The sequence below is a fragment of the Marmota marmota genome, unplaced genomic scaffold, assembly GCF_001458135.2.
Source record: "Marmota marmota marmota unplaced genomic scaffold, marMar, whole genome shotgun sequence".
In the NCBI taxonomy this organism is placed as follows: domain Eukaryota; kingdom Metazoa; phylum Chordata; class Mammalia; order Rodentia; family Sciuridae; genus Marmota; species Marmota marmota.
In genome coordinates, this window is record NW_025999873.1 from 191324 (window position 1) to 249291 (window position 57968).

Below are 57968 nucleotides of genomic sequence, written 5' to 3' on the forward strand. Positions count from 1 at the left end.
TCAAAAGAAACTAACTTTATTTTTAGAACCACACACGCCAAACAAAACAGCCCTCTCAGGAAAAATCCTCAGAACCTCACTGCCACCACCGGCTTTCCACAAGCCTCTCTCTCCCACACAAGCCTCTCTCCACCTCCCCCAATCCTCCTGCTCTTGAGGCCGATTGGCTGGGTCACGTGGGCGGAGCCAAAAAAAGTCCCCCAATGAGCAGCTCCGTGGTCTGAAAGGGCAGGGAAACAGTCCAATGAGCATCACCGCAGAGGAGCCAATCAGCTAGATGTTGCTGGGGCCGAGGAGCCAATCAGCTAGATGTTGCTGGGGCTGCTGTGAGCCAATCATCAGCCGGCAGCTGGAAGTTTGCTGGCAGCTGGAAGTTTGCTGGGGCCCCTTTGGCTGTGGCTCTCAACAATCATGCCCAAACTCAGATGCACCATTTCCATCCTATTTATGGATTACTGCCAGATCCACCCAACTTTATGACTTGGAAGATCTGAAAGAACCCAGGTCATGATTAGCAGATTTAGTCAAGGTCATATGATGTCCAACGGTCATGTGTTTGGTATGACCCAGTGTCATGCTAGCAGCTGTTTTTTTTTTAATAGTTTATCATTCTCAGCAAAAGATAACAAAACATGACCTACAATCCTAGTGATCTCCATTGTGGTTCTCACAGGGGCTTACCATGAACTTCCCATGGTGTCTTTTCCAGTTCATATACCATGAATACTGTCCAAGATATTGGGTCATATGATTCAAGAGGAAATGCTGCTTCAGCTACAGCCTGGACCAGCTGCCTAGCCTTTTCTGGCTCTGTGCCCCATTCAAAGCTGACAAGTTCCCATATCTCCCTTGTCACATAGTAAATGACTTAGGACATCTTGCACAAGTTGGAATATTCTACCTCCAGAACCCAAAGCCCCCTATCAGGAATTGTGCCTCCTTGTTAAGAGGTGGGGGTGTATGAGATGCAATAATCCATCCTTTACATGGTAGCAAATTCCTGACATGCCCTTTACCATCAGGCCCCGACAATTTTATTTCTTGTGATAGGCTCTGGAAATTGTAGGATTTATTTCCATCCTTTTAGGACTTGTGTTTTACCAAGGTCTCCAACATTCCTGCCACTTCTTGTTCATCTGGCAGATGAATACATTTGCCATATCAATGACTGAATATTATGTACTTCAGAGTATTTTAATGGGTTCTAGCAAATTTGAGCAATTTCTTTGATTTTTATAGTAATCTACAAGCCTGACTGTTGAACCCAATAGGGATACAATAAGTAACACCACCCTGCACCTGTCATTAAGAGAGGCCTGAATCCCCACCATTCCCTCTGGGATTCGATGCTTCTTTTTTTTAACTTATGTCTTGAACAAGGATGGGGTAGGAAAGTAGTTTCAGAGTATTCCACTTGGTCTTCCTCATTTTTAGAAGACCAAGAAACCAATTTTGCTTGTCAATTAATTTTTTTAAAATATTTATTTATTTATTTTAGTTTTTGGTGGACACAACATCTTTGTTTGTATATGGTGCTGAGGATCTAACCTGGGCCGCACGCATGCCAGGCAAGCACGCTACCGCTCGAGCCACATCCCCAGCCCCTTGCTTGTCAATTAAAATTCACACATTCCTACTATACATTCAAGGTCTTGGGAAATTACTAATGGATGGGACTGAATTCTGTGGATCTTTCAAGAGACAGACTTCCATTCATTACCTGGATCCCATATTCCTCCATTCTAACATTCAGATCTCCATGTTGCTTCAGGTCCCTAATTATCAATGTCAACCCAGACCCTATACTCAAAAGCCCTGAAACTTCTGGGTACCTTTTTAAGTGCACGTGAGTAAATGGACATAAGTCTTTTGGGGATGAGAGGGCTAGGAAACTCATTACTACACATACTTGATGTGGTGAGGCCTTCTGGTGATATGGCTTTTTAGTCAATAGGATTTGAGGCTGAAAACTGAGTAGGATCTGGAAATCGGGTTAGAGATTGTTACATTTTATTAGCCTCAGTCTCTTGATCATACATCCTTTATTTGATTTGATTGTATGAACTGATCATTATCCGTATTGTTGCCCAAAGGTCTTTCCCATAGAGACACCACATTCTGTTAATCTTCTTCATAGCTCACTAAAGATACAGCACCCCTTCATACTTTCTCTCCCTGCTTTTCCCTTCAATCTTATTTCTCATTATACTTTCCACAATGAGTTTACTTTTTTCTGAAGTTCAAATGCCATCCTCAAGAAGCCCAGCTCTGCAACGAATCTCCTACCATCAGCCTCAGCCTACAGAGGAAAGACACTATTGAGCTTCTCAGTGATGCTGGTGCCCCTCTAAAAAGCACATTTTTTATCTCAATGAATTATCCTCCAGGCATTATAATGAAACACAGTCAGCTGATAAGTTTTCCAAAATTGCATACACTGCCTACTCTAGTATGCCCAGTTTAACTTTTGTAAAGCAAAACTGGTTATTTCTGCTTAGTGTGAGCCATCTATTTCTCTAATTCTCAAAAATTTTACCCCCTGACATCCTTGTTAGAGTGTTTAAACTCCATATTATGGGAATATGCCTCTTTTTTTAAATAAATTCTCCAGTATTTGATTATAGGTTCTACCTCTTTGATCCAGAATCCTCAGGATCCAGTTTCATACATACTGCCCTGGCTTCTACAAATACATATAGGCTCAGGTCTGCAGCAACACCAGGGAATAGGTTGTTTTCCTCCCTGATCAGGCCCAGAATTTCACCTGTTGAGTTTTGTGGTTACTTGACTCTATTTATTTATATAGTGGTCAGATAGAGAGAAAATGGAGATCTTTATAGAAGCACAAGTTTTATTGCAACATAGAGGTCTCTATGTGCATAATTTTCAAACAAGACAGAGAAGTAACTTTGGACCTGGAAGAGTGGACCATTTTTTCAGGCACAGAGAATTGGGAAGGATTGATATTTAAAGGCATTTTTAGACAGGTATGGTAGCACGTGCTTCTAATCTCAGTAACTTTGGAAGCTGAAGCAGGAGGATCACAAGTCCAAGACCAGCCTTGGCAACTTAGCAAAACCCTGTCTCGAAATTTAAAAAATAAAAATAAAAAGTGCTCCAACATATCTCAGTGGTAGAGAATCCCTGGGTTCAATTATCAGTACTGCTAAATAAATAAATAAAGGTGTTTGCATGCATATATCAAAATGTTCTCATTCCCAATCTCACAGTTCTACTCCTTTCCCAGCAGGGTCCTGACTTTGACAAAGCAAACTTGCTGCAGTTGAGAATTCAAGCTTTGCTGAAGTTAATGCAATCCTAATACAGTCCTAGTACCTGATTCTCAGCATTTTTGCCACCAACTTTCAAAAACCCTCTAATTCTGACACTTTCTCTAAATTGGTCATTAATCACCATCAGCCTTTCCTTGTCAATAGCTCCTAGTAAGCCATTTGCTATGGTTTGGGTATGATTTGTCTCCCTATACTTATATAGGAGTTTAGTCCCCAAAATATGTGTTAATGGCATTAAAATGGTAAAAACTTAGTAGTCTAATTATGGTGTTTAAATGCAGAGCTTTTTGGGCTGGAGCTGTAGCTCAGTGGTAGAGTGCCTGCCTTGAATGTGTGAGGCAGTGGGTTCGATCCTCGGCATCTCATGAAAATAAATAAAAATAACTTTTAAAAAATGCAGTTCTTTTTGGAAGTGATTAGATTAGTCTAGGTCATGGGGGCCATGATTGAATTCTGATGGCTTTATAAGGAGAGTGAAAGAGACCACACAGACATAGATATATACATGCATTCCTGATATTATGTTATGTAGCTAAAGGAGACTCTAGCTAGAACATATATCATACTATTTGGACTTCCAACTTCCAAAACTGAGAACTAAATAAACCTGTGTTCTTTATAAAGTATACTGCCTAAGGCATTTCATTATAGTAATAAAACAGGACTAATACACTCCTTAATTCCATAGTCCTTAGAATTATTACTTCTCTCCACCTCCAAGCCTGAGATATAAAATCCATCAGCACATTCCTTTTCATCAATAACAATTACACTGCTGAAACCTGACATGTACTATCAGTATTCCATCAATCACAAGTGATAGGGTCCTCACTGCCAGCATACAGGCAGGTAATCCAGTTTGAATCACATTTTAAGAGTTTCCTTTCCTAGAATCACTGATGATACCAACTGGCATAAGGCAAAACCTCAACAAATGAGTTCTTTTTTTAATTTATTTTTTTAGTTTTAGGTGGACACAATATCTTTATTTTACATTTATGTGGTGCTGAGGATCGAACCCAGTGCCTCGTGCATGCTAGGCGAGCACTCTACCACTGAGCCACAACCCCAGCCCCAAGAAATGAGTTCTGAAATGGAAAATTGCAGGCAGGAGCATTATTGGTTAGTGTTCTATAGAAAAATGTAAAAAGGACTGGGCATGGGAATTAGCTGAAATGCTGTGTGATTCCTTGGGTCCCTAGAAGAACTCTTAAGCCAGGGTGGACTTTTAGAGAGTTTAAAAATTGAGGCAAGGGGACCAGATCTTTGAACATTTGTATTGAACAGTCTTTGGATATTGACCGTCCTTGGGGAGGAGATGCAACATGTAAGAGGCAGTTCTAATCAGCCAGTATAACTTCCAAGGATTTATTTAGGGGCAAACTATCAGCTGTCAAACACACTGGCAACTAGGAAATTGAATGCATCAACCCAAAGGAAGATCCTGATGACACATCATAGTGTGCACTAGAGGGCATATTAAAATTTCTAGCTTCAGTAGTTATTTATATTTTCTCCATACAGTTATATCAGTTATCATTTGGTGTATTTTGAGGCCTTTTTGTTAGGTATATATACATATGGTGAGTATATCTTCTCTGTCGATATTTGTTTTTACAAATGTAAAACATTCATTCCCTTGGGTTCTTAGATTCTATTTTACCAGATATTAGGATTGTTATTTGTATCAGTCAAGACTCAACCAGAGAAACAGAACCAGTAAGCTATATAAGAGATTTATTTCAAGAAATTTATTTACTCAATTGAGGGGGATGACTACACAAGTTCAAAGGTGGCCCATCAGGAAGAGCAGGCTGAAAGAGAGGGTATGTAAGTAGATGTTCTTCATCAGGGGAGCCTTGATCAATTCTGCATTATGACTTTTTAACTGATTGAATCATGTCCATTCAAATTATCTATGATTATCTCCCATACTTAGTTCAATTTGAGTTTTTGAACTTTAATCACATCTACAAAAGACCTGTACAGCAATACCTAGATTAGTGTTTACGGTGAATAGCAGGGAACTATAGCCTAGCCAAGTAGACCCATCAAAAAACCATCACACTTCCCAACTTTCTTTTTATTAATATTTCCTTAGTGTGGTGATATTCTCTTTGGCACCCCCCCCCCATGATGTCTACATCTGCCTCTACTTGATTTTGTGAAGGCTTGTGAGTGCTTTGACCAAAATTATAATTGATACTAGGTGGCTTCTAAAGTATGTCATAATTAGACACAGGTATTCCTTCTTGTTCACTTGAACACTCCAACCCAGAGCCCCTCAGGTAATAAATCCACCTACCTGAGTCTATTGTGTTGAAGAGAACACACTTAGGCACTCAGATTAAATCCAAGCTGAGCTCATCCTTAAGCCATCTACTTGGTACCCCAAGTACCAAACATGTAGGTGAAAAAAAATCTGGAAAGTGAACATCTCCAGCATCAAGTCATCTCAACAGAAGCTAGACACAGTGAGATAGAGAATATCCACCCAGACCATTCCCCTTCCAAATTCCTGACCCTCACCATCGAAGAACATAACTAAGTGGTTGTTTTTTAAACCACTACCTTTTGGAGTGGTTAACAGAGCAGTAGATATCAGGAACACCTGGAATATGTTGTTCTGTCAAATTCCTGAGAAGATACTCCGAACCCTTAAGTGTCTATGCCCAGTACATCCTGAAACACCCCTTCAGGGTTTTGCTCTTTTTAGATCCACATCTTGCCTGTCCTTCCTTCCCTAGGAACACTGGCATGCCATTTTCTCTGGGTAGTTGGCGCGGGGCATCCACCTCCAAGCACTCTACAAGCCACTGGTAACTCTCCGACATCCAAGTTCTCTATCAGACCTGTCTCTACCCAGACAAACTTGAGAATTCCCTTCAAAACCTTGCAGGCTGACGAGCCAGTCCGGAGGATGGGTGGAGGAGGTTGCCATGGAGACAGGTCCAGGGCCCCCGGGAAGTGAAGGCCAGAACTCTGGTTCCGATTGGCTCTGCAAGCGCGCAGCGTTCTCCTGGCGCACATGCGCAGTGGCGCAGAGGCGAGGTCGCGGCGAAGCCGAGGCGAGGGGGTTTCAGGCCGGGTTTCTCAGCACCGGGTTGGAACGTGCGCCTTCTTCTGGAGTCGCATAATCCTTCCCGAGAAAAGAAGTGGCAGAGCCAGAGGTCCCTCTGCAGCGCGGAACAGAGCCCGCCACGCAGGCGCCCGTGACGCCGCCGCCATTGTTGCCTGTGGCCTCTCGGGCCGCTTTGGCTGCGGAGTGACGGGGTCCCAGCGACAGGTAACGATGTCCCTGGCGCGAGTGTCCGTGAGATCAAGGCCAGACCCCCGAGCCCGTCGACGCTCAGGGCGCCGTGCTCGCGCCCTGCAGGGAAGGCACAGGGAGTGGAAGCTGGGGGTGGGGAGCCTGGGGACGCGCGTACCCATCGTTGCAAGTCGCTGGGGTCCTGGCTGTCCCCCCGCTGCCTTCTGCCTTCCTCTGAAAGGGACCGGCCAGGAAGGGGAGGCAAGCCAGGCGAGGCCATTGCATCTTCGCAGAGCCTTGTAAACAGTTCTCTTTGGTGTCACGACTGTGGTTGAGTAGGTCTGAGAGCTGGAGCAAGGGGACAGGTGGGTGTGGGTTCTCCTGCAGATCAGGCCACTAAGGAGGTTCTCTTCTGGAATCCTGGTCCCGAAAGTGTCCTTAAGGAACTGTTTCCTCCTGAAGCACTGAAATGTTTTCCTATCACAACAATCTTTTCCACTGCTTCCCAGTCCAAGGGCTTGTTTTTTCAGGCCTCTGGTAGTGAAAAACTAGAATAGTCTGGCATTAACATGCAAATCAGATAAATGGCTTGCCATTTTCCTCTGACAGTTCCCTTGGGAACCCTGAGCACTTTATTAAGAAGAAATTTTCTTCCCAGTTTATTCCCAGTAACGGTAGGTTTGCTGTATTCCTGAGGACCAGTTAAGTCATTACAGCCTCTGTTACATCAGTGACTAAAATCTCAAACATCTTTTTCTGTTAAAAAAATATATATATTTAATTTTTGTTTCAACAAATTAGAAGTTAGTCATTTTGCTCAGGATTCTTTAAATTATAGCTTCTAACACCATTTTGTGGTAGCTCCATCCTTCCCACTGCCCCTAAACACAATGAAGTTCTCTTACAAGTCCAAGAATAAAAGGGAAGAAGACGGAAGTAAACTCAAATAAACTAATTTGTGCATACAGAGGAGTGTGTGTGTGTGTGTGTGTGTGTGTGTATAGCAGAGTACACCAGAAATTCTTGACCTTGTGGTCCATTCTTGTGTTTCAGGGTCTCATTCATCCCTGCAAGTTCTGGGCTCAGATTTTGTAACTAAGGCCACTAACTCTACCTATATTCTGTTCTGCCCCTAGCTGCAGCAGCCCTTGATAAAAATGGTTTTATGGCTGTAGCATAAGACTTCAAGCAGTTGGCTAATTACTGGAGAAATAAAGGATATTGCCAGATTGACTATCCTGTCTATAGATATGTTAGCCTCAAGAAAGAGGATGACCAGTTCTTCACGCTCACAAATCCTTCTAATGTGGAAGCCAGACAAAGTTCAAAGTGGAACCCACAATGTTGAGAAGCAAACCCTTACTTCAAGACTCTTGCGTGACACTGAGACCTGTCGGCAGAATTTTAGGAATTTTCTGTACCCAGACCTGGCTGGTCCTCGAAAGGCATTGAGTCAACTCCGAGAGCTCTGCCTTAAGTGGTTGAGGCCTGAGATTCACTCAAAGGAACAAATCTTGGAACTACTGGTGCTGGAGCAGTTCCTAACCATCCTGCCTGGGGAGGTTAGGACTTGGGTAAAGTCCCAGTATCCAGAGAGCAGCGAGGAAGTGGTGACTCTGGTAGAGGATTTGACTCAGTTTCTAGAAGAGGAAGGTGAGAATTGTAGAGCAGAGAGGGGAGGAATCCCTGGGTGGTTAGAGAAGAGAATTAGTACTTCTGAGAATAGCTCCTTTAAAGAAATTGGAGAGAAGAAAGATAATTGAGTTAAGGAGTGAGAACAGGCTTTAACATGAGCCTCCCTACTACATAGTGTTCCCCTTCAAGATTGCTTAAACCAAACACACAATATCTAAAGCCAGAGGAGAAGTTTCGGGAGAGATTCACTTGACACAATCAAATTAACCTCTGTGTGAATCCCCAGAAAGGTAACTCGCAGAGGTTTATACCACTCTACTAATAAATCACTTGCATTGTGATTTCCAGAAAGATAGAAATTCCAAAGAATAGTCTCATCTTAAGAAAGAGACAATTCACACATTTTAGATCAAATAAGGATTTAGTAGAAAATACTGAATTTTCTACGTACACTTAACAGTCCCAGAGCAGACTTGTTTTTGAACTCTGCATTGATGTCTTAGGACAAGTGATTGGCCCTTCCCTCTGACTTTGAAGTATGAGTGCTTTTTCAGCTTTCTGTTCACTTCTCATTTTAAGAAAAGTCTAGGGCTGGGGTTGTACCTCAGTAGTGGAGCACTTGCCTTGCACATGTGAGGCACTGGGTTCAATCCTCAGCATCACATAAAAATAAATAAATTTTTTTTAAAAAGAAAAGTCTAAGCATCTAGCCAGGCACACTGACCCATACCTATAATCCCAGCTACTCCAGAGTTTGAAGCAAGAGGATCATAAATTTAAGGCCAGCCTCTGCAATTTAGCAAGACTCTCAAAATAAAACTTTATAAAGGCTGGCATGGAGCACAGTGACAGAGTACTTGCCTAGCATGTGTGAGTCCCTGGGTTAAAAGAGAGTCCCATTAAAAGAGAGAGAATAGTGTAGGCATGTATTTGGTGAAGGATTTCCTAGGCTATTTGAACAGGGCTAATATCCATAATGGTTTCTTTCTCTTCCATAGTTCCTCAGAACGCTGCTCTTTCCCAGGTGATTCAAGAGGAAGATCCCAGAGGAAGGCATGCTTTCCAGGCAGGGTGGCTCAATGACTTGGTAACCAAAGTGAGTTTAAGTTTCTTTTGTGATTTTAAAGTGCCTTCTTAGTATGAGAGAGCATTTTTTGTTGTGAATCCTACTCGATAGCTGGTGAACCCTCAAAAGCCCTAACTACTAGGACCTAAACCTGAGTTTCTCTCCTTCATTACCTTGAACTGTTCAGTAAATGTGCTCGCTTTCCCTTAATATGCCTTTCCTCACTCCTTGACTTTTAAGTTAGTAATACCATATAGAGGTTAAGAGATTAACCTACATGGCCAGGTGGAATCCAGGTTTTGGTTCCTGGCTCTGCCATTGAATTCATGATTTTGGAATAAGATATTTACCCACTTAGTCTAAGTTACTCATTTTCAATATGTAGAATTTACCTCTTAAGATTGTAAGAATAAAATATTATGAGACTTTTGGCTACCCTTTACTACCATTTATTAAGTGATTAATAAATAATATTTGCTAATATTATTTTTCCTCATTAACAAGTAATTAAAGGCTGTGTGTATTCTGTGATCTTGATCATGAGAGGTATTACACTAAGGAATAGCAATTTAGGCCACCTTAAGAGAAAGACTTATTGGGAAAATATACATGGCCTATAATTAAAAAACCTTGGACAATCAAATTAAAATGATTATTTATAGATGATGTGAACATTTACCTAGAGAACTAAGAAAATCAAGGGAAAAACTGTTAGAAACAGTAATTGAAAATTTGAGTAAAATGACTGCCACAGAAATAACATGCAAAAATGTATTCCTCTTTTACATATACATAAAAACCAGATGACAAAATTTTAAAAAATCTAAAACTAAGCATAGTATAAATTTTGCATCTTTCATATTTTATGCATCTTATAAGACATAAAAGAAACTATAATCACTTCTTTCTCAATTATAAATTTAATGTGACTTTAATATCCCAAAGTGATTTTTTTAAATTGTGATAATTATTTGAAAAAAAAATAACAGGTAACAGTAATCAAGAAATATTTTTAACAAAAATTTTTTTAAAAGGGAGCAAAAAGGGATACTAACCTTCCCGAACTGAGAGATGCATCTAAAAGTGCAGTGATTCAACAGTGTGGTTGTTGGTTTCAGTTTTGTTTTTTAAAAGAACATTACATTTATATTATAGAGCATATAAATGTGGTTTTTTTATTTTTATTTTTTAGTTGTAGATGACCTTTATTTTATTTTTTTTTAATTTTCATATGGTACCAAGGATCGAACCCAGTGCCTCATGCATGCTAGGCAAGCACTCTACCACTGAGCCACAACCCCACAACCCACAACCAACATGTTTATTATAACATGTTGAATTTATTCTTAGGATAAAACTTGAAAATCATTTAACTCTGTGTCATATGTGTTTAAAATTCAAAACCTCTTTCTCCTCATTTTTCTTCCTCTTTTTTGGGGGGTGGGGTGGGGGGCAGTGAGTGTGTGTGGTGCTGGGGATCAAACCCCAGGGACTTGAGCATGCTAGGCAAATGCGGTCTGCACCACCGACTATATCCCTTGGCCTACCCTTTTTCTTTAAACGAAAACCATCAGTGTGTACTCTAGTACTAATTGAAAAAAATAAATTTTCCTTTATTTTTAAACTTCTCATTAGGGCCCTTGAAGGATGCTGTGGTCTATACATTAGGTGAAGGTTTTGACTAGACAAACTTTTAGAGTCCTAAAATTTAATATTCTGTGATCCCCTATTCCTACCACCACATGCATACCCAGTCTTACTGCCCCCCTTCCCATTAGTTCTTGAGCCAAGTTAAGTTGTATTTGATATTTTAGGAATCAGTGACATTCAAAGATGTGGCTGTAGACATCACCCAAGAGGACTGGGAGCTAATGCGTCCTGTACAGAAGGAATTGTACAAGACAGTGACATTACAAAACTATTGGAACATGGTTTCTCTAGGTAAGGATTGTCCACACCTCTCCTCCCAGTGCCCCGCCCCCCCAGGGTATGTTTCTGCCCCTAGTTGTTAAGAAGGCTCTGAAGTACTTGGCTAAAAATAAGGTCTAGAGATAAGTGTTTCATCTCATTCAGACACAAAAATGACTGTGTTCTTCTTTTCCCAAATAAAAGATAACTAATGAAAGTTTTAATGCACAATTTCATAGTGCTGCCACTTGACGGCTTCTCAACACTGTCTTGCCCATTCTCTACTGCTCAAAGGAAAGAATTCTTCCGTAGGATCTCCAGACATACATTCTCTTGGGTAGCAGGAAATTTTTAATCCTTGTTCTGAAAAGGATGAGACCTAAGTATCTTACTAAATCATGTCCCTGAACTGTTATTTTCCTATAGAAGTCTTAGTAGAAGTCAGGTAATACATTTTTTACAGCTGTTTATTGTCCAGAATAAAATTCGTTATGCTCCTCCTGAACAGGACTGACCGTCTACAGACCAACTGTGATTCCCATATTGGAAGAACCATGGATGGTGATAAAAGAAATTTTAGAAGGCCCTAGTCCAGGTAAGAGAAAAGCCAGCACATGAGCTTCTTTGCACTTAATAGTCTATATCCAAAATGTTTTGAAATTATTTATCAAATATGGCCAAATCATTCTTTGCAAAGTCGTAACAGCTGGTAAAGAATTCTGAGCTGTTTTAGTATTGCTTTTTATAGAAGAAAGTAAAAAAGGAAGAGAGTTTTCAAATATTATTTTGGTACCTTTCCCCTGTGTCCCTTCTCATTTTATCCTATGTGACCCCTAAGTACCATCTTTTAGAGCTTCTCTGGGACTTTCATTGCTCCATTTTCAAAACTTACATTTGAGTTTCTTTTTTTCTGTTAACTAACAAACCCCTATATCTCCTGTCTCCACTTTCTTAATTTCCTTCTTTTTTATTTCCAAATTACTTTAAAACTTATATATTCACAAAATTAAAATTTTTTTAAATATATAAAGCCATATATAGAGACAAAAGTCTCCCACCTACATACCATATTCACCCAGTTGCTACATCGTCCAGCAGCAACCACTCTTATTAGATCTTGACTATTAACCACTGTTTTCCTATAGAGGCTTCCTTCCAGGTAAGTCTTGAACAACTGTTCATCTCCACAATAAAACCTGGATTTTAACATGATTTTAGTATTTTTTTTATTTTTAAATAAAATCTGGCTCTGTGTTATAGGTAAACAGTTGTTTCAGATATCTATTTGGAGTTGAATGGGTGATTGGGTTTTTTTGCACATAAAGTTAATAGAAAATTTTTTCCTCCATTTTGCAACATAAACAGTAGCATACTATGCATATTGTTTTGTTCTTAGCATATTTTACCTGAAAATATCTCTTGAAAAATGTTCCAAATGAGCGTGTGAAGAGCTTTTTCATTTCTTTTTTAATATCTGCATCATATTTTATTGGTTGTCTTATAATTTATTGAACTTGTCCCCATTGATGGCCTTTTTGATTGTTACCGTTCATTCTTCTCTCCTCCACAATTTTATTTAAGACTTCAAACCTAAAGAAAAGTTACACAATATATTGAACAACTATATACTTTTTACCTGAAATCACTAATTATCATTTAGACATTTTACACACACCTTTGTTTTTGCACTGAACCATTTGAAATTTAGTCATAATATCTTACCCCTGAATATCTCCTAAAAGCATGAACATTCTTCTACATAAGCACACCACCATTCTCTCTCTAGATATTTAACATTTATACAATAGTTATTGATATATCTGGCCAAATATTCAGATTTCCTCAAATATCCTTTATAGATATTTTCCTCCCCAGTCTAGGATCCAGTCAGAAATCTCATGTTCCATTTATTTATCTCACATCATTAGTCCCCTCCCCCTTTTTTTTTTAGTTGTCAATGGATCTTTATTCATATGCAGTGCTGAGAATAGAACCCTGTGCCTCCCACATGACAGACAAGTACTCTACCACTGACCCACCAGTCCAGCCCTCATTAGTCCTTTTTTTTTTAAAGAGAGAGAATTTTTAATATTTATTTTTTAGTTTTCGGTGGACACAACATCTTTATTTTATTTATTTATTTATTTATTTAAATGTGGTGCTGAGGATGGAACCCAGTACCCCACCCCATGCCAGGCGAGCACGCTACCACTTGAACCCTATCCCCAGCCCCAAGTCCCTTTTAACATAGAAGTGTTCTTCAACCTTTTTTCCTTTCTGTTTTTTTTCCCCCTGTACCAGGGATTGAACCCAAAAGTGCTTAACCACTGAGCCATATCCCAGACCTTTTTTATATTTTATTTTGAGACAGGATCTTGCTAAGTTGCTTAGGGCCTCACTCAACTGTTGAAGCTGCCTTTGAATTTGTGATCCTCCTGCCTCAACCTCCCAAGCTACTGGGATTACAAACATGCACCACTTAATCTTTCATGACTATTGACCTTTTTTAAAGGATCCAAGCCAGATTTTTGTTGTTGTTGTTATTGTTTGTTTTTACTGTTAGAATGCCCATATTGTCCCTGAAGGATGGGCCTTCTAAAATTTCTAACACCATCCATGGTTCTTCCAATATGGGAATTACATTTGGTCTGTACACGGTCAGTCCTGTTCAGGAGGAGCATAACGAATTTTATCCTGGACAATAAATAGCTGAAAATTTTTTTTTCTTTTAGCTTTGCCTGATTTTTTTCCTCTTAATTAAATTCAGATTAAACATTTTGTCAAAAATATTTCAAAGGTGATGTTGCTTTCCATGCACTTCCTCAAGAGGCTCATTTCCTAGTTTATCTCCTCATTGATGATCCTCAGTTTGTTTAAGGTGGTGTCTACAGGTCACTTCATTTTAAAGGTGCATTATTTTTTTCCTCATTTAATAAATAAGTAGTCTATGGAGTGATACTTTGAGGGCACATAACTGTTCTATTCCTTGACAGCCTTTCACTTAAGGTTTTTAATATCCATTGATGATCCTTGCCTAATATCCATTGATGATCCTTGCCTTGTTACATTGCTGGTTGCAAAACTGTGATTTTTTTTTTTTTCTTGATTCATAGTCTCTTCTAAATGATTAATAGCATCCTCCAGTAAAGAGCAGGTCTTCCAGGGGCGGTAGTGCACTAGCCTGGCATGCACGGGACGCTGAGTTCGATCCTCAACATCACATAAAAATAAAAAATAAAAAGATATTAAAAAAAGAAAGAAAGAAAAAGAACAAGTCTTCCGCCCCGCTTGGCTGGGGGGCGCCTCTCCTTGCACACCCAGCACTCTGGGGTCGTGCTGCGAAGCCGGCGGCCTCTTAAGGCTCCTTCCCCTCCAGCTTTGTGACCCTCTCTGCGTGTCTCTTTGCCTCCTACCTCCTGGTGGGCTCCACCTTCACCAGGCCCGCCAGTTTGGTCCCATTTCCTTATGTAGTTAAGATCCCTAACAGCAACAGTTACTTTTTTTTTTTTTAATTATACATGGACACAATATCTTTATTTCATTTATTTTTATATGGTGCTCAAGATCGAACCCAGTGGGGTTCGATCTTGAGCACCACATAAAAATAAATGAGGCCAGCGTTTGGCCACTGATCCGCAACTCCATCCGCAGTTGGCCATTTCACGTATGCATATTTGAGGGCCCTTACCTGCCCCGGCGGAGAAATTGAGGCAACAAAATGGTGGACCGGAAGTGAAAGCGCAGGGACTATGGCTTCTGGCGGAGGAATCTCTGGCGGAGGAATCTGTAGTGGAAAACTGATTAGGAATATAACGTTTCTATCGAGCAGGAAGGAAATGGAAAAAAAAAAAAAAGAATAGGTCTTCCTCCTTCCCATTTTTTATGTTTATGAGCCACACACATGGACTAAGGGAATTTTTTAAGATTCAAAGTGCTAGTTTATTCATTCCAGTTATTTTGTTGTTTTGGTTTTAATACCCAGCTGTCCCACATTTGGGCAACGTGAGTCAGTCAAACCAAGGCCACCATCTCTCTGACACAACTATTAGTCTTGGAGCGTTTCCTTGCTTTCTGGTATAATAGATATTCTTTAGGCTCCCCTTTTACTTACCTTAGACCTGGAATTTCTCCAAGGAGGAAAAAAAAAAAAAAATATATATATATATATATATATATATATATATATATATATATATATATATATATATACACATATACACATATACACATATACACATATATATACATACATACATATAGTTTTAGGTGGACACAATACTTTTATTTATTTATATGTGGTGCTGAGGGTGGAACCCACGGCCTCACACGTGCTAGGCAGGCGCTCACCCACTGAGTCCCAGCCCCAGCCCCCATCTTCACCGTTTTCAAGTTCAGTAGTGATTAATAATTTACATTGTTGTACAACTAATCTCCACAACGTTTTCATCTTATAAAACTGAAAGTCTGTGCTTATTAAATAACAACTCCTCATTTCTCCTTCCCTCACTCTCTGGTAACCACCATTCTACATTGTTTCTATAAATTTGATGATTCTAAATATAGCATATAAGTGAAATCATACAATATTTGATTTTTTTTTTACTGTCTTATTTCACTTAGCATAATGTCTTCAAAGGGTCATCCATGTTGTCAGAAGTTTTGGGGCGTTTTTTCCCACATTTTTTTGACTCTTTTATTTCTTATTTTTTATTAGTACATTATAATTATGCATAACAATGGGATTCAGTTTTACATATGCCTATATCTACTTTATATATAGTTGTTGGTTTTCTGTGTGTGTGTGTGTGTGTGTGTGTGTGTGTGTGTGTTGCTGGGGATTGAACCCAGGGCCTTACCAACTGAGCTATATCCCCAGCCCTATAGTTTTTGTTTGTTTTTGTTACCAGGGATTGAGCCCAGGACTGCTTAACCACTAAGCCATATCCCCCGCCCCTTTTTTATATTTTTATTTGAAGACAGGTTCTCACTGTGTTGTTTAGGTCCTCACTAAGTTTCCTCACTTAAAGTCCTCCTGCCTCAGCCTCCCAGACTGTTGGGATTACAGGCATGTGCCACTGTGCCCAGCAGTTTTGGGGTTTTTTGTTTGTTTGTTTGTTTTTTAAAGTCATGAGTTCTTACTCATAACTCTTAATTCAAATCCAATAGCAGAAGACTTTTTCATTTTGTATATTTCAATATTGTATTTTGTGCCTTCTTTCCCATACACTGAATAAGCTGTTTTTCACCATAATCGATATATTTACTTGTTTGTTCTATCATATGTTACACACAGAAATAGTTTCAGAATTATACCAAGGTCACTACCAAATTGTCTAGAATATTCAAGGCTTCTTTGCAGTCCTTTTAGTCGTTGGAATAGATCCCATTAAGGGGAGTGTTTTCTTTCTAAATTATCTTTTATTTTACATTTTTGAGTATGTAAAAACATTAACATTGGTCAGAAGCCAAAACTATATAAAAGATATGCACTCCCATATCTTCTACACTTTTCCCATCCACTACCTATAGATAACCATATTCATTTGTTTCTGGTTTATCTGTCCTATTTTCTCTTTGCAAAAAATAAATCATTGATACATTCTTTCACATCTTGCTTTCCTATTCTTTTTTTTTCTTATTTAGACTTATATGTCTACCAATATTGATGCTAGAATATAACATTAATTGTAATAGTTAAACAATAATAACAGAACAGTCTATACTGCCTTAGAGTGAATTGCTTCACTATTTTAAAAAAAATAACTTATGGTAATTAGGTATTTCAAGGTTCATACTATTTGAAAAACTAATTCTTTTTCATAATTTATGGCCTTTAGTTGGCAAAATGGTACAAAATATACCTGTAGCACACTAAATTCATTGGAGAATCAATTCAGCACACTGGAAACAGTGAGAAAACGCATGAACTATAATGGAAATGAGCCTGGACTAGAATTAGTATAGTGTCTGGGGAGATGCTGCCAATCTGGGAGTACTTAGACCTAACTTCACAGCATGAGAAGTTTTTTAGACCTTTCAGAGAGCACAAATTAGAGCTATCAATGCCCAAGAAGGGGCAGTTTGTAGTTATGCATTTTAAGAAAAGATTTTGCTCCTTCAAGAGAACAAACACCAAGACTGAGAAAGGCAAGTTATTTCTTTCCCCCTATGGAGGTTAGTTTTTTGGGGTTTTGTTATTCTTGCATCATATTTAATCCTATTTGCAAGGGACTCCTCCCAGCTTCACTTTTAGTTGGGCTTCTGACACATGAGCCTTTGCACACTCAAAATGGAAGCTCAAGGTTATCAATGGGATGAAGGAGCCATCTCAAACAACCAACTTCAGCTGTAACTGCCTTCCTTCCTGCTTTTTGTTTTTGTTTTTGTTTTATTGTTTTTATTTGTTTGGAGTTTTTTGTTTGTTTGTTTGTTTGTACTTGGGATTGAACCCCAGGGTACTTAATCAATGAGCCACATACTTAGCCCTCTTTTTTATTTTGAGAAGGGTCTTGCTAAGTTGCTGAAGCTGTCTCCAAACTTTTGATCCTCCTGCCTCAACCTCCCTAGCTGCTGAGTTTACAGGCATGAGCCACCAGTACCCAGCTGCCTTCCTGCTTTTACTTGATTTTTGGCCTCTGAGGATTTTACTGTCTTTCCAGATCAGAGATATATAATAAATAGAACATTTAGTTAGAATACCTAACCAGTTTTGCTTCAAGAAATGAAAACTTTGGTAATTCATAAATAGAATACTACTTTTGGTCTTTAGTAGCCATTATAGTCTTAGAACTTTCATAGTTCTTTATGTTTATACAGGACCTAGCCATTCTTTCTGGCTGAGCTCAAATCATACCTCTCCACTGAGGCTTTTCTTGATTACCTAAGTCAGTGTTGATCTTCTATATTAGAAATATTACACCACTGTTTGGTCTAATATTAGCCAGCAGATACCACTTTTTACAACCATTTTGGTTAAGAATATATACATTTTTAAGCCCTGCTTATTGATCTCAGTTTGTTTAATTTCTAATAACCTGATTTTTTTAAAAATGTATTATTGGGCTGGGGATGTGGCTCAAGTGGTAGCGCGCCCGTCTGGCATGCGTGTGGCCCGGGTTCGATCCTCAGCACCACATACAAACAAAGATGTTGTGTCTGCCGAAAACTAAGAAATAAAATATTTTTTAAAAAAATGTATTATTATAGTAGTATTGTGTTCATGGTCATCATTCAAACTTGTTGCTTAAGCTTATTAATTATAACTATAGGGCTGGGGATGTGGCTCAGTGGTAGATAGTGGTACTTGCCTAACATTATGAGCTCCTGGGTTTTATCCCCAGCACTTAAAAAAAATAACTGTAATACTTCCTTTTCAGGTATATGCAGATTGCCATAGACTGATTCTGATTAGATAGAAGTTAAACTGAGCTTATGGTACTAGCCCATCCTTTTTTTGTATGTGTTTACTTACATTCTCATTTTGTTATTTTGGGGCAGGGTAACAAATCCTGGTTTGAGAAAGTTGGTTTTAATTTTTTTTTCCTTCTATAACAGTATAATAACATTTCTAGTACTTAATAGCAGAAAAATAATATAGTAAATTGATTGAAAATTAGAAAATAAAACCTATAATTATTATTTTTCAACTTCATCTAATATGTCTGTATACTAGCTATGATTCTGCTTTTTTCATTTAACATTACTCCTAAATATTTTCTTGTGTCAATTATGATTTATGTATTTGAGTAAAAGTAGTTTGTAAATTCAAGCACTACAAGGAAGCAAATTTCATATGTGTCTCTTTCCCCTGGGTCATTACTAGTATCTCCTCTCCTTAAATTATCAGTGTCTTTCTGTACCTGTCTATAATACATAGAGCATATCTTTACATAGGTGGGATCTTGCTCTACCTGCTGCTACATACCTGCCTTTCTTCACTTAACCATGTGTCCTCAACACCTTTTCATATAAATGTACCTAGATCTATTTTTATCAGTTATCAATATTCTACTACCCTCTATTCTAGCAAGTCTCTTACTGATTTATGTAGCTAAGATTTTCAATATCTATATACTCTCCTACTGAAGGAATATGTTGATAAAGTTATTGTACTTTGAGCTGCATCTTAAAAAGTTTCTGAACTATCTAGGACTATTTTTCCTATATTTTAAATTCTATATTTGATATTATAGTATATAATTCTTAATACTTACAAGTTATATGCTTCCCACCATTTCAAAAGATTATAACATGAAATTTGTTTCAAATTATCATACTGGAAACATAATAGGCATCAACAAATATATACTTGACTGCCTCATAGCCAGTTTCTTGTGTATTTGGTTTTTTGTGTGTGTGCACACTTTGATTTGAGTTTACCTTTTTACAAATTATTCTTATTTATTTTATCAGTTAAAAATTGAGTGGCAGGGCTGGGGTTGTGGCTCAGCAGTCGAGCACTCACCTTGCAAGTGTGGGACCCTGGGTTCGATCCTCAGCACCACATAAAAATAAATAAATTAAATAAAGGTATAAAAAAATTGAGTAGCTACCATATCCAAAGTCTTGAGCCAATTTTATGAAGGAAATAGAAACAGAAGCTATTCCCAGAGTTTATGTATAAGTTAAAAATATAAGAAGCACACAAAATTGTGAGATAATCATATAAGGCCAAATTTCATCATTAGCTCAATATTATATTAGGTTGAACCATGCCAAAATTGTTGACAGTCAGCCATTTTGACCTATAAAAAAGACAATTTCATATATGAATCAACCTACACTATATTTTAGATTCTAAGAAGGAGCTGAACTATAACCATTTTTTATAATAGGTAGAGAAGGTATCATAAAAGGGGGCCTAGAGTTTGGGATTAGCACAGAACCTATAGGCCCTGTGGGAATAGTGGATAACTTCAAACTAAGTTAAGCAGAATATGAAGTGTAGGGGATATAGTAGAAGAGGACTATTTTTCTACTATAAGGGGATTGAATGCCAAATGGAGGTATTTTCAGCTTTTTCTTTTTCTGTTATGTTTTATTTTGTTTCCTGGTACTGAAAATAGAAGCAAGAGCCAGGAAAGTGCTCTACTGCAGAGCTACATTCCTAGTCCTTTTTTTCCTCCTTTAACCCTTTTAAGCCAGTGGCCCTCAAACTTTGCATGCAGCAAAACTACTTTTTGGTACTTGCTAAAACAAATTGTTCAGCCCCACCACCATAGTTTCTAATTCAGTATGTCTGGATAAGACCCAATAATTTTAATGCATTTCCAGGGAATAGTAATGCTTTTTATTGCTACTCTTGAGATTGTACTTTGAGAGCAGTTGCCTCAGGCTACTGAAGATACACTAGAGATATTTTTCAACTTCATTTAATATGTCTGTATACTAGCTATGATACTGCTCAGTGGCTCAGGAGGCTGAGGGAGGAGGATCCATGTTCAAATACAGCCTCAGCAATTTAGTAAGGTCCTAAGCAACTTAGCAAGACCCTGTCTCAAAATAAAAAATAATATATAGGCTGGGGATGTAGCTCAGTGGTAAAGCACCCCTGGGTTCAATCCCCAGTACCCCCTAAACACACACACACACACACACACACACACACACAGAGAGAGAGAGAGAGAGAGAGAAAGTATTCCATGAGATTGCTTTAGGAATGTTATATGGGTTTATGCAGGGTAGATTGAAAGAGGGAGTAGAGTCAGCATGCTTACTTTATGAAAACGTATAAATTACTCCATGAAGTAATTTATCCCAAATAGCCATATCTTCTGTTTTCACTTGACTTAGCTTTGTCTATTTTATTTACTCTGTACCCAGGCTGAAGAGTGAGGAGCTTCTCTGTTTTGAATAATTTAGTCTCTTGTTTTGCTGCCCTTTTATTCTCCTTTCCTAAACTTTAAGGATCAAGTTATTGAGATTGTCAGAGCTATAGTCTTTAGGCACTTTATTCATGTTGTTATTATTATTATTATTTTTTTTTTTTGCCAAACAGAGGAAGACTTTTTATATTGTTTTTTCATTTTCAGAATGGGAAACTGAAGCCCAAACATGTACTCCAGTAAAAGATATTCCTAAACTCAAACAGGATGGAACCCAGACCATCAAATTGGAAGAACCATATGACTATGATGACAGATTAGAGAGAGAAACAACAAACGTCTTCAAGAAATTTCCCACTAATGAATATGATTTCAGTTTGAAGTCTGATTTTTCACAAGAAGATGATCCTACAGAAGAATATCTTAGTAAATATGATATATATAGAAATAATTTTGAAAAGCATTCAAACCTAATTGTACAGTTTGATACACAATCAGATAATAAAACTTCTATCTATAATGAAAGCAAGGCAAACTTCAGTAATGTCTCATATGGTATTGTACATGGGAAAATACTTCCTGGAGAGAAGCCTTATAAATGTAATGTGTGTGGGAAAAAATTTAGGAAATACCCATCCCTCCTGAAACACCAAAGTACCCATGCCAAAGAGAAATCTTATGAATGTGAAGAATGTGGGAAAGAGTTTAGGCATATCTCATCCCTAATTGCACATCAGAGAATGCATACTGGAGAAAAACCATATGAATGTCACCAGTGTGGTAAAGCCTTCAGCCAGCGTGCACACCTCACCATACATCAGAGAATTCACACTGGAGAGAAACCCTATAAGTGTGATGATTGTGGAAAAGACTTTAGCCAGCGTGCACACCTTACTATACATCAAAGGACACATACTGGAGAGAAACCATATAAATGCTTGGAATGTGGTAAAACCTTCAGTCATAGTTCATCACTGATTAATCATCAAAGAGTTCATACTGGAGAAAAACCTTACATATGCAACGAATGTGGGAAAACTTTCAGTCAGAGTACACACCTTCTGCAGCATCAAAAAATACATACTGGGAAAAAACCATATAAATGCAATGAGTGTTGGAAAGTTTTTAGTCAGAGCACTTACCTTATTCGACATCAGAGAATTCATTCTGGAGAGAAGTGTTATAAATGTAATGAATGTGGAAAGGCCTTTGCTCATTCCTCAACTCTTATTCAACATCAAACTACTCACACTGGAGAAAAATCCTATATATGTAATATATGTGGGAAAGCCTTCAGCCAGAGTGCAAACCTCACTCAGCATCATAGAACACATACTGGAGAAAAACCATATAAATGTAGTGTGTGTGGGAAGGCATTCAGCCAGAGTGTGCATCTTACTCAACATCAAAGGATTCATAATGGAGAAAAACCCTTTAAATGCAATATATGTGGGAAAGCTTATAGACAGGGTGCAAATCTTACCCAACATCAAAGAATTCATACTGGAGAGAAACCCTATAAATGTAATGAATGTGGGAAAGCTTTTATTTATTCTTCATCACTTAATCAACATCAGAGAACTCATACTGGGGAGAGACCCTATAAATGTAATGAATGTGACAAAGATTTTAGCCAGAGAACATGCCTTATTCAACACCAGAGAATTCACACAGGAGAGAAGCCCTATGCATGTCGTATATGTGGTAAATCTTTCACTCAGAGTACAAACCTTATTCAGCATCAACGTGTTCATACGGGGGTCAAACATCGTAATTAATGGATATGGGAGACTTCATTTAGGTTTTTCAACTTGATCCTTAAATTTTACTTTGTGTGCTCTGTGTGTTAAAACATTAAAAATAAATCTGAAGAAGTGCAATATGTTAGATACTCAGCAGAAGTATCCGTATTAGTAATATGGATATAACTCATTTAAATTTTATATGAAATTTAAAAAGGAAACTTCATTGACTTAGCCTTTATTTGATATCAGCTTAATTCATTTCAGAGAAAAATATGAAATGATATTCAAAAACTTGTAATTCATCAACTCAATGTATTTCATAGACTTCTTGAGGCCTTATGAATGTTACTTGGGAAAGTATCCATCAAGTATATTTCACACTGGAGAGTAACCTTGGAATTATAGAAAAGAAAAAAAAATTCTTTGGGGCCTTCATTTCTTCCCAGCTTGGAAGCCTTAAAATAATTAAAGGTTACTTTCCCTTTTCCTATTATGCCATAACTGTAATATGGATCCAATAGATTTGGAGGAAAAAAAACAGTTGAAATTATCTCAAAGATTTCTGTGCAACCAACATTTAACTGCACTTTCCCTCAAATACTGAAATATTAAAGGAAGTGAAGCTTAAGGAAAGATGATCTGTTAGGACAGAGAAACTAATGTATATAACTCTTAGATGTGTACAGATTTAAATAGGCAAATATTAAAGACCCCCAAGATTAATCTTTAAAACAGGTTAGCCTTAGTTTCACCAGATTTTAACATCCAAGGTTATCCTGAAGGAAAATTAGGCATACAGTTCCCATTTTTTTCATCTGACTCCTAAATTCAGTTTTCCCCTGTGGCTCTTCTGCTGTGAGAAATCCATTTATTCCTTTGAAACACATTTGAGTACCAACTGTGCCCTGGCCCCAGACTTCCTGATTGGATCCTTTCAAGGCTTGTACAGTGCTGAAAATCACAGCTGATTTTTTTTTTTTTTGAGAATTTATTTATTTTTTTAGTTTTTCGGCAGACACAACATCTTTGTTTGTACGTGGTGCTGAGGATCGAACCCGGGCCGCACGCATGCCAGGCGAGCACGCTACCGCTTGAGCCACATCCCCAGCCCTCACAGCTGATTTAAACAACAAAGCTTATTAGAATAATGAGAAAGGACATAATCTTAACTAATTTGCCATGGAATAAGCATAAGAAATGTGCTAAAATGGGTTGCCAAATGCTACACCTTATCCCAAGCCAAGGAAGTAATTAAAGAAGTTTTGTAAATAATGTGAGAGGAAAATAAGCAGAAAACAGACTTGAGTTCAGTATAGTAAGTTGGGGAAATGTAAAAACAGTGAGGAAAAAGAATACTTAGGTATCATATAACATGATAATATAATTGGACTTCCTTTATTTAAGGAAGTAGTGAAATAAAAAAGCAAAACTTGGCCCATTTATAATGACTGATTTTAAAGGAATAACTGGAATCCTTCATTTGTGGAAGTAGAGGTTATTCTTAACATCAGGAAAAAAAAAATTCATTGGAAAAAGCACTGATGCAGAAACTAACACAGTAATCATTAAACAATGATAACCAAGTTTATAGGTCCTAACAAAAGGAAAACTGGCAAAAATAGTTAAAAATACTATGTACTTAATATCCATAGCTTTCCATTCTAAGAATACAAGGCTGAGATTTCATCTTGCTCTATTTGTTCCTCTAGTGCCTTGCATATAGCACATGATCAATGTAAGTTGGTTGAATTAATGAATAACTTATATAAATTAGAGTTGAGTAACAAGGTAGAATCAACTGACATGGGATGAAATTGGTAGAACTGGAAATAACTTTTGTGCATGCATCAAACAAATGTTTAACAAATATTATTTACTGGGTAATAGGGATTGCTTAAAAATGGAAAATCAGAAATCTAGGACATCTTTGCAGAAGAAGATTTTTATGAGCTAAATAAGGGGAAACTGATATAAATTCTGGTACCATAAATATCAATTTAAGCATATATTGACCATACAGCTTCACTTAAACATTGCTATTTATCCTGCAAACAGGTGCTGAAGGAGAGACTGGGGTGCTAGCATCTTCAAGGCTATGTTGTTGAATGTTTTCTTGAAAAAAAATTGTTGCTTTCCTTTTTCTTGACATTAATTATCCTTGATTTCATGGTATCATCCTTCACAAAGTGCAGGTTGCAAAATGCTCAAATTATGCTTATTCCATAGTTATCGTGAAAAAATAAGTTGTATTTAAGATAGTTTTTTATGTTACTTCATCCCTTACACAAAGCTTCTTTCCAATGGAATGAATGTGTGGAGTATTAACAACCCATAGCACCTTTCTCTGCATTACTTTGTATTTCCTGCCTTTGTGTGGTTTATGTAAATAATGCATTTATAGTCTTCCACTGATGCACAGAGGCAATTGATGCCCTTATAAAATAATAGAATAATAGTGCAGAATCCTAGATCTTTGTGTGTTTTTTCCCACTTTTAGAATTGTCTGACTTATGAGTAATTCAACAGATTTTTAGCAAATAATCTTATTTTCCATGACTTTTTATTAGGAAAACAGTCAAATACACAGAAAAATTTTAAAATAACGAAATGAACTATACCCATCTAGATTTTAAAATTAACATCTTGCCATGTTTTTTTAACTAAACAATTATAAATTAACTTACATTTTGTCTCTAAATGCATCTCATTAAAAAGATTATTTACATAATCACAATAGCTCAAAAAAGATGAACTTCCATAATCCTAAATACTTAGTCCATGTTCAAATATCTCCCATTGAGCTAGTCAATTTTCACACATATTTCTCACACATTATATTTGATTTTTATGTCTGTTTCATTTATCTAGAACAGTCCTTTAGTTTTTCCTCTTATAGGAGAGCAAGTCAGGTTCTGCATGGTGGCCCACACCTGTAATCCCAGCAGCTCAGGAGACTGAGGCAGGAGGATCATGAGTTCAAAGCCAGCCTCAGCAACTCTCTAAATAAAATACAAAATAGGGCTGGGGATGTACCTCAGAGGTTGAGTGCTCCTGAGTTCAATCCTCAGCACCAAAAAAGAAAAAGAGCAACTTAATTGTCAGTTAATACAAGTTAATACAAAAAAAAATTCAGGATTTAACTGCTTGTTGCATGTGGTATGTTGTTTTCTGTAAATTAGAAGGTAAAGCCAAAGGCTGGATTGGATTCAAGTTAAAACACTTTTAACTAATGCTTCACACACTTCACAGATGTATTTCATTTTGTAAAATCAAAAGTCTCAATTATCAGATTAACTGTCAATGTGACATTTAATCATTGTATTGAGATGATATACACCAGATCTTCAGTGTAAAGGCAGTTTTTCCTGTAGCAATTAGCAATCTGTGGACCGACACTATGTATATCCTGTTTGCTAACAACTTTTCACCTAGTCATATTAGCACCCAACAATAATCCTTGCCTGAGTCCATTTTTTCACAAGGTTTGCAAAATGGTTGTTATTATTATTTCTATATTTGTGAAAATGGTACACTTTTATAAAACAGAACTTTCCCTTATCAACTAGGAATGCACTAGAGGTGGGATCATAATTCTTTTCCTTTAATTACTAGCTTACGAGTTTAATTATGGGCTGGAGTTGTGGCTCAGTGGAAGAGCCTTGCCTAGTACATGTGAGGCACTGGGTTCGATCCTCAGCACCACATAAAAATAAATTAATAAAAGTACTGTGTTCATCTACCCTATATATAGTTTTAATGGGTTTAATTACCAGTAAGGCATTTGCTGTCCTATTCTGCAGTGATGACAAATGACACTATGTGTTAGTCAATTATAGTCATTGTTTCTGATGTTTAAACTGTCTCAAATTTGGCTAGTTGGAATTCCCAAGTAATTTTTTATGTCCTTTTGACATTCCCTGTCTAGTCTTTGTACAGTTAGCTGCCTTCTGACACAAGATACTACAAGTTCACCCCACACTTTTGGTGCTCCCAATTAATAAGATGCTTTAAATAAGTAGTTACTTAAAAACCAAGATCTGGCACTACGCATGCTCACTGAAACAACAGTGTTATTACCAAGTCTTCCCATCCATTCAAGGTAATTCATAAAGAAATGCCATCAGCACTCATTTTGTCAGTTACATAATGTTTGATTATGTAATAAGGTATAACTACATAACTGGGATAAACATTTAGGGAGCAAACAACTGTCTTATTAAGCACACAAACTAAATCAAGTGTTATATGTACTAGAAAGCAAACTTAATTACAAAAGATCTTATAGCAAGGTCATCAGCAACATATAGAGAGGATGGAGTTTGTTAATCTGGCAAGTGGGTTAAGTAGAGAGCAACTAAATTTAACACTATATTAACTATTATATATCTTCACTTATTTTATAAGCTATTCACTTCTACTCCATCACCTCTTTCTGTTCAGTACTATTCTTGTACATGCTAGGTAAGCATTCCACCACTGAGCTCTGCCCCAGCCCTTCCTGTCAACATTTCTTAAGAATGTTTCTGGTACATTCTAATCCTGAGGTTATGTTTCCTGGAAATTTAAGTACTAGTCTTTCTTACTAAGCTTTTATTTAGTCTTTAAACCTTTAAGACTGGTATGTTTCTTTCTTTTTTGACAATTTATTTGCATGTGCCTGTAAATGTATTCTTCATTCTCTATTTGTTTTTCTCCCAGTGGCTCAACATCACTCTAATTATTAGCCCTTTAGAACACTATCACCATTTAATATAGCAAACATGTGCACTATGGTGATGTGTATAAATAGGTGTAGGCCTGTAAGCAATGTCTGGTCTTTTACTCTGTATAGAAGGACAAGGTGAAACCCTTGATATTGAGATCACAAGAGATCATATGTCATATAATGACAGAATAACAATTGGAATCCATAGCTCCAGCACTTAGCTGAGTTTTTCTTGTAAAATAAGAGTAAGTGGAAATTCTGAGTACAAGCAATATGTACCTACAATTTTATAAAATTATGTATTTTTATGAGATTAGAGTATTCATACTTTTTTTTTCTTCTCTCCTATAGTTTCTTCAATTCAAATCTTTAAATGAGACTAGCCCAATTCAGAATGCATCTTCCTCTGTCAATTTTTGGTCTTTCACCCAGATCTTTGCCAAGTTTCAGAACCATGTAATCAATGATTACCTGGAACATTTTTATAAGAACCGTAAGTAATTTAATTGAAAACTGAATTGTGTTCACCCGAAAACCTCCTCTTTTTAAATTCCCCATAACTTTGACAGGAAGTTCGAAGCCATCATCTTCACCAATAATCATCTTAGTCTGATTGATTTTTACAATGAAGTTGCCTGGATTGATGCCTACAGAATAGAGGGCTATTCTTGAAGAACAGTCTTAAGCCATATCAAAATAAGATCTATATCCAGAAGTTGAAAATTAATGATCCCATCTGTTTGGACACTGATTGAAAACTACACCTGAAGTATTATATTCATTCTGAGCACCAGCCATTATACTAGGGTCCTAGGAAACCCCAGCAACTAAGGGGATTCTAGTAATACTCATACTAGAGGTTATCAAGGATGCTTGGAATGGTAATTATGGCCTTTTGGGAACCAAAAAAAAAAAGTGGTCATGGAGAAGATCACTTTAGAACAAAAACAGCACCAAGAAATACATAATAGACACTTGATAAGTATTAACTGAATAAAATTCATTCTAATAATAATCCTTCATTGTGCAAGGTGCTGGCCAAACACAGCTGTTCAGGGAAGAAGTACAAAGTATTCTTTAAAGATAACTGCTCATTTTCTAAGCAAAAGAAAACTATCAATCATATTTTTTCTTAAATACAACATTTATTTAAGTGCATTATATTAAGTGCATTATAGCTTCAAAGCACTTATACACACACATTCACATTCATTTGCTTAGTCTGTATGTGCTGGACTCTAGAATGTAAAAGGACTGACCCAGGTACCTTCTCTCTTCTAGTACCTACAACAGTAATAATGAATGAAATTTAACTTGAAAAATATTATATAATTAAAGAAGTAAAAGTTACTTATGAAAACTAGAAATCAGAAAAAAAGGACCAAACCTGATTGAGACCTCACTGCAAAAGGCTGGTAGGATTTCTTCCACTGCCTCTCAGAACTATAAAAAGCTGGGAAGGGAAACTTACCACAGACTCTGAGACCTACTTTGACAGAATTCCCACAGAGCAGTATGTATTACATGTCAAAGTTGCGAAATCAAAATGAGAACCTGGAAATAAACCTATTCTCTCCCAGGTCCAGAAAAGTGGGCCACAAATTATTTTGATTCACTTTTTTTCATAAACTATTTTATTGGTAATTTTGGCCAACACCTCTCTCCCTGAATTCTAGGTGAACACTGTTCTGTTTCTCTACCAAGTGTTGGCAAACTACTGCTAGCTAGCAGCCCAAGCTAAAAATAATTTGCACATTTTTAAATGGTTGAAAAAAACTAAAAACAATATTTCATGACACATTAAAATTATTTTAAATTCAAATTTCAGTGTCAGTGATGTTTTGTAGGATCACTGTCACATCTATTCGTTTAAATACTGCCTATGGCAGCCTACAGCCTAAAAAAATTCACTCTCTGTTCCTTTATAGAGAAGTTCACCAATTGTCTACACAATAAGGTGGGGATTTAGGTCTACTGGCTAAGCCAGACACAAAGCAAAATAATTAAAAGAACAGCATTCCTGGGCTGAGGAGGGGAAGGGAGAGAGTCGGAAAAAGTCAACCAGGAAAGCCTCGACACGTGGAAGTAAAAATGTACAAAGGCGCATCGCCAAAAGTCCAGATTAAGAATGATTAATCTCTGGGCTGTAGCTCAGTGGCAGAGCGCTTGCCTAGCATACGTGAGACACTGGGTTCGATTCTAAACACCACATAAAAATAAATACAATAAAGGCATTCTGTCCATCTACAACTACAAAAAGTGAGAGAATGATTAATCTCTGTTCAGTAGCAGGTGCAACATGCAGCCTCGAGAGCGCTGGACACGCAATGCCACCCTCTTCCAACCTTTCCATGACTGTGCGCCTATACCGTTCATCTCCAATCAAGCGAAGGAACGCAGCATTTAGAGAATGTGAATTTTTTGAGAGGGGTATCTGAATGGATTCAAGGGGAGTGGTGGTCTTCCTTTTCTGAAATGGCTTTTGTTTGCCTGTTTTGCCAAAGTCTTGCAAAAGGAATCATGGATTCGTTAGCACTTTGTTCCTAATATGCCATGTAACTCGGGCATCCTTTTCCTCTGACTTCAATCCCCCAAACAAGTCAGTAAAGATGCGCAGCTTCTCGGGAATGAGACCCTTTTCATTCTTAACAATGAACCTCCTTTTTGTACACCCCCTCGCCCACTCCTTACCAATAATGCCCAACCCTCCAGTCTCCTGCGGGCGCGAGTTCGCTATTCATAGAGGTGACGCTCCCAGCCCCAGAGACCCACTGAAACGTGACAGCCAAGGGACCAATCTCACCTCCTATAGCCCTAAAGCTGGTTCAAAATGCACACACACACACCCATTACGAGAGCTGCCCCTCCCTGAACTATGACTCCATACCCTTCAGAACTAATGACAGCTCCCGGACCCAGAGAGAAACAACGGGAGAATCCCAGCTTCCGCCTCGAGGGGGCTTCTGGGGCGCTGAGCCGGGCCGCAGCGCCTGCGTTCCTGGGAAAGAGGGCTGCAGCCTCCGCTGCGCAGGCGCACCGCCGCGTCGCCGTGGCCCCGCCCCACACGGCGCGCGGGCCTCTCGGGGAGGCTGTTCTGGAGCATCTGCGCGCGCCCCCTGGTGCTGAGAGGAGGGGCGGCAGGTGAACGCTGGCTTTTCCAGCCTTGGTGAGCAACCCTCCTGGACCTGCTGACCGTGATGTGGTAGGGGTGAACGGGTTTATTTAATGTTGACTACGTCTTTAAATGAGAGGTATACTTTGTATAAGATCTTCCTGGAAGGAGGAGATCTGGAGCTAAAGAAAGCGAAAGGCCCACACGTGGCCCTAGGTGCACACGTGGACATCAGCTTGTTACTTTAAGGAGCTCTGCTTTCAAGGGACTGAAACCACTGTGTGGTTTCTCGAAGTAACCGCCCTGGCCCCCATTTTAGCAACTATCATCATCTCTGCCCCACTACCTGAGGATTGCAGCAGCCTCCTTATTGTCTCTAAGTGAATCCTCACGGGCCTGTTTAAAAGTTCTCTGATGGCCTAACCTCTACTCCGTCACACCACCACCGCCACCCGCCCTGTTTATTATCTGTCTTTTTTAATTTTCGAGACATACCTCTCTATATTGCCATAGCTGGTTTACTCTTGGTCTCAAGTGATCATCTGACCTCAGCTTCTCCAGTAGCTAGGACTATAGTTGTGCCACCACACCCAGCTTTCCACCCGTTATTTTGACGCACATAGCTGTATCATATTACTTCATATGTAAACATTTCGGTACCAAATTCTAAGGATAGAGACAGAATATTGTAACTTATTTCACAATAATAAAACTAAAAATAATCACAATGTTATTGACTATCAAGTGAGATTTCCATGATTGATAAAAATTTTGGCCTTTTTTCAGTTTATTTGAATCAGAATCCAAATATGTTCCACACCCTGAAAATAATTGGTATGTCACTTAGGTCTCTTTCTTCACTCTGTAAATTCTGACATTTCTTTCAATATTTGTCTTGAGGACCCTTGGATTGAGGTGATGGTTGTTTGTCCCAGTGAGCTTCCAGCAACAAAGACCTTGATGATTAACCTGGGCTCTATTTCACATGCTGATTTGCCCCATGTGTTTGCTATTAAGTAATAGCACAATAAACTTGATCCAGTTCAAATTTTTGGCAAAAATATTTCATAAGATATTTGTGCTCTATCCAAAGGCACATGATGTCTGAATTTCTCTTTTTGTGATGTAAGCAAAAATTGATAATATTAATAATCATTACATTTAGTTCATTAGGCATTGCAAAAACCTATCACTCCTTCATTTATAAACAGCAGCTACTTACAAAGAAACTTATTATTCCTACAAAGAAACTTCCTTCATCAATTCGTTGATTACTCTAGAGTACAATTTACATGAGAATATTATAAGTATTTGATTTGTTCCTTAACCGTTTTGTTCCCTAGGATACTCCAAAACTGACCAATGAGGCTTTTGTTAATTTAGTTGTTTGTTCCCTTGTTTAGTTGTTTGTTCTCTTGCTTGTTAAGTGTCATTGGTTCACCTGACATGTATTTCAAAGTCATTGTAGTTATTATTATTACTGATATTTAAACCATTTTATCTTTGACCTGTGGAAGTTTTTTTTTTTTTTTTTCCCTTTAGGTTGGTTCCTGAACCCTTTGACATAACCCTAGTTGTCTTTACTGCTTCTTTTTCTGAAATGATGGGGTATACCAGGTTCATCTTGCACACTTCCTGCCCTGGACCTGGACTCAACCATTTCTTAACCCAGTTCCCTTCCACATCCATACTTAACCATTGTTTTAATTTTATGATTTATTTTCTTTTCAACACAAAGAAATATATACACATATACTTATATCCCCTATACTCTTAGATAAAATATAGCATACTGTATAGACATTTCTCTACCTTGATTTTTCCTCATAAAATATATCCTAAAGATCACAGAGGTATTTCTCACTTCTTTTAGCTGCAAATTACTCAACTATTTGGATGCAGCAGAGTCTATTCCACCAGTCCTTTAATGATAGACATTTGGAGAGTTTCCAAAAGGAGACAAGGAAAAAGAGTAAAAGAAATTAGGTGGGAAAAGTAGAAAACAAATAGCAAGCAATCCAAATACATATGATTACATTAAATACCAATGGAATAAGCTCATCAGACTAGGGTTATTTTAATATCCTATTTAAAAGAGATGCACTTTATACTTTATTTTTATTTCTAATTGAGACCGTACAACAGTGTAACATTTCAGTACCTGTATACAATGTTTAATGATCAGATCAGGCATATATTATTTCTTTCATTCTATTTTGAAATATTCTATTAGTTGTTGTCAAGTATAATTATCCTTCTGTTCTAGAGAGCATTAGAAGTCATTCCTCCTATCCGACTGTACCCTTCCCACTCACAAACCTTTACCAGGCTCTGGTAACCAATATTCTATTACAATATTCTATTTTCTATCTTTTGATATCAACTTTTTTGCTTCCACATATAAGTGAAAAAATGCAGTATTTCTCTTTCTGTGCCTGACTTATTTTACTTAACATAACATCCTCCATTTGTATCTGTGTTGCTGCAAATGACAGAATTTTATTTATACAAATGAATAATATTCCATTGTGTATATATACCACATTTTCTTTACCCATTCACCTGTCAGTGGACACCTAGGTTGATTTCACATCTTTGCAATTAAGGACAGTGCTTCAATAAACATGTGAGTACAGATGAGGAAGGGTGCTTTAAATATAAGTGCACAAAACAATTCATCAGTAGATGAATGGTTAGAGAAAATGTGGTATATATACACAATGGAGTTTTACTCAGTTATAAAATAAGAATGAAATTACAGGATTTGCTGGTAAATGGATGGAAAGGAAAATGTTCTGCTAAGTGAAATAAGCCAGACTCAGAAAGTCAAGGATCAAATATTTTCTCTTGTATGCGTAAACTAGATCAAAGTTGGGGTGGGGGAGTCCCATGAAAATAGAAGAAAGATCAGTGGAACAGAGGAAAGAGATTGGGGGAGCAGGAAGACAGGAAAAGACAGGAATGGTGGAGTGAAACTGAACAAACTATACTATGTACATACGTGAATATACCACAATGAATTTCACCTTTATGTATATCTATAAAGCATTAATTTTAAAAACCATAAGTAAATAGAAATAAGACCAATAGAGTAGGAGAAAGGGAATGGGAATAGAAAAGGAAGTACTAGAGACTGAAGTGGAGCAAATTATATTCCATGTTTGTATGATTATGTCCAAATGAACCCCAATATTATGTATAACTATAATACACTAATAAAAATAAATTCAAAAAATCAAGAAACCAGTCAAGTGACAGAATTCATTGAAATATATAAAGCACAAAAAGAGATAGTAAAATATGCTAAAAATTAATGCAAGAACTAATTAAAAGAAAGTTGATGGTGTTATATTAATACCACCCAAAAGCAATGTTAAGAGAGAAGGGATTACTAGAAACAAGAGTGATATTTCCTGATATGAGTCCACCAGAAAGATATAACAATTCTGAATTTGAGAAGCATTTTGTGAAACATAACCCCAAAATATATAAAGCAGAAAATGTCAAAATTAAAAGGAGAAATAAATAAACCTCAATCATAATATAATAACTTACTATATATCTCAGTACTTGATAAAGCAAACCAATTTTTTAAAACAGTAAAAATATAAATGGTTTAAAGAATGTGATTATACCGTACCAATAATTGCATAAGTTGCTTTCATTTGGACTTTCCTTAATTGTTTGAACTTTTACTTCCATGGAAATTAATTTTTTTATAAAAATCTTTGAACAAATATATGTAAAATGCTCTACGGTAGTTCCCCCAATATCTGCCAAGGATATGTTCTAAGAACCCACTAGATCCCTGAGGCTGTGAATAGTACAAAACCCTATGTGTACTCTGTCTTTTCTTTCTTTTTTTTTTTTAATTAGTTGTTGATGGACCTTTATTTTATTTATTTGTATGTGGTGCTGAGAATCGAACCCAGTGCCTCTAGTGTGCATGCTAGGCAAGCACACTACCACTGAGCCACAATCCCAGCCCCCTGTATTTTTTTATACACACATAACTATGATAAAGTTTTTTTAATTAGGCACAGTAAGAATTAACAACAATAATTACAAATAAAATAGAATGATTACAACAATATACAGTAATAAGTTACATGAATTTGGTCTCTGTCTTTCTCTCTCTCCTTCTTTCCTCCCTCCCTCAAACTGTCTTATTATACTTTCCCTTTTTGCTTAAAGGAAGTACTCCATGGCTTATCTTTGGCATATCTGAATTTCCAACATCACTCTTGTTATGCTTTGGGGGTCATTATTAAGTAAAATAAGGGTCATTGAACACAATCATTGATACTATGACAGTGGATCTGATAGCCAAGATGGTTACTAAGTAACTAACGGGAAGGCAGCATACACAGCATGGATATGTTGGACAGAGGGATGGTTCACATCCTGGGCAGGATGGACCAGATTTCATTATGCTACTCAGAATAATGTACAGTTTATAACTTGTCAATTGTTTGTTGCTGAAATTTCCCATTTAATATTTTTGAACTGAGCTGACCTCAGGTAACTGAAACCATGGAAAGCAACCTGATAAGCGGGGGACTACTGTATTATCAAAAGTACAAAATTACCAAATTTTAACTCTCTTTTTGGAATAGGAGTATAGCCTAGTGGTATCATTTGCCTGGCATGTAAAAGACCCCAGGTTTAATCCCCCACACTGCAAAAAAAAAAAAAAAAAGAAAAAAGACTCTTCTCTTTTTGGGAAAATAAGGAACTTGGTATCCCTGCTCTCACCTCACTACTTCTCATTATACTCAGCTATTTTACAGTTTTGTAAAATTTTATCACGCTAATCTGAGGGGGAAGGGGAGAAACTAGTCCTTTTCCCCCATTATTTTTTAAAGTTATATTCTCTTTTGCATGTTTTAAGTTACAAACCTGAAATCTATTGAAATGTGAAGTGCACGACAAACCAATGTACCCAGCAGTTTGTCTTGCCCATTCTTAATCCTGCCCACTGGCCTCAGATGTCATTAAGACATAAAACCTTCTCATAAAAGTTTCTCTCTTCCCAGTGGTTTTCTGACTGGAAGTCATTATTACTCCTTTTGAAGTGTCTGGGCACCCTTGAAACCCAAGAAAGAAAAGGTAAAGACCACAGAATTTTCCAGTGCCTTGGAAGCTGCTGTTTCTGTCCCCTGTGAAGCTTGCCAAAGGGGTAAAGGCATCCTCTTTTACCAAAAAGGGTGAAATCAAAAAGAAAAGTTTTTTTTTCTTTATGTACAGTGACAAACTTCTAAGCATTAAGTTGGTAGCACGCAAGATTGAAAGGGTACCCTGGGGCCCTGGACCATTGCTGCTTCCCAAAGAGTTGCAAAGAACCATTCAAAGCCATCCATCTTTTAGGAGCTATAGGAAAGGCATCTTATGAATCAAACAAGAGTCAGATCAAAAATAAAAATGAATTATTAAATGATCGTAGAAAGTTTCCAAGCAGTATACCATTTGATAGCAGGATTGAAGAAAGCAGATATCTGAAGGTGATGTATTAGTCAGTTTTGATTACCATAACAAAATACACAAGCCGAGCCACTTGGTAAGGAGAAGAGGTTTGTTTATTTAGCTCACCAATTTCAAGGTCATAGTCCTTGCATGGGCTCAGTTCTGGTGAGGGCCTCATGGTGAATAGTGGACGAGAGATGGTGGTTTGTGGATAGTGGATGGTGGATGGCAACAGTGGGGCAAGTGGTCACATCTCCAGTTAGGAAACAGAGAGGCTAGGAGGGACCAGGCTTGCTTCTTACACCAAACCTCTCAAGGACACATGGGTTGCTTGAGAATTATTTTATGAGAACATGCATGCATCCAGAGACCCAAGGACCCTCCACTAGGCTCTACCTCCCAAGGGTTCCACCACCTCCCAGTAGTGCCACCCTAAGGGTCAAGACTTTAATCAAAATGGATACTTTGGGGACACTCAGTCATCTTCTCTGGAATGTGACTGGGCTGATCACAGTTCCCTCTCATCTCTCTTAGCCATCCATGTTGTTTATTACCAGCTTCTAACTACTGTCCCACCACCACTGTCACACTTTGCGCACAAGTTGGGGAATTTTAGAGGTTTCTATAGATTCCTGTCCTATAATATGCCAGCCCTTACCAATATTCTTTTAAAAATAAAAATTTAACAAATATTTACACACCTTCCACTGATCTCTCCTCACACAAGTCCATATGTCAGGGCTGACTAAAATTTGGCCAAGCAGAGACTCTATCAAATTATAGGAACTCTATTTTTCAACACTAATTCCTTTACTCCACCAAAGAGTTGTCTTCTAATCAACACTGACTTCCTTGATGAAACCAGTGGCATTTGAGCATCTTCTGTCTCCTCACCTCTTCCCATTGTTAAAACTCAGAGTGGGGTATGGTATTGACTTCCCTTCTCCTGATGCTCCTGCCTCTGTTCACTTTTGGAATCCCTTCCCTGCAACAGTCCTCACCTCCCTTATCACATCTTCCCACCTATTTTTACACGTGTCCCCCTTCCCAGAGGTTTTTCTGCTCTTTTTCTCTCTTCAGTTACTCCCTTTCAAAGCTTATTTGAAATTTATGTCCAATTTGGTCCTCAATTCTCTGCTGACAATTCTCAGTTTGGGATTCTCAGACCTGCAGCCTTTTCCAAACTCTCCTTTCCTCTTTCCCATCTGCCTATGGAATCACAATATTTGCACAGTCATCGTATTGTGGAATGAATTGGGTTGCCTTTTATATATTTCTCATTCCCTATGACTCATCTCCTCTCAATTTTTTAAATGCAAATGATATTAATTTCTAGCAAGCAAAGACTAGTTTGAGAAGAAGGAATATATCTAACAAAAAAAATCTGGGGGCTGGGGTTGTGGCTCAGCGGTAGAGCCCTCGCCTAGTGTGTGGGAGGCCCTGGATTCGATCCTCAGCACCACATAAAAATAAATAAATAAAAGCAGAGGCAGAAAAAAAGTTTTATTAAAAAAAATCTGCTGGCAATACCTACCTTGTAATTATGGCTTTCCTAGGAGCTTTATTTTCATGTCCAGGATGTGGTTTTTTTAATTTAATTTTAAGTATTTCATTGTAAGATGAAGGTTGGATATATTCAAGGGTTATAATTTGATGATTTTATATATATAGTGTAATGATTACCACAAATTAATTAATATATCCATCACCACCCATGTGTTAAATACACTAGATTCCCAGAACTGGTTTATCTTATAACTGACAGTTTTTACCCTATGACCAACATCTCTCCATTTCATCTCCTCCCAATTTTTTTTTGGGGGGGGGTACCAGGGATTGAACTCAGGGACACTAGACTACTGAGCCACATCCCCAGTCCTATTTTGTATTTTATTTAGAGACAGGGTCTCACTGAGTTGCTTAGCATCTCACCGTTGCTGAGTCTGGTTTTGAACTCTCAATCCTCCTGACTCAGCCTCCCACGCAGCTGGGATTACAGGTGTGGGCCACTGTGCCCAGCCATCTTCTCAGTTTTTATTTCTTCCTTTTAATTGACTTTGCTTATATTCTCTCTTATCTCTATTTTCTATCTAATGAGTTTTTATCATTTATTCAGTAGAAATAACTTTTGATTCATTTGAGAGAGAGAGAGAGAGAGAGACTGTGTGTGTCTATGTGTGTGTGTGAGAGAGAGAGAGAGAGAGAGAGTGAGAGAGATATGTGCTGGGGGTCAAACCAGGACCTCACACATGCTCTCCACTGGGCTACAAATGAGAACACATGGTTGATATGGGTTGAATTGTATCCCCCAATAGAAGATATGTTGCAGCCCTAATCCTCAGTACCAGTGAATGAGATCTAGTTTGGAAATAGTCTTTGCAGTTGTAAGCTAGTTAAAATGAGATTTTACTGGATTAGCTTGAGCCTTAATCCAATGGCTGTGTCCTTATGAAATGAAGGGAATTTGGACACAGACACCATGTGAAGAAGGTATACATGGGGCTGGGGCTGGGGCTGGGGCTCAGTGGTAGAGCCATCGCCTAGCACTTGTGAGGCACTGGGCTCAAACCTCAGCACCACATAAAAATAAATACATAAAATAAAGGTATTGTGTCCAACTACAACTAAAAAATAAATATTAAAAAAAAGAAAAAAAGAAGACACACAGGGAGGAGGCCAGTCATGGCAGAAGCAGAGATCCAGTGCTCATCTACAAGTAAAGAAGCTCCCCAGGTTGATGGCAGCCACCAGATACTGGACTCAGAGCCTATAGAAGGAATGCTGGCATCTTGATTTCAGACTTCTTGCCTCCAGAACTGTGGGAGAATAAATTTGTGTTGTTTTAAGTTGCCCAGTGTATGGCACTTGTTACAGCAGCCCTAGTATACTAATACAATGATCAATGAAAATTATAAAACAAAACAGCGATTTCATCATCATAGCTCATTCTCTCCCTTGGCAGCCCTACTGTCATTTAAAGAAAGCAATTTTAACAACTTGGAATGTAAACTTCTGGAGTTCATTTAACCAGTTTCCTATCAATAGATGCTTAGATTGTCCCCAATTCTTTACTATCATAAATAATGCTGCTTGAATATCTATCATTTGTGTATGTATAGCTGTTAGATTAAGTCTTTGTTTTTTTTTTTAAGTTGTTGATGGGCCTTTATTTTGTTCATTTATTTATACATGGTGCTGAGAATCAAACCCAGTGCCTCGAACATGCTAGGCAAGTGCTGTACCACTGAACTACAGCCCCAGCCCGAGAATTTTAATATTTTTTTTTTTTTTTTAGTTTTCGGCGGACAACATCTTTGTTTGTATGTGGTGCTGAGGATTGAACCCGGGACGCACGCATGCCAGGCGAGGCGAGCGTGCTACCGCTTGAGCCACATCCCCAGCCCTAAGTCTTTGTTTTTTAAAAAAATATTTTATTTTTTAGTTGTAGTTGAACATAAAACCTTTATTTTATTTATTTATTTTTTTTTTATGTGGTGCTAGGGATCGAACCCAGGGCCTCGCATGTGCTAGGTGAGCACTCTACTGCTGAGCCACAACCCCAGCCCTTAAGTCTTTATTTGTAATGATTGATTTTTAGAATGGAGAAATCCAAAGCAAATATGACAAAATGTTAACCTCTGCTACATCTATGTGACAGGTATGTGGGTGTCTTAATTTCTGTGGGTTTCAGAATGTGTGAAATACTTTGTAATCAAAGCTGTATTCAAAATTATTAGAACAGAATAGGAAAATGGCTCAGATTCAACCATTCTGTGGTAATTTATTCTGAATCAATCTTTCTGTGATAATTTTTTCTGATATCAGTTTTCAAGTGGTACTCTTACCAAAAAGCCTGCAATGGTTGTCTCTGTGTGTATATATATGGAGGGAGTAATATACACATAACATAAAATGCAACATTCTAACTATTTTAAGATTACAATGCTATGGTTTTTGGTACATTCCCAATGTTGTGAAAACCATCACCACTATCTACTTCCACAGCATTTTCATTAATTCATATGGAAGCCCTAGTCACTAGGTGGTCACTTCTCAATCTTCCCTCACCAAGCAACCAATAATCTGTTTTCTGTCTCTATGGATTTACCTATTCTCAAACCTTAATGTAAGTGGAATCATAACAATATGTGGCCTTTTGTGACTAGCTTCTTTCAGTTAGAACCTCTTCTTTTGAGGTTCATCCATGTTATAGCAGGTACCAACACTTCATTCCTTTTACTGCTGAATACTGTTCCGTTATATTAATAGAATCAGTTGATGAACATTTGGGTTATTTCCATCTGTAGGCTATTGGGAATAGTATTGCTATGAACATTCACATTCAATTTCTTTAAAATATCTGGTTTCAGTTCTTTGAGGTATATCTGCACCATTTCACTTTCTTATAAATGTGACTGCAACTGCTTTTTCTTTGATTTTTTTTTTTTTTTTTGGACAGGGCCATGCTAAGTTTCCCAGCTGACCTCAAATTTATTATCTTCCTGCTTTAGCCCCCTGAATAGCTGTATTACAGTCATGCACACCACAACCAGCTACCATTTTACATTCTAACCAAAGCAAATATGATAAAATGTTTTAAATGACAAAAATGTATAGAATGTGTACAGTGCTAATCTGGGATAGTATGGCAGATCCTCAAAAATTAAAATTAGAATTACCATATGATCCAGAAATTTTATATCTGAGTATATCCTCAAAAGATTGAAAGCACACACTTAAACAGATACTTATACACCCATGTCATAAATGTATTCACAAGAAAGAAACCCAAGTGTCCAACAATGGATGAGTAGATAAACAAGATGTGGTTTATACATACAATGGAATGTATATAAAGCAATATAAAGGAAGGATATTTAAGGAGGATGAACCTTGATGACATTATACTGATTGAAATAAACCAATCACTATAGGACATGTACACAATTCCATTGACAGGAGGTACATAGAGGGGTCAAATGCACAGAAACAGAAAGTAGAATAGTGGTTACAAGGGGCTGGGGAAAGACACAGATGGGGAATTGTTTGATGGGTAGAGTTTCAGTGGGTGTTATAGTTTGGATCTGACGTATCCCTCAAAAGCTTGTGTGTTAAAGACTTGGTTGCAAGTGTGTGGCACTATGGGGAAGTCTTTAAAAGATAGAACCAGCTAGATGTGGTGGCACATGCTAGTAATCCCAGCAGCTCAGGAGGTTGAGGCAGGAACATCACAAGTTTGAGGCCAGCCTCTGCAATTTAGCGAGGCTCTAATCAACTTAGTGAGACCCTGTCTCAAAATAAAAAATAAAAAGGGCTGGAGAAGTGGCTCAGTGGTAAAGTGCCCTCAGGTTCCATCCATGGTACCAAAAAAAAAAAAAGGTGGGGGGTGAAAACAAATAGAAATTAGTTAGGTCACTGGAGGCCTGCCCAGTCCCTTCCTCTTTTTCTCTTTGATTTCTAGATGCCATGATATGAACAGCTTTGCTCCCCCAAGAATTTACCACCATGATGTTCTACCTTCCCACAGGTCTAAAACCAACAGACTATGGACTGAAACCTCTGAAATCAGAAGCCATAATAAATAATTCCTTCTTATAAATTGATTTTCTCAGGTATTTTGTCACAGTAACAAAAAACTGACAAGCAGAGTTAGAAAAGATAAAAAAGCGTTCTGAAGATGAATGATGAGAATAGTTGCACAACAATGTGAATGTGCTTAATGTCACTTAACTATGATTAAAATGATAAATTTTGTGGTTTGCAAATTTTACCATAACAGCAACAAAAAAGTTTTCCCAAAAATCAAACTAATAAAAAATGCTAACCTAATATAAGGAGGGGTCAATGAATGTTAGTGAACTTGACTGCCATGGCTCATAAATATTAAGTGCCTCTTTGGGCAGATTTATACACCTCCACCCTGCTTAACTCAAGCATACTTCTATGACGCAGGCAGAAGTTTTAAAGCCTACACGAGCTCCCCTCTCCTTTCCCAGCCACTCTAATGACAAAATTGCCTGCAGAACCTGCACTAAAATACATCTTTTATGAGGCTACAAGAAGATAAGCCCCTGCTGACCTCATAGCTGAGAATTTCTAGGGTCCAATATTGAGAACTGTAGAACTCTTAGCACATCATGACTCCATCCAGACCTCTGCACTGAGAGACAGCCAGATTTTAGCATGGCTTCTGGCAGCATGTGACCCTGACCCTAGGATGATCCTGGCCCTCATTAAAAGACCTTCCTGAGAAAGTTCTAGGCTGTCAGCAGAATTCACTGTTTATTCCAGTCACAACATAGAGGCAAATAGAACCAAAATTACCCTTAGCATTACAATTACTTTAGAAAGTTTGCAATTATTTTTAAAAAAAAAACTTTTTCTGATCTTTGAGATGTAGAACTACCACTCAAAACTCTTTTCTGAGATCTACCTCTTTATAATTTAGGTGTTCAGGGAGATAACTCTTCTGTCTCACCCAGACTCTGCAGGAAGCTGAGGATATAAATGTAGGTGCTTTGCTCCATACTGCCTCACTGCCCCATCACAAAGAAAAGTCTGATGCTCCTCAAGACAAGCACCAGCCAACAAATCCAGGTGGCCCAGTCACAGGGACCAACGCCTTTAATACCTTCAATGTCTTTCCCTTAACACATCAGCATCTTTTAAAAATTTCAGTCTTTTGCTTCAGAGAAGCTGAGTTCGGTTCCTGCCAGAACCTCTTCTATATTGCAATAGTATTACTGAATAAAACCTGCCCTTACCACTTTGACTAATGTCCAGTTTTGCTCATCTTGGACCTAACCTCTCCTGACTGATGCTTACTAGTTATTGCTGTTGTTCTTGTTTGCCACAGGAACCAATTTTTAGGGGAACTTGAACTTTCTCATCTTTCTCCCTCTCCCAGCTACTCTGTCACACTAATCTCTCTCTTTCTGCACCAATTCTAGGAGTACAGTTCCCAATAAGTGGAAGCAATTCAGTAATCACCTTTAGAATGTCCAAAGTTCTCAGCATAATTTTTTTTTAGTTTCAGAGCTTCATATTTCTCAAGCTAAACAGATTCAGAAAAAGCACATTTCCAGAGTGAACCTTTGTAACCCTCCTCATCACCAAAATAAAAAAGAACCAGTGACTTGTGAGCAGAGTTGTACCTACTTATCTGAGGGATATACATTCGAAGACCCCCCAGTAGATGTTTGAAACAAAGGGTAGTGCCAAACCTTTATATACATGCTGATTTTTCAATACATATCTATAATAAAGTTTAATTTATAAGCTAGGCACAGTAATAAGATTAATAAATAACTAATAGTAAAATAGAACAGTTATAGCAATATACTGAAATAAAATTGTCAGCATTGCGACTCTTGTGCTTTGAAGCCATTATTATATGCAGGTTACTGAACACAAGTACTGCAATATCATGTCAGTCAATCTGATAACTGAGACAGGTAGCAGTGTATACAATGTGGATATATTGGTCAAAGGGATGATTCATATCCTGGGTGAGACACAGAAGTATGGCACCAGATTTTATCACAGTACTCAGAACAATGCACAATTAAAAACTTATGAATTGTTTATTTCTGAAATTTTCCATTTAACATTTTTTGACCATAGTTGACCAAAAATAAGGGGAGGGGGGAACTATTGCCTATGAATTATGACATTTCCAAAATGCAACTTCTAATGGCATTTGGAGCTGATCACCTAGAGAAAATTGATGTAGTTTCTTTGCAGTTGCCAAAAGTTACAGAGATTTCTGTACAACAACTGATTATGTAGCTCAAGCAACTGGGAGCCTGCTGCTCTGGATTATGCTTTAATGTAGAATAATGACAGTGCATTTAACAAACTGCTTTCCCCCTCTCTTATCCTCCAAAGATGCTGGGCAGCCCTGGCTGGTGAGGACTCTTCATAATCCTCTTATCCATCCACCAGATGGCAGGCCAGTGACGTCTGGCAAATCCCCTGCTCTCCCTGAGCCTCAATGTCCACATCTTTAATGAAGAATCTCCCATCAGACATTTCATAACTTTCTGCTTAAACAGGCTCACATTCAGGCAGAGGCCCCTTCCAAGGGGAACAGGTTATTTCCCAAGGTACAATTAGGGTGGCACTAGTTTGAAGGATATGAGGGCAAAGCAGAAAGGAATGTTGGGCAAGGAAAGAATTGATGCTAAGCAGTATCCTGAGGTTGAATTTGTCTGCAGTCTCATACATTATTATAGCAAATAAGTGGCAAACCCCCTTCACACCCTCCCTGACCCGACCCTCATCACTCTGTGTCCTGAAGACCATTGGGCAATAGCCGCCTATCCCAACAAAAAGGCTTGCACCAGGTTGCAAAGTCTTCCCTCTCCCCACCCTCTGCTGGGCTTCTGGGAGTATTAGGGGACACACTCACCAGAAAGCAAGACCTTTTGTGAACCACAGGCTCGGTGACAAAGCACAGGTCCTTAGGTATGGGAAGATATAAATATGATTTATGCAGCAACCCAATGAATTGTTGGGACAATACCTCACTTCTTTCTGACCTGTTATGATTTTTCCAAATGCTGTCCTTTGTGTTTACTCTCTTGCCAGTCAACACTCTTGCTGAGCTGAGGCCAAAACAATATTTCTGAGCCAGAGCTGCCCAGTCTCCATCTTCTCAGAGGAAACTTCAGCAGGGATGAGGTAGGGGACCTTCTGCTCCTCTGAGGTCCAAGTACCAGCTGCACAGTGCTTGCCCTCAAGAGTTTGAGCCCCAGCCCAACAGAGCCTCCTCTGGGAACTCCTGGATTCCAGAAAATTGACTTCTTCCTTATGTTCTCTCAGCCCTAAGTTGGTAGCTTCTTCCCATAGTTTTTTATCTCTAGTTACTCAGCTCTCAGGTTTCCTTTGAGTCTTTCAACACCCATACAAACAATTCCTTGTACTAAATATACTGTTTGAAAAAAAAAAATTAAGAAGCAGCTGCCCAGCTAGTGGAAGCAGAGATGAGACTAGCAGATCCCAAGCTCTTATCTCCCAAGCTGGTCCCTTCCTGGCACGCTGGGCTTTAGGGAAGAGACCCGTGTCATCTGTCTGCCCTGGCCTGCTCATCAGCCTGCTCAATGGCAAGAGGCACTGTGAACTCTAAGGTCATGGGGGGGGGCGGGGGTTGGGAAGCAGAAAGGCCTGGTCTAACTCCCTGCTCTATCATTTACCAGTCGTGTGACCTTGAGCAGCTAATTCAAACCTGTCTGGGCCTTGGTGCTTCAAGCATAAAATGCTAATTCTGATTGTACCTACATTTCAAGGTTGTTGTAAGGATGAAATGAGATTGTGTGTGTTAAGGGCCTCCCACAATACCTGATATAGCCACAAAAACAAACAACTTACTTTAAGAATAATCAAAGGATTTAAATAGACATTCATCATAGAGGATATACAAGTGACCAATGAGCACATTAAAAGATGCCCAACATCACTAATCATTAGGGAGATGCAAGTAAAACACACAAAGAGACAACGCTCCATACTCATTAGGATGGCTACCATCAAAACTAAAAAGAAAGAGGGGCTGGGAACATAGCTCAGTGGCAAGGTGCTTGTCTAGTGTATGTGTAGCCCTAGGTTTCATCCCTACCACTGTATAAAGAAAGAAAAGGAAGAAAGGATGGGAAAAGGAAAGGAAAAGGGAAAATAACAGTACAAATGCTAGCAAGGATGCGGAGAAAGTGGAACCCTCGTACACCGTTGATGGGACTGTAAAGTGGTACTGCCACTGTGGACAACAGTATGGGTGCCTAAAAGAATTAAAAATAGACATGATCTAGCAATCCCAGTTCTGTATATTTATGCAAAATAATTGAAAACAGGATCTAGAAGAGACATTTGCAAGTTCGTATTCATTCCAGCATTATTCACATCAGGCACCCTTCCACAGATGAAACCCATGAATGGTGTTATGGTTTAGATATGAGGTGTCCCCCCAGTAAGATCATGTGATAGACAATGCAGAAATGTTCAGAGGTGAAATAATTAGTAGATTATAAAAGCTATAAATTAATCCACCTCATGGATTAGTTATTTGAGTCTGATACTGGGTAGTAACTCTAGTCAGGTAGGGTGTGGCTGGGGATTATACCTTATCTCCTTGGCTTTTTGCTCCATCTCTCTCTCATCCCCTGCCCCCTTACTCTCTCTCCTTCCTGGCTACATGAACTGAGAAACTTTTCCCCACCACACCCTTTCACCATGATGGACTCATCTGGGCCTCATCTTGGGCCCAGAGTGAGTTGATTGACCACGCACCGATGAAACTGTGAGCCAAAATAAGATTTCCCTTCTCTAAGTTGTTCTTGTCAGTATTTTAGCCACAGCAATGAGAAGCTGACTGACACAAATGGATATATAAAATGTGATATATAGACACCATGGAACATTCTGCCTTAAAAAAAAAAAGAAAGAAAGAAAGAAAGAAAAGAAATCCTGTCACATACTTCAACAACCTAGATTGACACTGAGGACATTATGCTAAGTGAAATAAGCCAGTCACAGAAGAACAAATACTTAATGACTGCATTTATATGAAGTATGTAAAATAGTCAAACTCACAGAAGCAGAACCTCCTTCCCCAAAGGACAGCCTAGACTGGCCATCCTTCCAGGAATCGGGAATGAAGGAAATTGTCCTTACCTCCTGCCAAGTTGCTTCTACTTCAAGGTTTATTTACTCAATCAATTTGTTGAGCATCTGCTATGTGCCAAGCCCTGTGATAGACTCTGGAGACACAATAGAGAGAAAGAAAGGTAGATGGGCTGGGGTTGTGGCTCAGCCATAGCGCACTCACCTAGCATGTGTGAGGCCCTGGGTTTGACCCTCAGCACCACATATAAATAAATAAAATAAAGTTATTCTGTCCACCTACAACTAAAAAGTATATATATTAAAAAAGAAATGCAATAGCATTTAAAAAAAGAAAGGTAGAACTCTTTCCTCCAATTATTTTCTTTCTAGTAAACAAAGTAACTTTAGAAGATGTAGATACTATGACAGGATAAACAGGTATCTGCCAGAGTCAAGACAGTACCCTAAAATGTTCTCTCCTAAGAGATGCTCACTTTGGGATTTAAAGCAGGACTAATCAAGGAGGGATAGCAATTCCAGACAGAGGAAAGAGTATATTCAAGATCCTGGGTATATTTAAGAACATGATGTCTAAGGAACAAAGAGAAGGCCTGTGTGGCCTAAACACAGTGGATGGGAGGGAGAACTGAGTAAAGAATAATTGTCAATAGAGCCAGAACTGGACTGTGCAAGGCCTCATGGACTGCAGTAGGAGCAAAAGTAAAATGTAAATTAAAATCACAATAGATTGTGCTGTAAAAAATTGTCAGCTATTAACATGCAAGTAACTTGATGAAAGATAGTACCTAAGGACATCTTAGGGTTCTTACCCTGGATCTGTAATTTGCCACTTGTGTGACTTTAAGTCAGAGATTCTCAAATTTGATCATGCATTTAGATTATCTGGAATCTTGTACAACAAACTCCCGAGCCCTAGCCCTGAGTTTGATTCATGAGATCTGGTTAGGTCCCAGAATTTGCTTGTGTAACCCATTCTCCTCTGATGCTGATGCTGATCTAAGGACTACTTAGATAACACTTGAGAATCATGCTCTAAGCAAATCCAGTCAGTGATTCTCTCTGAGCCTTGAGCTTTTTTTTTTTTTTTCCTTCTGTAAAATTGCCTTTTATCTTGGTTGATATGATCATAAATGAGATTAAAGTACACAAAGGAAAGGCAGAATGTTTTCTCTGATATGCAGATGCTAATCACAATGGCGGTTTGGGAAGAATAGAAGTAGTTTGGATTAAATAGAGGGGAGTGAAGGGAGAGGAGGGGCCTGGGGGCAGGAATGATAGTAGAATGAATGGGACATTATGACCCTATGTGCATATATGATTACATAACTGGTGTAACTCTACATCATGTACAACCAAAAGAATGAGAGGTTACATCCCATTTATGTATGATGTGTCAAGTGCATTCTACTGTCATGTATAAGTAATTAGAATTTTAAAAAATAAATAAGATAGTAATTAAAATGAGTATTATAAGAAAAAGTACAGAAAAGCCATTTATAAAGAGCAAAAAAGACAAAAATAAAAATTACCACTTTAATGGTGTTTAGTAAGCACCCTCTCCCATGTGTTTGTTTCCTTCACAGTTTATAAGAATTAACACTAGCAACTGACTGCTTAGGAGTGACAGCTATTTATTTCATTTACCCCAAGTCTGTCTAACTCTCTGAATGTGTAAGCATTTGAAAACCACAGGGCTGGAAGGATGGATAGCTATGTCATCCTGCTTGGGAGAAACCTTCACACTCACCCCTGTTGTTCCCCCTCTGACAGAGGCTTGTTGCAGCTTCAAGTGCCTGTAGTTATTTTTGTCAACCATCATTTCCTCCCACTCCTCCCAAAGAAAGTTCTCCTGTGAGTCATCTGGGAGACCCAAAGGCATCTGATAGTTGCTCAGCTGGTATCTCGCCCTTGAGGGAAGAAGAAATATTGATGTCCTCTTGGACTCACTTTGAAAAAAACTCTTATTAATTTTTTATAGACTCCTAGAAACTCAGAATCTATAATATGTGTGTATGATAAACACTTGGTGTATATATGTTCATTTGTACTAATTCATAGATTCAATAAATATTTATGGAATATCTGCTTTACATACCATGCATTGTGTTGGGCTCTGAGGATACAGCAGTGTATGAAGCAACAGAGCCTCCTTTTCATGGTGATTAGGTGTGAATAAAAGTCATTATGGAGCCAGGCATAGTAGCACACGCCTGTAATCCCAGCGGCTCAGGAGGCTGAGGCAGGAAGATTGCAAGTTCAAAGCCAGCCTCAACAAAAGCAACTCAGTAAGACCCTGTCTCTAAATAAAATACAAAACAGGGCTGGGGAGGTGGCTCAGTGGTCGAGTGCCCCTGAGTTCAATCCCCAGTACCAAAAAAAAAAAAAAAAAAGTCACTAGTAGAACACACAATAGTCCCCCCATTATCAGTGGTTTCACTTTCTGCATTTTCAGCTATCTGCAGTCCAAAAATATTAAATGGAAAATTCCAGAAATAAACAATTTGTAAGTTTTAAATTGTAAGCTGTTCTGAGTAGCATGATGAAGTCTTTCTTGCACTGGCATGATGTAAATCATCCCTTAGTCCTGAGTATCTTCACAGTATAAATTAACACCAGTTAACTACGTGGTAGCTGTCTGGTTTATCAGACTGAAAAACACACAGTATCAGGAGGGCTCAGTGCTATCTGCATTTTCAGACTGGGAGTCTTAAATGTATTCCTCATGGATAAGGAGAGACTATTTTATACTGAAAATATACAGCTTGTGTCATAAGAGGTATAGTCTGGCAGGGAAGATAGTCATGTAATCAAACAGATGAAATGATGTGTAATAGGAGCTATGATAGAGGCAGATACCAGGAGTACAGTGAGGCATAAAGGTCAAAGAGGGTTCCAACAGACACCTCAATAATTATTTAGTGGTGAGTGGCACTTTTCAGGTTCGCTAGAGGGAGGCTGTTACAGGTTGTGTTAACCCCCAAATACTTTTTTTTTCCAATTGATATCTGTATTCTTTCATGAAAAGCAAAACAAAAAGCCAACCTGAAAAGCAATAGGAGTTAGTGATAAGTACTACAAAAATAATCAGAATATTCTTTGAAACTTATAAAATGTTCTCTATTTCCAAAAATATTCTTAAGTTGAGGTGTCCTAACATTTGGTCCCCTTCTCCTTTCCATTTTCTCTCTTTGGGAAAGAGAATGATTGTCTCTCCTATGTTTGTCCCACTGTTGTATTTTGGTAGCATAAAACTTGTCTGGTTTCACAGATTCACAACTTAAATTTTGCCTCGGGAAGAACCTTACATGGAGCCCAACCCAATACTTGATTTAGATGAGATTTGGGGTATAGAGTTGATGCTGGAAAAAGTTAAGACATTTGGGGCTGTTGGAATGGGGTTAATATATTTTTGCATGTGAGAATGACATATATTTTTTGCGTCAGAGAGAGGAGTATTATGAGCTGAATTGCAGTCCTCCAAAAGTCAAACATTACAGTCCCTTAGGACCTCACAATATAATTATATTTTGAGATAGATTTTGGGGGGGGGGGGTACTGAGGATTGAATTTAGGGGCACTCAACCACTGAGGCACACCCCCAGCCCTATTTTTGTATTTTTATTTAGAGACAGGATCTTACTGAGTTGCTTAGCTTCTCGTTTTTGCTGAGACTGGCTATGAACTTGCGATCTACCTCCCTTAGCCTCCTGAGCCACTGGGATTACAGGCGTGTGCCACCTGACCCCGCCCTTTGAGATAGATTCTTTAAAGAAGCAATTATGTTAAAATTAGGTCATTAGAGTGGGATCTGATTCCAATATGACTGGTGTCCTTATAACAAAATCCCCTCAATGGCAAGCTTGGACATGAACTGCCCTACCCCCAACACAAAGACTGCTGCCATGTTTTTCTCATCCAGAGCCCTCTTTGTTTTCTACGGCTCCTAAGTGTCAAAACAGGCTTAAGGGTATTGGCTGTTTATTTACTAGGATTAGCTAAGCTACTGTGATAAATAGACCTAAAGATGTGTTTTGGTTCAAACAAAACAGAAGTTACTATCTCACATAACAGACTATAGCGTGTGCTTTTGATCAAAGTATGCTTTTGATCAACCTTCTCCTGTATGGTGATTCAGGGATCCCAGCTCCAATTGTGGTTCTGCCTTACAGCCTAGTTATCATCTACATCTTGACAGCAGAAGGGGAAACAGAATTCTTAGAAGCCTCCACCAACTGCAGCACACATCACTGAAGGTCATGTTCCACTGGTGAGAAATAGTCACATGCTCACACTGCAAAGGAGGCCAGGATGTAGACTGGTCTCACACTTTGCTATACCTCCCATCACTGTAAAGTGAAAAAAGCATTTTAGAAAAGGTCGACCTTCTGAGAGAACCAAATGACAGGCACTCAGGTGCTTAAAGCCAGCTATATGTCAAGGTGTCTTAACCTTGACTCTATTGGCAAATTCTTGATGGAGGGAGAGGAGGTTGTCCTGTGTGTTATAGGATGTTTAGCCACATCCCTGGCTTCTACTGCTGATGCCAGCAGTATCCCCCCTGGCCCAGGAATGACAATCAAAAATGTCTCCAAACATTGGGAAATGTTCCTTGGGCACAAAATCACCCCTAACTAAGAACTACTGCTCTGGATAACAAGAGAAATGGTCAGAATCTTCTGGCAACTAGATATGAAATGTAATGAAATAACATGCTCACATTTTCTCTTTGTCACTTGCAAAAGTTCAGAGTATTACTGCTAGTTTCTGTTCACAAAATGACTGACAGAATAAGTATTCTAACCTCAAAGTAATCCTGTCTCCTCTTGCTTGGAAACTCTCAGTATCTTCCCATTGCCTATAGGGAATGTCCAGACACTTTGCCAGGCCCAGAAGCTTCTGAAGTCTCACCTTTGCCCTCTAACCTGTCTGCTGCTGGTCTAGCTCCCTGGTCTGCCCCTCCACACCTGTACCCTCCCCATTCCCACATTGCTTTGAACCATGAAGAACCAAATACAGATTCAGGAATGCACCAGCTAGTGTAGGGAATCAGCCATTGCTCAAATTTCTCCCTCCTCAACCAGCAAAGCTTAGTGACAACATTTTCAGTTTTCAAGATCAGATCACACATTATACTTTCCAGAAGTATTCCTGTCTTTCACCGTGGCCACCCAGGAAAAATTGGCCACTTCTCTCATGTCATGGATAGGCCTTTATCACTCTAAACACTTCATAGTACTTTCTTGCACAGATTGCTTAGAGCCCTTCCCAGACCTAAGCTCTGAGGACAGTTCATGTATCTTACTCTTTTGGGGAGCCTCGATGCCTGACACAGGAAATGGAGAATGTTCATTCAATAAAAGCTTAGTGAAAAAAAATTAACAATAATCTTACTGTACATGCAGATGCTACCATATGCTATTCCTTTTTTTAAATTTTGGTAAAACACAACATAACATAAAATTTACTAGCACAATTATTTTTAAGTATTCAGTTATACGGCATGAAGTACATTCATATGTTGTACAACAACCACCAGCACCATTCATCTCCAGAACTCTTCATCTTGCAAAAACAATACTTTATACCCATTAACCAATAATTTCCCATTCCCCCTCTTACCCCAGCCACTGGCAATCACCATTTTACTTTCTTTCACTTCGAATTTGACTGTTTCAGGTGTCTCACACAAGTGAAATAACATTTGTCCTTTTGTGAGTGGTTTATTTCACTCAGTATAGTGTTCTCAGGGTTTACTCATGTTGTAGCATGTGTCAGAATCTCCTTCCTTTACTAGGCATGGTGGTGCATGCCTGTAATCCCTGCAACTTAGGAGGCTGAGGCAGGAGGATCATAAGTTGAAGGTCAACCTGAGAAATGTAGTGAGACCCTGTCTCAAAATTAAAAAAAAAAAAATGACTGGGGATATAGTTCAGTGGTAGAGCACCCTTGGGTTCAATCCCCAGTACCACAAAAAGGAAGGGAGGGAGGGATCTCCTCCCTTATTAGACTGAAAAAAGCACATCTTGTATGGATGCACCACATTTTGGGTATTCATTCGTCTACCAGCGGACACTTGGGTTGCTTGTACCCCTTGGCTATTTTGAGTAAATTTGAGTTGTTTTAAAGTACACATGTTTGTGGTAATTTATCACCTCAGCAATAAGAAACTAATACAAAAAAACCCAATAGAAAAATAGACTAAAGGGGTTGGAATTGTGGCTCAGTGGTAGAGCTCACACCTTGCACACATGAGGCACTAGGTTCAATCCTCAGCACCACATAAAAATAAATAAAGGTATTGTATCCATCTGTAACTAAAAAAGAAAAATTTGAAAAAAAAATAAAAATAGACTAAAAATATGAACATATATTTAACAGAAAAAAAGGAAATAAATGAGTCAGTAAACAGATGAAGAGATAACAAATACCATCAGTTATCTTAGCTTGGGCTACCATAACAAACATAAAAGGGTGGGAGGTTCAAACAACAGAAATTTGTCATATTTCTAGAGGCTGAAAGTTAGAGAATGCTAGGTTGAGTTCTGGTGAAGACTTATAGTTGGTTACTTTCTTGTTATATACTCACATGGCCTTCCCTTGGTGAGGTATGGGTGTGGCAATAAGTTCCCTTGATCTCCTTATAAGGTCTCCACAGGGTCTTGTATTATGAAAGACCCAACCTCAAGACCTCATCTACACCTTTTCAAAGGCCCCATCTCCAATTTCCCACACTGGGGATTAAGGTTTTAATATATAAATATTGAGGTATAATCATTATACTCCAGCTCCCCAAAATTCATGTTCTTTCTTTTTGTTTAATTTTTAGTTGTAGATGAACACAATATCTTTATTTTATTTATTTATTTTTTAATGTGGTGCTGAGGATCCAACCCAGTGCCTCATACATGCTAGGCAAGTGCTCTATCACTGAACCACAACCACAACCCCAAAATTCATGTTCTTAACACATATGAAATACATTTTTTCTATCCCAATAGCACCAAAAGTCTTAATTCATCCTACTATTAGTTCTAAAGCTCAAAGTTTAATTTACATATCATAAATCAGATTTATGGGTGAGACTTGATGTATGATTCATCCTAATGACAAAGTCCTCTCCAGCTGTGAACTTCTGAAACCAGACAAGCTATGTGCTCACAAATACAACAGAAGGGAAGTCATAGGATAGACATTCCCATTCCACAAGGGATAAACAGGAAGGAAGGGTTGAAGGGTCCCAAGTAAGTGAATACCAGTCAATGGTATCTTGTTATTGCAGCCCAAACTGACTAAGACACCAGTTATCGAGGCAATGCAAAATAAGACCCAAATAAGATTCCATTTTAATTGGCCAAGTAATTGAGAAAAAATAATAAACCTATCAATAACAATACTGGAAGGGAGAAGGGGATTAGATGGAGAGGGATCTCTCATACGATGCTGGGAGTGAGGGGATGTAATATGGTGTAGCCACATTAGAAAACAATCCAGCATTAATTCTAAAGTTAAATAATTTCACTCACAGGGCTATTCCATGTACAATAAGAATGTATAAGAATATTCATAGTAGAACTCTTTATAATAGCAAAACTACAAACAAATTAAATGGCCATTGGTGGGAGAATGGAAAAATAAGCCAAGACACAGACATACAAAAGACCATTATACACAGTTAAAGTGAATGAACTATGGTGACATGCAGCAATAAGGATGGTTCTTACCAATACAATATTAAGTGGAAAACATTGCTCCACAAAAAATTCATACAGCAAGCTATATTTTTATACAGTTTTTTATAAAACAACCAAAAGTAAAAATAGATATCCTTTAGGAACATGTACAAATGTAATATAACTGCCTAAAGGATGTAGAAGCAGAGGAAAGCCATTGAGGGTGGGATAAAGCAAGATTGAAAAATTAAAATCTAGACCCTAATAGGATCATATGGGTTCATCAGCTAATCTCTCTACCTGTGCATGTGTGTGCACACACGCATGTGAGATGGTCCATAATAAAAAGGGCATGTTTAAATAGTATAAAGAGAGAAGCTAGGAATGACAAACTCCAGATTCAGGGTGCAATTTACTCAAGAATTGGGAGGGAGGGCCATAGAAAGGAAGGGAATGCTTTGGTTCCTTGTCAGCTCTTGTCAGGTATGTTAACCAGCTTTCTGTTATTATAATCAACTTATAAAAAGGAAAGTTTTTTTCTGGCTCATGGTTTGGGAGATTTCAGTGCATGGTTGGATGTTCCTGTTGCTTTGGAGTCTGAAGTGAGGCAGCACATCATGGTAGAAGCGAGGAAGCTGCTGACTTCATGGCAGCTGGGAAGTGAATGATAAGAAGGAGCTGGATTCACACAGTCCCCCTCGAGGTCAAACCCTCAATGATCTTCCTTCTTTCCACTAAGCTCCACCTCCTAAAGGTTCTGCCACATCCCAATAGCACCATGGATGGAGGACAAAGCCTTAAAAACATGAGTCTTTGGAGGTCATTCAGATCCAAACTATAGCATCACAGACTTGGCTTGTTTTGTTTGGGGCAGTGAGTTTATGGTCAGCTATTACATAATAAACTAAATGACTAAATTAAAGCAAGCCATGCATATAGCAATGAAGAAATAACTAGAGAAGAAAAAAGAAAAGCATGTCAACAGTTCTCAATGGCACTAAGTGGATAGATCCAGAGAGGTGTCCTTTGGGTGCTCTGTTTGCCAGGAGACAGCTCAGACTTCATGGATACCTGGAACCTGAATGTCAGCTCTCCTGCCCTCCACTGGCCTTCTCTCCCTCAGACACCATTTCTCTCATCAGCATCTCTGAGCATCTGACAATATGCTTTCTGGTAAAGGCCTAAGGAGGTATCCTCAGTCTTCCAGGTTCCAGATGAAGAGCTAAACCAGACATTTGTGATGTCACACAAGTGGTTTACTCGTACTGTCCAATTTTCAGACTAACATAGGGGTTTACATTTGTCCCTGGCATATGTCATTGTTTAGGAACCCTGAAATATTTTACCTGGTCACTGAAAAAAGGTACCAAGTGTCAGAAGAGCTGATAAAGAGAAAAGTGAGCTAGCTGGAGCAACCTAGACAAGTGGCAGATCTCCCTTTGAGGAGAAAATGAACTTGCCAAAGAAAAAATTGTTCAATGATAGTGGTTAAAACACCATAAGAAAGACTTTATTTAAAACCATTGCCACAGATATATAGGGGCCACTGCAACAGGGTCTTGCAGTGAGAGAGAGATATTGGGATCAACTCTGAATTATAGCAGGAGCATATGGGAATTTATAGCCTAGAAGCAGGGTAGATAGAGGTCAGTGGATGGAAAATGACTCAGAGGAAACATCAAGGGTAAGAGGGATTCTTGCTGCAGACAGGCCAGGGTGACCAGACATTACCTGGGGATGGTGGAGGAGGAGGAACCTAATCAGATATTGAGGTATCTGATAGATATTGAGGATGGGGACAGGAAGTTCCTTGCTAAACTGACTTAGCAGAATTCTTTGCTAAAACTGGATTTTACAAGAAAATACGCAGATGGGCCTATGAGAGGAGGAACCTGACTAAGTTTTGGTCAAGCAGAGACTCTTTGTCATCTAAGAGACAGGGAGCCCTCTGCTGCATATGAGTGCGTGGGAGTGAGGAGACTATTTTCAATGTCCCATCAGGGTCAGTACTTTCAGTGACACACTATATTCCTCTGAGTCCAGAAATGGTCTGTCCCCTTCAAAATCATAATGACACAGCAGGAGAGAAAAGTTCTCACTGGCTTTCTCCTCATACCCCAGCTCTTCTTGCTCAAAGTATGACCCTTGACCTTCCCTGACAGGTAGCTTCAGCATGCCTGGAAACTGCTTAGCAATGCAGATGCCCCTGACCTACGAAACTCCAGGGGATTCCAATATATCATCAAGCTGGAGAATCGCTAGTTCAAGTCCATCTTATCGCATCCCTGGACCTTCCTAGCTTTACCTTCTTCCTAGACAATATTCCCCCAGGTCATCATTTCCATGACCTGTTGTCACCTATCTGGCCCTACCCCTCTGACACGAATGCATTAAGAAATTTTAGCAGGGGATCAATCTAATCCCTCACTCATTGGCTCTTATTTTTAATTTTTTTTTTTTAGTTATAGGTGGACACAATTAGCTTTATTTTATTTTTTTTATGTGGTGCTGAGGATTGAACCCAGTGCCTCACGAATGCTAGGTGAGCGTTCTACTCTGAGCCACAGTCCCAGCAGTGGCTCTTATTCTTGAGCTGCCTGGTGTGCTGTAGCAAAACTCATGGCCACAGGATACCACTCAGAGTACCTGTCTCCTGACAAGAATTTGACACTGCCCACCCTGCAGGCCTATCCTCTGGCTATCAAACAGCTCCACCCCTCAGTCCCTCCCTGTGGATCCATTGCCACCTCTTCCCACGTGCCCTGCCTTCTCCCCCTGACATTATGGCAGGTAGCTTTCTGAATCACTGAAAATAATAATACCATGAGGCAAGGATTCCTCCAATTTCTCTTCCATCTGCACACTTAATGGGCATCTCACTTCCTCCTTTTCTGAATCGGTATCAGAGTCTATCTGAGGCTTATCTGGGGCTCATCTCTCGAGCTGCCCCAGTCATCTCTCTGCCACCTGCATCAGGTCATCAGCCTGGCCTATCACTCCTGTGCTTCCTTCCTAATTCCCTCCCTGGAATTCAAAAACAAACAGCAATTATATGACAGCATTCTCAAACAAAAAATTTAATATATATAGGGCATCTATATTATGTAACATAGTACAGACGTGATTTTGAATTCTAGCTCTCTGATTACTACCAAGGAAGTATTGGTCAAATTCTTTATTTTTCCTAAACTTCAGCCTCTTCTGTATAAAAAGGAATATCCTAACATCTTTTGTAAGATTATTAAGAAAAGAATTTGATATTACAAATGTAAAACTTATAGCAGCAATAAAAGCTTGACATATTAAATAGAAATAGTTTTATTTGATCCACATTTTATACATATATTTAATATTTTTATTTAAATAATTTGAGTACTCTTTAAGTATCATTAAACATTTTATACTTCAAACTCTTACATTATAAGCAGAAATTACAGTGAATGTTCCAAGAAAAGTCATGACAAGAATTCCTTACATGCAGGTTTGATGGTGAGAAAAGTCCAATGCTTCCATGATACAAAATTACTATTAAAAGAGAATGATTGGGGCTGGGGATGTGGCTCAAGCGGTAGCACGCTCGCCTGGCATGCGTGCGGCCCGGGTTCGATCCTCAGCACCACATACAAACAAAGATGTTGTGTCCGCTAAAAAATAAATAAATAAATATTTAAAAAAAA

At 38.4% G+C, this 57968-nt stretch overlaps 1 protein-coding gene across 2 annotated transcripts; it reads left to right on the forward strand.

Annotated features, from left to right (window-relative positions):
* Window positions 1-6439: 6439 nt before the first annotated feature.
* Window positions 6440-23250, forward strand: Znf287 (zinc finger protein 287). 2 transcript variants are annotated; one of them, XM_048785840.1, is made up of 6 exons: window positions 6440-6579; window positions 7680-8196; window positions 9177-9274; window positions 11059-11185; window positions 11661-11747; window positions 21184-23250. In XM_048785840.1, exons 2-6 carry the CDS (start codon window positions 7794-7796, stop codon window positions 22752-22754), a joined length of 2286 nt encoding a protein of 761 aa, XP_048641797.1. In that variant the 5' UTR covers window positions 6440-6579; window positions 7680-7793; the 3' UTR covers window positions 22755-23250. The 2 variants fall into 2 exon arrangements, with proteins under 2 accessions (XP_048641797.1, XP_015362314.1); XM_015506828.2 differs by having other exon boundaries at window positions 6455-6579; window positions 7597-8196.
* Window positions 23251-57968: the final 34718 nt, after the last annotated feature.

Bases quoted from the DNA above. Each gene is read 5' to 3' on its own strand.
- Znf287 (XM_048785840.1), top strand. From the start codon at position 7,794: ATGTTAGCCTCAAGAAAGAGGATGACCAGTTCTTCACGCTCACAAATC. The intron at 9,275-11,058 runs GTGAGTTTAAGT...TTGATATTTTAG, and splicing joins TCAATGACTTGGTAACCAAA to GAATCAGTGACATTCAAAGA. The intron at 11,748-21,183 runs GTAAGAGAAAAG...TTTCATTTTCAG, and splicing joins TTTAGAAGGCCCTAGTCCAG to AATGGGAAACTGAAGCCCAA.